Raw genomic sequence first — 72,089 nt, 5'->3', positions numbered from 1 at the left:
GAAAAAAAAAATCATAGGGAAAGGAAAATGTAAGAGGGAAAGGGAAATAGTAGAGGCTTATCACATTCGAAAGGAAGGAGATAAATGTGTAAGCACTCACTCTCTTGCCTTGTCGGAAAAAAAAAAACAGCATTTTTGGATGAACGATTATGATGTTGGTGGTTTGCAGATGTTCTTGCGACTGGGTGTGCGCACGCCTATGCTGAATAAGGTATATATGGCTGATGAATTTCAAATAAACTTCCGGTTGGCCGTCAGGGCTTGTTTGCGCTTGTCTATGGTATTTGTTTCCTTGTCCTCTTGTTATATTCGCGCTGTTTAACCTCAGCTCTAAATACACCCGAGGTAAGGGCTAATATCCATATTGCTTATAGGTTTAACAGTTATTGCAGTGTATGATGATGGACGCTCTTTCGAATGATTATATTATCCACCTTATCTAACCCTTACCACGTGTATATGTTATCAAGGATTTGCCAGTGTCGCGGCGGGCCATTACTTGAGGAAATAATGAAGGAAAAGTTAAATGGAACTGGCATTTTCTCCGGCTCCAACTCATTTCACGAGCCTACAGTCCAGCTTACTAGGAACTGAGTCCGTTTCCTGGTCCCCGGAAGAGTCGAAACGAAGGAGGTTCGCGGCGAGCTATCACTCGAGGAAATAATGAAGCAGAACGAAAAGCTAAATGGAACAGGTGTTTCCTCAGGCCGCAGCTCGCTTCACGAGCATACAGCCCAGCTTACTGCGAACTGAGTCGCTTTCAAGGTCCCCTATATGAGTCAAAACGACGCTAATGTGTGTGAGAAGTGGGGCCGGTTAGGGGGGAGGGGGGTGTTGCAGCTTAGTTTCGGTAGGGGGGGGGGGGGAGTCCCCCTTGGGTCCTTAGCTATAGTTATACCTTAGCTTCGCTATTAGTAAACTACTTCGCTTTCCGCGAAACTCCAGCGTTTTCTCTCTCTCTCTCTTTTTCTTACTGCGAGTATACTATAGTTTAGACCAGTTCCACTTCGCTTTTCCGGCGAAACTATACCTTTCTCTTGTCTTTTGAATGGCGAGTCCGAGTATAAGCGCCGATAAGCAATAAGTATAAGCACTTTTGACAGTGGGGGAGGTACAGGTGCCCCTCCCCACATTTCTTCCTTTCCACTGATGGTATATAAGTAGATGTATCGAGAAAGACATCGACCTCATCGTCTTTCTGCTTCTGCTTGGGATGATGGAGTGCAGCAACATGTCGGACTGCTTGTGGAAATCGTCGACGCAGGCTTTGCAAAGCTCGCAAACGGCGTGGACTAACGACCACGTGGAAGAATTAATTAGCTTAGTGCGGTCGCATCCACACTTGTATGATTCGACGCATGCCGATTACAGGGACCGATTCAAGCGGTCACTCACGTGGGAAGCCATCGGCAAGGAACTTGGCTTCACTGGTAAGCAACTAAATCTGAGACACGTGCATGCCTTTGTCCCGTTTCCAGTGATTAGTGCAATTTAATTATAACATAAGCACGCGTTCTTGTTCGCCTTGCGCGTAGCCTGTGCTTGGTAGACCTTCGCACACGTGCAATTGCACGTGAAGTACACATGTGCGAAGCCCTGTCATCGAGGTATGGTTGCGCGAAAGGGAAAATGTCACGGAACACTTGCATAATTATTTATTATTGCCGCGATTGACATGTGCTTGCTTGAAAATTGGCGACGTGCAGAATTGGTTTTTGCAGCCGGCCGACGTAATGATGCCCGGCACAAATCGGGTCACTCGAAGTTCGCGCTCTTACGCGACTCGAGTATGCTCTGTTGTGTCGTAACGTCATTACCGTGCCGTCGCGCAACCAGACGTGCCTAGGGGGTCATGCATGCAGTGTGGCCTTGTAGTACAGCCCCTCATGCCTATGTATCTTGAAGTAACCATGCGGTGGCACCGGTTTTTTTATTTAGTCATTTTTAGTTTATTTAGTATTTTTTTGTAGCGTGTTTCGCCGTGCGCACATATTGCACTACACGTACAAAATATAGACCTTTTCATCGGGCGAGGAGGACGGGGCGCGCGGAGAGCCTTTCCTTCTCTCTGGCTTGGGCGATCCGGCGCAGGGCTGCTTGGAAGTATTGTTGTCGCATGCTGCGGAACAATTTCGAGATGTTTTAGATGGTACTTTGTGAAATTTACGCCATGTTCGTTCATATAAGGTCATCGGGGAAGCCTTTCGGTGCATCGGTAACTACAGTAGGCGGAAATATCTCTTGGGGGAGCAAAAATGTGACGCGCTTTATCAGCCGCGGCGTACGCACATTATCAGTCACGGTGTGTTTATGTGTTGTGAACTATTTTGCTTATATCGGTTTTAATTCAACAAAGACAACCGGTGTCTCTGTATTAGCAGCATGAAATGGTAAATCTGCTCACTATCTGATCGCTTGGCGTAGGGAGTAAAACATAAAGCATAAGAGCGCATGCTCGTGCACGGCCAACCTAAGGCAACCACGAAACATCTAAGCGGCAGGCGCTGTCAAATATTTGTGATGCACCGGCATCGTTCTCGCGCATTTCAAGTCTAGTAGGCTTCAAATTACCATATGTCTACGCTAGCCCTCCTGCATGAGGCTGATGGCGTTGCTCAACACAGAGATCACTGCGGTTGGTGAACCAGCACGATACATATGTGAGCTGTGCGCTTCGGCATAGCCTTTTTGGCCTGTATACAGCCATAAAATATGAAACGGATCGCATAAAAAGAATGCGATGCCTATTTTTGAGGACAAAATTTCCGTAATGCGTGTGAGTGCGTCGAACGGAACGAACACAACCGAAAAAAAAAATCGGTTATCAGCCTCTTTCTCGTAAAAGCAAGAGAAAACGGGCTAACGGCGCAATACGAGCTCGTATAGTCACGCCGCACAACATTTATAATTATATAAACGCTGAAGCCGTATGCTTGGACCATGCGGTATATAGAGCAAAGATATCTGTAATCCAGTACCTACCACAACTTAGGACGCTCGCGCATTTCGTAAACAGTCCCTTTGCTGGAGAAGCTTAATTCAGACTGTAAGGTATGCTGCTATTACTTGCCAAAAATATTTTATTGAGGGGCGGAAACCTCATCCATCGAACCAAGTAGTCACGCAATGTAACCTGCAGCGAACAGTTTGAACGCTTGTACCCACGGTACCCACGGTTGTAGAACGGTAGCCACGCTGTTACGATCGTCGCGCATGTTTCATGGCTCCTAAACCGCAGCTTAGAAATAGAGGATAATACTGCAATAAGGTCACATTAGTGATTGGAACATTCAGAAATACACAATTGATATCCGAGGCTGATTGTAGGCTCAAATATGCACGCACACAGCGCGCTGCGTGTTCCGTCCACCTCAACGCCAACAGAAATTCCGGCCATGACGCCATAAAGCGCTTCAGCAAGTGTCACAGAAACGTTTACCACGTAGACGGCGCACGTCATACTAAACAGACCGCATGACCGCGAAAACAAACGCCAGAACCTACCGCCGAGCGTATACCTGCCATGCAAAAGACCGCTTTCACCCAAGCCAGTATGGCGCTGCTCATAGGCGGCGCCACTGCATTCACAATATGGCGGCGCCTACGAAAAAACGGTCTATAGATTTGAGTTGAAGAAATCACTGTACAAGCTGTGGTTGCTCTTTGTCATTGCAGGTGAGCAGTGCAAGAAAAAGTGGCAGTATTTACGCGATAAATTCACCAAGGAGGTTAACAAAATTGAAAAAACGAAAAGCGGTGCGTCATCAACAAGAATGAAGCCGTGGATATTTTTTGAAATGCTCGCATTTCTAAGGAGCCTTGTGGTTGGTCGCAGGTAAGTCACCCTGTGCGCATGCATTTGGATTTCGTACAATTTGTTAAATATCTTGCGCGCCTGGTAAAAATACAATTCCTTTATGTGCAGAAGGGCTCGTTATAAGAAGATGATTGCAGCTTCCCGTGCTACAAGTGTAGCAGAGAGGACCCCCCCGTCTGGCAAAAGGCTGCAAAGGGAGCTACCACAAAACCCGGCGGAGGTCCTGATGGCATACTGCGCTTCACAAGTTACCGCTCATAACAAGTTATCTGCATGTCCTCACAAACATGTACACGAACTGTCTAGAACCGAAAGGTTGCTACTAAGTTTCGGGTACATGTTTGATAGCATACCGAGCGAAAAGCATAATGCCACCATTAGTAAAATTTGTCAAATTTTAGCTGAGGCTGCAGAGCCCACGAATCCCAGCAGCCTGCAGTAATATGTTAATATAGCAATATTGTGTGGCATATTTAGGAATTCGAAAGACATCCCTTGTTATTGTGACAGCACGGCGCTAGGACGCGATAGCTGCTGTTGGCGATCACTCGGGCTCCCCCGTTCCTCGAATACCTAATGGCGTCAGTGTTCTGCGGCTTCTCACCGGGCCACTGCTTGCACCAGCATCCGAGCAGCCAAAGGCTCGCAGCATGCGGTTGCTCGGGTGTGGGTATAGGTTAGTTGCAAACATGTCATGGCTTGGTGAAGCTGTCGAGCCACACCCCTGTTGTGTACATAGCGTGTTTCTCTCTCTGCCTTGAGCATGAATGGTCTATGCATGTTTGTAATTATTTTAGTTGTGCTTTCTTTCTTTGCTTGCTTGCTTGTGTTTTGCTTTCATTATGTTGCAGCATCAAGTCAATGGGATCCTGGTGTTGCTGGTCATGGTGCTACTCAGTCAACAGATTCCTTCGCGTATCCTTTGGTTTCTACTAGCTTTGAAACTGTTATGTTGGTGCTATCTTACTTACGGCGTCCTTGATCAAACGGCTGTAACACCAGACCATTACAGTGGCACTCTCGGCAGCACCTGCCTGCTAGAGAGCGCGGTCCCCAGGTGGCGGATGGGGGGCCTGCTTTTGCACGTACGGCCAAAGCAGTGGTGCTCGCACCTCGCGGACCAACAGGCTTTTTTCCCCGATTCTTTTAGGTACTCCAGCTGAACTTTGGGTTGCAGAGCCAGTGTATGTTGTGGAGCTGAATAAACCTGATGTAGTCTTGTGACCTGTACTTCGTTCTGTTGACTGCAACGCTGCCACTACCATGTGGCTGCTGCAAACCTTGCAAAACTCGACAAATATATGGTTTCCACGCTGCCCAGTACTCCATTGCATGTTTCGATTTGATGTCAGCAGTTTACAGCAAATGGTGATGACCATGAGTGTGTGCAGTTGCATGCAACATTGCTTTGCACTCGGCAACTAAGAAAACGGCGAATCGTAGATACAGTTTGTATTTTAGGGCATCTATATCTCTGCATGAATGGTGCATACTTTGGCTGCTGCTTTCACCGCGCACCGCCTCGGGGGGGAGGGGGGAGTCATCATGCATGACAGGAGCGAGTCAGAGAGGAAAGGGGACACTAGAAACTCTTTTTCACCCCACCACGTCAAATGTTCACAATACGCTATGGAGCTCCCTAGTCGTCGCCACATTAGCCGCTTGACAGCTGTAATTATCCGTTACTCACCTCAGAGGCATGGCATAAACTGCAAAGCTCCGCTTTCTACTAAGGCGCGAGTCCAGAGGCTGTAGGGAGGAGGGAGAAGAGGCAGTTTTCATGCATAATTATTTACGCTACATTCACGTTTTGTGTCTAAGGTACGCTCCATACAGATAAATAAAAGTATGAATGGAGAGTACTTTGGGTGGACTTTTTTTTACGCGTATGCCATAGCACAGTGGTGTTGCTTTTCTTGATCTTCCGGCAACTGGCAACACAGATGTGTCATCAGCCTACCTTTTATGCTGAAATAAATTGCTGCGTTTCCTGAATGCATGCCAGTAGTGTTAGCACCGTAAAATGTAAGAGGCCTTTCTGATCGCATCATGGCACAGTTGCTTTGAAATGCACATGCTAGTACCAGGCAGTGCTATGCCAAGAATCCTTTTGAATGCGTTCCGTGCAATGTGTTAGATATTTAGTAGTACTTAAGCAGCATCAAAAGCATTTGGCAGGAAGGACAGCATCGGCGCATCCTTTATTATAAACGCCATGCATGAAAATGGGATGCGACCAGCTGCATTGCTGGCAGTTTCAAATGTTGTTTTGAGCAAATCACATACTGTTCCTTGACAACTTGCTATGGTCCTTTTACGTGGCATGCAGCGCAGAAATCGTTTGAAAAGATTTAACATGAAAGTAAAGGTGGTAGAGGTTGTAGGAAGGTTACACCTGCCAGTGATTTCACACTTGCCCTTTAATTTCAGGGTTTTCACGTCTCAAAACTAATGTCTGATTGCAAGACATGCCGTAGTGGAGGCTTCGCGATTATTTTGTCCAAGTTAACTGGTTACGTATAACTTGCTAGTTAACTGCAGCTCTCTCTCAATATATATCTATATATATATGTAAAGCTGCAGTTAACTAGCAAGTTATATATCGATGGAGACAAGCCACCACCCGGCTTTAATAAGTATTCACTCATCGTCACAAAGATGAAAATGTGGCTATTGCCTTTGAATGATGTCCAGTGTAGCATGCGTCCCCTATAGGTTTGAGAGGGAGAGATAGAAAGCCATACCGCCAGTAGGGATGTATTATGCGACGTCACTTTTGGCGACAGTGTCGCCTAGTGTTAGGCGCGCGGTCATTGGCTGTTTCAGCAAAATTGGATGACGTAATGCTGAACGAGCCATTGAGCGCGCGCATGATGGCCATGGCGATAGTATCGCCGAAATGGATCTTAAGAGCATACGTCCCCTAGCTTGGCTCACAACTGTGGGCATTGTCATGGCGACTGCAGGTCAAAATTGCCTCCGTCGGTCAATCGTGGGCCACAGCCAGCTAAAGTTCTTAAACCACATCAGGTTATATTTAGGGCCAACGTGTGCCACTTGCACATTCAGCTTTGGAGGTGCACTTGCATATCGGCTTCCAGAAAAAATTCATCGACTCCGGCAGGTCAGGACTTCATGGCGATCTGTGTCGGCGGCAACGACTTGGCGTCGGCTGACGTCGAGGAGGACTTAGCCGGTATTATGAAGGTAGGTTAATATCTTCCTTGTCATTTTTATAGATACCCGTGCGTCATATAGTTTGCAATAGGCATGCGCATTAGCGCGACTGTAATGAACTGCGTGCATGTCATCAGGTGTGTAGCGCGCGTGTTCGTGTTTCTATCTACTGAATTGTTACTGATGTATCATAAGTTTTAGAAATGTTTGCATTGGCGTGTAAAGAAAGGCCGCCTGGCGATTTACATAAGCTACGAGCGTGCTGTAACGTGCGACATCGACAATGCTAGCGACCAGGCGCTGTCAGCGCGCGCGCATTGTTCGGCGCACAGCGTGTGCAGTGCCTCACGCAGCCGCAAATGCTGTGCGCACGCATCGGCGCAAAACGCCTTTGAAGCTTTAGCTTCGGCCCCAACTCCGACGCGGCCTTTTCGAATACATGTAAATCGCAAAAAGTTTTTCTGAGATGACCCCTGGACCGATTTTCATGAAATCGGTTGCATTTCAGAGAGAAGGTTAGATTCTAATCACTGTTGGGAGCGGAATTTCGACTTAGGGACTGTAATTTGGTAAAAGCATTTCCAAAATTCGAAATACATAGAAGCACGAAGTTTACAAATTAATAGCTCTGCATCAAGAACAGATAGCGCGGTTCTGTAAACGGTACCCATAAGATCATTCAAAGCGGACAAATACAATATCTCAATTCGTATCGTACATGAATTCGTTACGTTGTGTACAATGGTTCTGCAAAGTCTCTATTTCCATATTACTGAATTTTTGAGATGCACATGTAACATATAAATTTTGTCCGCTTTATAGGTACTATTAGCTGCAATTCACAGAATTGTGATATCGTTTTTTTTGCTGAGTTGCAGAGTTGTAAACACCATAGTTTCGTTTGCTGAAAATTTGCCACCTTTAAATATTTTAAAGAAAAATTGACGACCTAAATCAGAACTTCGAAACCAGCAGTCACTAGATTTCAAGTTCTTCTTTTAAATGCAACAAACCTCGCCAAATTTGGTGCAGTGGTTGCCTAGGAAAACAAATTCGCCTTTTGCATGTAGTTAGATAGGAGCACCCGAGCTAAAGCATCCTCTTAAAACGTGTTTAGTTAAGCTATAGTAAGCGCGCACAATCTTCCGCATAAGGGAGCTTCTTTCAACCACTGTGCCCCCGGAGCAGTCCGAGGGGTATCCCCCGTGGCCATGTCGCATCCTTATTGCTGCCATAGCGTGTTCAATTTCAGACCATGCAGCGCATGTAAAAAAATCGCCTGTGGTAGATATATAGCATAATGCTGGTCAATGAGCTAGATAACCCAGAGGCGGACATTACCTGTACGAGAAATCAAAATACGTAACGTACTAATAAAAATTTTAATTAATTACTTCACGGTGCATACTGCAATTTATTAACTGTAGCTGACGTTAGAAGGATTTGTAAAGATCACACATATTTCGAGATATTCATTCCCAAAGTGTGCGCCAGAAATACATTGGCATATCACTTACCGTTTTGCTCGAAAGTCACTGAGTTAAAAACGTAAATGAAACATTTGTGTGTTTTCCACAAAGTTTCCCAGTGCATATCTCGAACCCCGCATTATCTTTATAGGTTGTTCAAAGTTGCAAGCTCACCGGATACAATTCTTAAGTTGCTGTATGAGCCATACTGTATTAAGTAGTGAATTTTGGTTAATAAGCCGCTTAAGTATTTCAATTTGTCATGTAAGTAATGCCCTCTGCTTTCAGTAATGCAGCTCGACGACTGCAATAATGTTATCTACCGTTGGCATTTTTTTAAAAACCCTGTATAATCAAACACGTAAAAAGCATTTGTTTTGATCGCAGTCATGTGCAATGTTGGTGCCGTTATGTTACATACGTGCTGTTTTGTATTGTGCAGCGCGTCCTGGAGTGTGCCTCCAGCATTGCGGGCAACATATTCTGGTTTATGATACCGCCACGACTACACGAGGACGCAGCCTCCAGGAAGAGGTGACAGATGGTGAACGCCATCATGAAGCGATATGTGTCAAAGAAGGAAAACATGGTCTGCATCAATTTGAAAGTATGTCAACATGCTTCTTTGTTACATAGATACTGTATTACTAGCGGTGCAGGAATATTTCAAATTTCTGATATGGATTTAATTGTCTTTGCTGTTCACATTGGAAATTGCTGAGTATTAGATATAGCGGTACTGTTAGGAATGGTCGTACGGGGTGGCAACGTGCCAGCTTTCAGCCCGCTGCACGTGTTCCAATCCCACCAGACGGGGCGCACTTCGGAGAACTGCGGATGACCGGCAGCCACGTGGCGCGCGGTCAGCTCAGGAATGTGGTACTCGGCCGCGCCACCCGGGACAAAGCAGAGTTCTACGAAGCTCTCTGACATCGGCTCCGGACCTTGACACCCACGTGTGTGCGCAACACGAATATGAGCCCGCCTCCTCTAAAAGGGCGGCTCATCTTCAGTGACGTGGAACGATTGCCCCGTTTATATGAATGCGACAGTGGCGCATCGCATTTCCAAGCGCATTTGGGAAAGGCAATGCGACGCCGTTTACATGCAGCGCCTTAACCTTCGCGATAACGTAGCGCCACATGGTGTCATATAAGGGAAGTGCAACCGACTTCCGGTGTAACTGGTTTCCGGTAGTATGCAGAGTGCACGTTGGTGTTCGGGGGCCGAGAAATAGACAGTTTTAGTGTAGCGTACGCAACTTATAGCGTACGCTATACGCTATATAGTGTAGCGGACGCAAAGCCGCGCACGTGTTTTGCAGCTTTAGTTGGCCAGCGAGGTCTTCGGATCTCAGAGGCCATATGCCTTCGTTGCGGCTATTTTCCGACTCTAGCGATAGGTAGCGCTGACATCTCGAATGTTTCTTTCGTTAGGCTTCGACTCGTTCGAAACGAGAAGCGATGTCGAAAACACCACAGGGTTATCCATACTACCCTGTCGTCGAAGCGGCCTGAGACTAAGCGAAAGCCGTTTACACAATCATTTGCTGCGAACGAAGTTCATTTTAGAAAAGCAACGCCAAATTCAATTCGAAGCGGGCAGCCGGGACCACCACCATGTTGGTGGCTAATTCCTTCCCATCATTCCTAATGGGACGATCCTGCGTTTACATGCTCCGCGAGAGTCGACTCGCGCCCGTAAATCTACCCTTGCCTGGCGCATTAATGCGATGCGCCTTCCTAGCGCATTACTGCTGTTTACATGAATGTGATGCGCTGGAAATTCGATGCGATGCGACACTGTCGCATCCATATGGGAGTCGCGCTAGACTGCCAATGCATCTTGTTCAAAATGTAAATACTGCCAATAATTCCTGCTCGCCTAGTCCTGTCGGCCCAAGGTCCTCCCTGCAGCTACGACCGCTCCAACTCCAATAACTGAATGGCAGTGGTGAGATTGGCCTACGGCTCGTAAATCGGCTTACGACTCGGAGACAGCAACGGCAGCTGATGGACGTTGGCACATGGTGACCGACCAGCATCCTGATCAAGTTGGAGGCGACTTGAGATTGACCATCTCTTGCAACTGACTGGATACGGCAGGGAAGGACTGCTGATATGGTGCTGCTTCAGTGGGTAAGCGTTTGGTTTTGGCTGTAAGATATACCAGGCTTCAATTTCTCTGTGTTTTTGAATTTGATTCGCTGGGGATCTTTTACTTGTATTTTGACTTGCGTGGATATCGCAGCAAGTATTGTGTGACAGCAGAGCCAAAGCTTAAAGTAGCGACCATGGTCCTAATGTGTTTGACGAGAGCTGACCTGTTGTGGTTGTGTGAAGAGATCGAGCTAAACGTAGAGGAGGACTTGACGGAAGAAGACATTCGTAAGACAATTCTAGAAAGTAACAATGACTCGAAATTCATAGAACAAATGAGTAAAGGAATTCTAAACTAAACACGGGAACAGGAAGCAATTCGGCAAGAACAGGAAGAATTTAAGCAAGAGCAGGAAAAAGCTAGGCAGGAACTGAAAATAATTTCTCAGGAAGAAGGCCTAACAGGACTAACGAGGCAGTACATTGATGCATTGAACGGAGAGATTCAAGGTTTAGAGCAGGCAATCGAACTAAATAAACTGCGGTTGGAGAAATCTGTAGGCTGGACACAGCGAAAGTGGCAGGAAGTCGACAGCAGATTTCAGTCGAAAGCCGAGAGTAGTAGTACCTGTGAGAATAGCAGCACGTTCATAAGTGAACTCGAAGTGCTAGCAGCTAACGATGCCTTAGTGGCAGCAGAGGCCGTTAAAGGCCAGAGTAAGAGCGACGAAGTGCTGTGCCAACAGAGGACTGTAGAGACAGCTAGGCCAGCTCCGGACAAATTGGCACAGTTACCGCGCATGTGCGTCGCAGCTCATGGTAGCGAGGCCGTTAGCGAGGCACAGAATACTACGGACTGGACAGACACGGGCACCCATGTCGAGTCAGATCTGCGTGCCGAAGAGAAGTGCCAGCTGGACGATGCAGTTGAGAGTAGTTCTCGGGATGGCGAGCTCCGTAGCTCACTAGAGAACAACGGCATTGTTCAGGGATCGGTGCGGCTCTCCGCCAGTCTAGGTAGCCTAGAGATGGATGATTTAATTAGGAATCATTCGGACTGTGCGCGTGAGACAGCGATCGAGACCGACGGGCTGTGTGTCGATGCACACCGTGAGCTGGGCAATGCAGTAGAGGGCAGTTCGCAAGAGTGCGAGTTGCATAACTCGAGTAAAGCCTGCTGCATTGTGCCAGAGTCGGTTGAGCTGTCCGCCAGTCGAGGCAAAGGTAGAGTCGATTTAAATGATAATCACTCAGACTGTGCGGGTAAGAGACCGATCCGGGCCGATGAGATGTGTAACGGCCAGCACGAGGCGCCAGAAGGCGACATGAAAGAAAATTCAAAGAGAAAGCGCCGCAGAAAGAAGCGCCCTAAAGATAGAAATGCGGTATCTAATGTAGCGCCGCCAAAGACGGCGAGAGACCCAAAAGGGCAGGGCGCGAGGAAAAGAAAGGTGCGGTCGTCACTGACGATGTTGACGCATCAAACACGTTCGAGCCACCGCTCAAAGGGGGACCGCGAAGCATGTTCAGCACGGACGCGGACAAAGGGCACGGGGCAGTTAAATTACTCGTCGTTCCGTCGTTCTCTTTGACGCTCAGCGTGTAGTACAAAGAAGCGCAAGGTGGCAAGACGAGACCAGGTGGGGAGTAGCGACGCGGTCAATCGAGGTCATGACGAAAGCGGGGCGCCAGGACGCAAATTGGCAGGAGACTACGTCTTGGGGGAGCTGATAGTGAGTCAACCCTTTTGTTGTTCATCGGTAGCCAGAATAGCTTACAAACCGCGACCACCTCGAGTACGACTCAAAAGTATGAGTCTGTCAAAAACGTTTGGAACGGGAGGCAAACAGAGCTTCCGTATAAAACGTTCTGTTTTGTTTTATTTTTTGAGCATTTGAAAATTTTCGCGAGTTGAGGCTAGTTTCTTTCAGTATGTAAGGTATGAGCTTTGCGTTTTTGTTCGAGAAGCTCCGAGATTGGAATGATGCGTTTTATGTAAACCTTATGTCTCGCGAAACGTTCATTAATGAGTAAATAGGCTTTCTTTTTTGTGTGCGTGAGTAACCTGAGTGTCAAGGTTATCGTGGAGAGGCCTATCGTAACGCGCGTGTGTGTTATTTACCCTCTTTTTTATGTGTTTTTTATTTTCTAAGGTTAAGCGCGTAGGTATTTAGTAAGTGCGTGATTTGCACTAAGAAGAGCTCTTAGGTCCATTAGCGCGTGTCCTGTGCCGATGGAAGGCAGCAGAAGGTTTATGACTGGGTTGCTCGTGTGTGTCGAGGGCAGCCGTATTCTGACTTCTCTAGTACGCGTGCGTAGAGCTAGTTGGTAAAAGACACATTTGTTCAAAGGTTCCTCTGTGTTGCGTAAGTTACGCATGTTTGGTTGTTTGTTTAAGGAACGTGTCCTGTGTGGAATAAAGGAACAAATGTGAGTAAGCGTCGCAAGTACGCGTTTCGAATAGCTACCACAAAGCTAGCGCGATTGTATTTACGTACCTGTGGAGTTGGCCGGACGGTTCAGTGGCAGCAGTACATGAGATAAGTACGCCACTGTGATAGAATAAGAATAGGCTGTTCCCCAAGTTAGGCTGCTTAAGTTATGTTTGGGTATTGGTGTTTGAGAGCCTTCGGTTAATTTCTGCGTAAACCTTTATTGTTGTGCAGTGCGATGGTCGGGTTTGGTCGAACTCAAAAGGCACGTGAATGCTCGCTTTGGCGGCACAAAATTTTGGGGCAAAATTCGGGGTTCGCAGTTGAGTGACTTGCATTGAAACTTTGATAGGAAGCCTGGCAGGTTAACAGCTAATTCCGGGCGTTTGAACGCTGAGCGGTATTGTGTTGCCGGGTCGACTCTTCTGTGCCAGTTGTTGTAAGATTGTTGAAGGCATTCCAAGTACGCAGGGGTTGCAGAGAGCAACACCATCGTCTTGCTCTCCAGCCATTCTCTTCCTGCCCAGCGGTTGCCAGCACTGGCCAGGTGCGATTTTCCGGGCCATGGAGGAGCTGTTAGGAATGGCCGCACGTGGTGGCAACATGCCAGCTTTCAGCCCGCTGCGCGTGTTCCAATCCCACCAGACGGGGCGCACTTCAGAGAACTGCGGATGACCGGCAGCCACGTGGCGCGCGGTCAGCTCAGGAATGTGGTACTCCGCCGCGCCACCCGGGACAAAGCAGAGTTATACGAAGCCCTCTGACGTCGTCTCCGGACCTTGACACCTGTGTGTGTGCGCAACACGAATATGTGAGCCCGCCTCCTCCAAAAGGGCGGGTCATCTTCGGTGACGTCGAACGGTGACGTCGAACGATGACGTCGAACGATGACTGGACGAACGCTTCTGTTCGCTTGGAATCAAGAGCTTATAGGCAGCGCTTGCCGGCTGCTAGAGCGTGCTCGTCGTCGGGAGCTGAGTGCTCGTTGTCATGCTAGAAATGTACTCGTGAGCTGTGTGCTCGTAAGCTGTTTGCTGTATGTTAGTCTTGCGAGCTCCATATGGGAGTCGCGCTAGACTGCCAATGTATCTTGCTTAAAATGTAAATCCTGCAAATAAATCCTGCTCTCCCAAGTCCCGACGAAGAGTCAAGCTCCTTCCTACAGCTACGAATGCCAAATGCTATAGAACATTTACTAAAGTTTCTGAAGGGAGAGCATTGCAGATAGGCACTGTTTCCCACAACTCTGCAGTGGGGAACTGCAGTTGTTGCACAGATGCAGCAGTCCCTGAGTGACCATGAGGGGCAGGTAACAACATCTGCTCGATAATTGGTGGTAATTTAATCACTTTTCAGCAGCATATCTAAAATTTCTCGCCTACATTAAGGTGGTGCAACATATTCCTTGGCACCCACCGTGGTTGCTCAGTGGCTATGGTGTTGGGCTGCTGAGCGCGAGGTCACGCGGTCGAATTCCGGCCACGCCGTCCACATTTCGATGAGGGCGAAATGCGAAAGCACCCGTGTACTTAGATTTAGGTGCGCGTTAAAGAAACCCAGGTTGTCCAAATTTCCGGAGTCCTCCACTACGGCGTGCCTCATAATCAGAAACTGGTTTTGGCACGTAAAACCCCATAATTTAATTATTATTCAAAATTCCTTGGCTGGTCTCACCATATACAATTACTGCAAAAAATTACCACAACATTGAACTAAAAATGCACACACTTTACAGCAAGCGTGGAACAGGTCGTTCCAAGACCCCCTTGAGCCAGAAAGAAGCTTTGCGAGTTGAAGCTCTTTCTGAGTCATCGCTTCCGCTACACACACAACTTAAAGCGGTTGGGACACCAAATTTTGAGGCTATAAAAAGCATGTTGTAGGCTGCTTCCGTATGCAAGGACACCCAGAACGAGGTATCGGACGCTGCAAACATTTCAAAATAATTTTAATTCAGCTCCAAAAAGTCATTAAAAACTCCTTCTCGTAGTCGAGACCCATCGCTAGCGCGGCAGCTACTACGTCACAGAGGAGGAACGAAAATATTGACGTCATAGCACACCAGCACAAAAACGTGACGTATGATGAGTAGCGACGAAATGCCGATTACGGAGCCTGCTGAGCCGAGCGACCGAGCATAACCTCCACTATGACCGAGCTACAGGCATATAGAAATCCTTTCTTAATGCAAAGAAGGGGTAAGACGTGCAGACACAGACACAGGAGCAGAGAAGTCGACAACACGAACGCCGCACGGCGGACCGCGAATGGCAAACTGCGTGCAGCGAGTTGCCGTGCCGACGGGCCTTCGCACGTTTGAGTGTAAAACAGTAGCCGGCCGACTCCGAAAGGGACCAGGATATGCGGAGTTCGTGTTGTCCGCTTCTCTCCTCGCATAGTCGCATAGTTCGGCAGCTCGGAGCGGTCTAAACAACATTACCTTGGTTCTGTCCAGCTAGGTGGCCTTCGCAAAATTTTAAACTCTGGCTAAAGCTAGCTGGGACACCCTGTATATATTGCAGCCTCAACATTTAATACCCGATTTGCAAGTTATGCACAGTGGGTAAAGTCATGAACACTGTTAATGTCATATTGCTATCTTCCTACGTTTCTCCAGAGAGCCTTTTGTATGAAGTATTCAGTAAAGAGTATGTGGAATCATGTACTGCTACTTTGAAGATCGTCATGAAATTTCCTCACAACCACAGTCATACTCTCTGATACCAAAGTGCACAGATAGTGCACTTGGCAAGCAACACTTACTCTACCTTTCTCAACATGTGTAGCATTAAAAAAATCAACTGCCTCTGTAAGTGAACATAAGGAAGTGACAAACAAAATTTGGTATCCCCTATACATTTCCTCAGCTGTGTTTGGATTAATAAAACAAACACAAAACCCTAGTGCTTACAGTGGAAATACCATTTCAGTGGCTACTGCCATCACATTCCACCCAGTATTTAACTCAGTGACTTGCAAAAATTGGCCTTGTGTGCAGTGGTGCTGCAAGCGAAGCAGTTCCTGCGGACACAATTTAAAACTTGTTTTGAAATGGCGACGAAGCAGCGTTGGTGACCGTTTGATATATACAAAGAAATTGTCTGCATCAATTTTCTCCTTTACACCTTAATGTAGTAGTCATTCCTTTTCTTTTTGTTTTGCTTCTATGGGTTAGTCATTGTCAAAGCAGAATGTTGCTTTCATACTTTTTTTTGTCTGGTTGTTTCGTAGAGAAATGTGCAAGTGTAAACATATGCAGCGCAAATGTAATGTTACATTTAGCAGAGAATGACGTTACAGCATGTTTATAACTTCTGCAAATTTAACAATTAGAACTTTTTGAAGATTATGAGCCTGGGTACAGCTGGCCAACAAGGGAAGCCTCAGCCTGGTGCTGACAAGCTCCCAAGGAATCCTGTGTTTGTCAGCGTTTCCCTGAGAAAGCCAAGAACCATCAGTGCTACATTGGCTCGAGCGAAAGCCTTTTCTTATACACCTAATTTGGTAAGCTCATGTCAGCATCTGTCTATGATCTATTTTGCTTGCTAGGATTAACTTCACAGGGTTTACCTGCAAATGAAATGCTAATAAGTATTGTTCAGTATTGCAGGACAGGTTCCTTGGCAGAAGACTGGGAACGAGAACCATTATGGGGCAGATGGCTACCACGTCTCAAGGGGAGCCAGAATAAATGCTCTGGCCAGATCATCGAGCCTGGCTGTCAGGGCTGCATTCCGGGATGAGTGGCAGCCAGTTGCCATTGTGGTTGTGCCACAGCTATGGAAGGTATTGCATTGTACAGCCTGATAGACCAACGGGCATTACAGTGGCAGCTGCAAAACCTTCCTGAGCGAAGCACAGCCCGTTTTAATGCAGTGAAAACTTTAGCTCAGGCACAAATTCTTCTTAAAAGCAAGCACTAGATTTCAACACCATATCTCGAACTTGAGACAAAAAAAATAAATTATGGAATTTGAGACAAAAATTTAAAATATTGTTTTTACATGCCAAAACCGTGATCTGAATATGAGGCATGCCTTAGTGGGAGGCTCCGGATTAATTTTCATCGCCTAGGGTTCTTTAATAAGCACGTAAGCCTAAGTACATGGGTATCTAACTACACATTTTGCCCCCACTCAAATGCGGCCACCATGGCCGGGATTTTATCTGTCGGCCAGCCATAAGCAGCCATGGCAGGTCGACACTAAAAGTTAAATGTTAGTGATTGTAACAAGCAGGATCTCGATTTACATCTTGCATATTTTACAAAGACTACCGGAAAAGTTGTGAAAGATTTACATATTACTGCTAAACAAAAAGATATTGCAGTTCTCTAAACTGCATCTTTGGTACACCATAATGGACAAATTTGATAAATGACTTTGCCAGTTAAGAGCAACTGCTGTAACAGATATGGGGGGATTTTTCAAAATTCTTACTCACAGATTAGTTGTATAGTTCAGAGCAGTGTATTTAACATCATTGTTTCGTTTGCTTTATGCATACTTTGCATAATTGTGACATCACTTTTGTTGCAGAGTGAGAGCTGTAAGCGTGATAAAAATTTTTTTCTAGAACTGCAGACGAAACATAAGAACCGCTTCCTAAAGCCAGTCTAGTTATGCTTTCTTTAATGTGAAAAATTCTTTCGAAGTTCGTGCTGTGATTGCTGAGAGAAACGAGTGCACTGTTTCCATGGGCTTACACAAGTCCCTGAGCTAAACCTTTCTAAAAGGCCAGCCTCTAGTGCATTACCACGGGTCTCGGAATTTCTTTTTTGCATTTTTCCTGTCATTTTAGAAAATGGCGTGTTGCTGTAGTCACTTAACCATTTTGCATTAGCCATTCTTGTTATATTTTTATTTATTGCCTACTATATTAGGCAACACAATTATTTTTGTATGTGCCTTTTATTGTGTACTTGCTTAGGATAGTACTGAAGACGATGCACTTCATTGTATTTGTGGGTAGCGGAAGACGAGATGTCTGGTTAGGATAGGCCAGTGAAATGTGCAGTGGTGTTGTTTTCTCTGTAGTAGTGGAAACTGCCCATGTTGAGAGTTCGGCGAAGAATTTGTCCCGAGAGTTCATCAGCACTGCGGTGTACCTGAGATCTTCGTTTTCGTCATATTTTCAAAGGCTGTGCTGTTACAAAATGTTCTTATTGTGCTCTCATATGTATGGCAACACAGCATTACATTTTACATGGACTGAAAAACTAGAACAATGGGGATTAGAAAGCACATTCCTATGCTGTATTTTTCTGTTTCATTTTATGTGTAGGTACTCTTTATTCGTTCACCAAGACAATTGCCCAGCTGACTGCTAGGCCAACCAATTACTGTGTGCTTCAGACGGCACAAACTGTATGCCATGTAGGAGAAACTCAGTATGAGAATGTGTGTCCCAATAGCTAATAGAGACGTGCACAGTAGTTTTCAGTGTATGCTCCAAGAAATGCTTTAATTCATGCTTTTAAGGTTGTACAAGCATAGCACCAGTTGTATTGAATTTGTATTCGCCCCCCCCCTCCCCTAATACTATATGGCCAACCATTTATTATGTCTACCACATCATTTAAAAGAAGAAAGCACCCGACTAAAATAAAGTCTCTATAGTCCTTTAAAATGGAACTGAAAATGCCACTTTCAAGTATGGGCTAATCCCCTCCTTCCTAAATTGCAAGAAGTGTGGCCCATACCTTCATCTGTATGCCAGATCGTTTGCAGTGTTGTCACCTGCAGTATTACCCCCGCAATTTTTGCTTCTGCCTTGTAATGCACTCACTTTCTTGTGAAAGTGGAATCTTAAAATGGCATGCACAATACAGCTGGCTAGAGAAGCGCCTGGTTTATTTTTCATCAATGTTTAATTTAAGTGCGAATTGGCCTCATGAAATTCTGTGTAACATAACTATTATAAAATAAAACTGCCATCTCCAAAAGTAGTGGAAATTCTGGGCGTGGTCCCAAAATTTGCGTCGGGCATAAACCAAAACTGCATGCATAAATGTCAGACGAGCCATTCGTATTGTTAACATTCTGTGTATTGCATTGAAATGATATATAACCTGCAGAAAGCTTTGTAAAGAGTGACTAAGTATGAAGAGGTGACAATGTACTATTCATGGTATATTGGTGATGATGCAATATTTTGTTCTTGCCACTACAGGACCCGAGCGTTCCTGCAACCCCTTGCATCGTATTTTCTGGAGGAGACGCTGTAGAGGCTGACCTTCTCCACATCAAGGTGGACCACGAGAAGTTGTTTGCGGTGAAAAATGGGGAGGAGGGGCCGGCGGCTGTTTTATCTGCTTACTGGCTCTTCAATATCCAGTACGACCGCAAGCTGTTCAACCCTCTTGTCGTGTTGGAGCGTCTTTTCCTTGGGCTCACATTGAGTGCCTCTAGAGTAGTGGCTACAAAGTTCTTGAACAAAGTCACCGAAAGTGATTAATGTTGAATGTGCTGTTGGCCATCTTGGCCGTAACAGGGTGGGTAGAACAAGTTTGCACATAGCGTGAAAAAGTAAACACCTTAGAAACATACATAGGACATAAAGTAATGAATGTTGGAAATACAATGCAAAACAAATAACCAAATACAAATGCAATACTTTGGCTGAGAAATACATGTTTGTAACATTGTGACAGTGATATGGAAAGCAGCATAAAAGAAAGACGATTGTATATATTTCCACAACAGTGTGACAACGTTTGCACGATACCACTAAGGTTCAATATCATAAAAGGTTTTTAACACGTTCCTCAAAGATTTTAATGCTACTCGACTGCAAAACATACGCTGTGAAACTGTTCCACTCCTTAATCTTTCGCAGAAAAACTTAATAAGCGTACATGTCCAGATATGCTTTTGGAATTGAGAAGATGGAATGATTGCTTGACCTGACGTTTCTAGCTTGCCTTGGAGCAAGATAGGGTGTTTTGATAACAAAGTGGTAACTTTTGATAACAAAAAAAGAAATTTAAGTCTAGCCAACTTTCGCCGTTGAGCCAGTGGTGGCAAATCAATTAACCGAAGTATTTCGGAAACAGAGTCAATGCGATAATACCGGGAAAGAATGAACCTCGCAGATTTTATCTGCATCTCCTCAATGTGTTTTATTAACCCTGATTGAAATGGATCCCAAATGACACTGGCATACTCTAACGTCGGTCTAATGTAAGTTAAATATGCAAGTAGTTTGACGGGTGTGGTTGCTAGCTTTAATTTTCGGCGAAAGAAGCATAATTTTTTTCAGCTCCACAAATTCTGTCTACGTGTGATTTCCAACTTAAGTCTTTCGAAATTGTTAAACCTAGGTATTTTATCGTTCCGGCTTCAGTTAGAATCGTTGAGCTCATCTCATAATTACACTCAATAACATGTTTGTTTTGTTTGTAACTCTGAGCATGACTGATTTAGATTCGTTAATTTTCATTTTACTTTTTATGGCCCAAACTTGTACAGCTTTAAGCGCTTGACTAAGTGACGCGTGATCGTCTTGGTTATTGATTTCACAATATAATAAGCAGTCGTCTGCAAATAACAGGATGGTTATGTCGTTACTTATGTGATGAGCAATATCATTTATGTAAACTAGAAAAAGAAGTGGTCCTAAAACGGATCCCTGTGGAACGCCTGAGGTTATGTTTATTTGGTTAGATTTGTTACCATTTATTTCAGCGTATTGTGTCCGATCTGTGAGATATGAGCGGATCCACATAACATCATAATTTATATTCATTTCCATCAGTTTTTAAATTAATTCGTTATGTACGACCAGATCGAAAGCCTTCGAGTAATCTAAAAATATAGCGTCGACCTGCTTTCTACTGTTCAATTGTATTGTTCTATTGTTCTATTTCTATTGCTCATATGTATTCGTGTTGCGTTAATCATTGATGTTCTTAATAAATTATGTTCCACGGAAGTGCTTCAGAGGACGCCGATGACTGGCTTGACCATTTTGACCGGGTTGCCAACCTCAACGACTGGAACCACGAGCGTAAGCTACGTTACGTGTCCTTCGCTCTTGAGGATTCTGCGAAAACTTGGTTTGAGAACCACGAGATGACACTGACGTCATGGGAAGAATTTCGTAGGCAGTTCCTCAATGCGTTCGCCAGGGCGGACAGGAAGGAGAGGGTGGAGTTAGCGTTGGAGGCAAGAATTCAAGGCCAGAATGAGCAAGTGACGGCGTACGTAGAAGACATGAATCGGCTTTTCAGACGTGCGGACCCTTTGATGACTGAAACAAAGAAGGTGCGCCATCTCATGCGCGGCGTCAAAGAGGAAATCTTTGCGGGCCTCATTCGAAATCCGCCGGCGACACTTGCAGAGTTCCATGACGAAGCCACTACTATGGAAAAGGCCCTTCAACAGCGGGCCAGGCAAAACAACCGCGACGCCATGATTTCAAGGGAGCTCTCTGCCGTTACCCTCGGTAACGACGTTGGCGCCTTGCGAGAACTCACCAGGGCTGTCGCCAAGGAGGAACTGCAGAAGATGCAGACGGCAACTGCCCCTGTGGGACAACTTTCCATTGCAGAAATGGTGCGCGCCGAAGTACGACAGGCCGTCCATATTCCTGGACAGTAAGAGGCACCACAGCAGGGACCGCACGCCGAAATGAGTAACGCTGAAGCAGTACGCCGTCCGTCACCCTCAATTGCGTGCAGCATGGTACACCCCACTCAACAAATGGACGTAAGCTTCAGGCCGCCTCGCAGCCCACCGCTCATCGCCGAAGCAAGGACTAGGAAGAGCGACGTCTGGCGCACCACAGACTACAAGCCCCTTTGTTTTCATTGTGGCGAAGCCGGTCACATCTACATAATGTGTCCTTATCGTCATGTGGGGCTCCGTGAATTCTCGCCGAATGCACCTCATCCACGACCTGGTGAGCGGCCGCCGGAAATAGAGAATTTCGTCGCGAATCGTCGCAATGTTGATTAGTGATGGCAGGAGCCCCGTTCGTCGTCTCCTGCTCGTTACAGGTTACCATCACCAAGCTAAGCCTTTACTCGCGGCGCTCTGAGACGCCGCTCGCCTAGCCCGGCGGGTCGGGAAAACTGAGTTCAGCGACCTTCGGAGGTGAGGCCGCTGACGACGACCGTACGCAATCCTCCACTACGACGATAACGACGAATACAGAACGACGCAAACTACAGACGAAGTCAAACACCTTACGAGAGGTCCAAAAACAAGAAAGGGGCTGGCAGATGGAATGGCACACTGTGGTATAAACTTTTTTAAACAGGGTTGAAGTACCTCAGACAGGCTGGCCAACGTTTCGATAGGTGGACCTATCTTCGTCAAAGGCGGCCTCGTCATCCTCGGCGTGTTAGTTTTAAAGGGTTAGTGCAGTGACGTCACGTGCGGGTGTTGTCGCTGGCGGCTGGTTTTAAAGAGAGAGATTACAAGAGGGAACAGGCGCTGTCGTCCGACGTCTGTGAGCCTCATTCTCAAGACGAAGGGACAAGAGCGTGAGAGTGGGCACGCGGGGAGGAAAGAAAAGAAATAGAAGCAGAAAAAAGGGGAAAAGAAGGAAAAAAAAAAGCAGGGGGGCGCCAGGGCCGTACCAAGACACAACAAAGGGGGGGGGGTGAAAGAAAAAGAAAGAGAAAAATGAAATCTTTAAGAAATACGGGGGCTTGGGAGCGTGTTGGGAATGCGAAAGGTTAGGAGGTAATTCGGGGGAGTCGTTGTCGGCATGTTTTTGAGGCATTAGAGCGGCCGGTCAAGCAATAGGTCGAGTAATTTTGAAATAGTTAAGGTGGCGACGGGGAGTCTGCGGTGCAATGTGTGGGGTGATTGAAAGGCAGCGGCATGGTCTTTCAAGGGGCACTGCCCCACGCGCTTAACGTAGGTGTCGTTACGGCGGCATCCAGAAGGCGATGGTTGAGGCGCCGAAAAAGGCATATTGACTTCGGAATGTGTTGTCGAGGGGGTTTCAAAAAAAAAAGACTAAAAAAGGGGTGAGGGGGAAGGGGGGGGGGCGAAATCGGTATAGCAAACAGGAGGGCGACGCGTGCAGAAGCGGGCGCGGGCAAGTGTACATGGAAGAAGGGGATCGTACACTTGGTATAGGCGTAAAATCCTGAAAGAGTACATTAAATTGAGTAGTAGGCAGGAAATTTTTTTTCTTTTTCTTTTCTTCCTCTCTCCCCCTCTCCCCTTTTTTCCTCCGAAATGAAAGAGTAGGTGAGGTTAAGAATAAAAGTTGGCTGGTGGCCTAAAGTGTTTTGTGTATTGGTTGATGATAGAGTTTCAGATTTAAGTTACAGCTTTTAAAGATTCTAAGTTGCCGCGTGCCAAATTAATTCCTGTCGGGTGTAGGCAATTAAACTTGTGTATGAGGTATGATTCCGTGTACTTCCTTTCGCGAGGGGAACGGAAATTTGTTTGTAGTATATAGAGCCTTGCTTTGTCAAACATATGTCCATGTTCATTAAAGTGGCTGGCTACTGCTTTGGGTAAATTGTGTTTTGTGTCCGCGCGGTGACCATTGAGTCTTGTATTGATTTGTTGTCCGGTCTCACCTATGTATTGTTTGCTACAAGCGGCGCATTCTAGACAGTAGACTACATTGCTTGATGTGCAGGTGAAAGCCGAAGTTACTTTGTGTGTGTAATTCGACGCTGTACTTTTTACTGTAGTAGTGGATTGAATGCGTTTGCATGTAGAGCACCTGGGGCGACCACAGGGATTGGTTCCCAACTTCTTCTTTTTCTGTAGTTTGGCGTGCACAAGAACATCTTTAAAATTAGTGTTGCGTCTGTAGGCTACTCTGGGAGGGTCGGGAAAAATCTTCTTAAGTTTCTGGTTGCTGGTGAGAATCGGGTAGTATTTGCTTAGGATGTTATTCACGTTTGGGAGTGCGTTTGAGAATTTAGTAGTAAGAAGAGGCGTTGTTGTTCTTGTGATCTTCGGGCGGGGCTTGAGGACCTCGGCTCGATCAAGTTTGGTTGCAGCGATGTAAGCTGTTTGAAGGTCACTGTTTGGGTGGTTCCTGTTTGATAGCGTTTCTTTAAGGTGATCGAGTCTATCTATGTAGTCTTGGTTTTCAACGCAAATGCGACGTAGTCGTGTGGCTTGGCCTTGACCGGCCGCTCTAATGCCTCAAAAACATGCCGACAACGACTCCCCCGAATTACCTCCTAACCTTTCGCATTCCCAACACGCTCCCAAGCCCCCGTATTTCTTAAAGATTTCATTTTTCTCTTTCTTTTTCTTTCACCCCCCCCCCTTTGTTGTGTCTTGGTACGGCCCTGGCACCCCCCTGCTTTTTTTTCCTTCTTTTCCCCTTTTTTCTGCTTCTATTTCTTTTCTTTCCTCCCCGCATGCCCACTCTCACGCTCTTGTCCCTTCGTCTTGAGAATGAGGCTCACAGACGTCGGACGACAGCGCCTGTTCCCTCTTGTAATCTCTCTCTTTAAAACCAGCCGCCAGCGACAACACCCGCACGTGACGTCACTGCACTAACCCTTTAAAACTAACACGCCGAGGATGACGAGGCCGCCTTTGACGAAGATAGGTCCACCTATCGAAACATTGGCCAGCCTGTCTGAGGTACTTCAACCCTGTTTAAAAAAGTTTATACCTTACGAGAGGTAGTAACGTCGAACATTCCCGTCACCATAGACGACGAAGAAAAAACGGTGTTAATCGACACTGGAGCGGACACCTCAGTTATGAGCATGGACCTTGCCTGCAAGCTGAAGAAAGTTTCTACCAAGTGGACTGGGTCGCAGATTCGCACTTCAGGAGGCCATCTGCTAACCCCGGTAGGAAGATGCACAGCGCGCGTGAGCATTCGTGGGTTTATGTACCTCGGAGATTTCGTTATCCTCCCAAGCTGTTCGAGGGACCTAATTCTGGGAATGGACTTTCTGCAGGCTAATGGAGCTGTGATTAACTTACAAAAGTCGCGGGTAACGTTTTCGATGGCGCAGGCCTTAACAGGGAGCAGCACTGACGACACGTATGTCAACGCTTTGAGGATTGTTGACGAGAACCTCCCGGTGCCGCCACGGAGCAGCGTAGTGACCCTCGTCACCTGCGACGCATTCGACGGCTGTGAGGGTATTGCCGAGGCAAATATCCCGCTGCTACTCGAAAGACACATCTGCATCGCCCGGGGCCTTGTTCGAACACAGCATAAGTGCTCGCAAGTTTTGTTGACAAACTTCAGCCATGAGTATCAGCACGTCCCTCAAGGTACAGCTGTGGCATTGCTGAACGACATTGCGGACTTCTCCGACATCGGCACGTTACAAGTGACTTCACCGGATGCAACAACTCACGCCAGCCTGAATACCCACGTCCACAATAATGCTGACTTAGCAGATGTACAGAAGGATCAGCTGCTGGGCCTACGGACAGAATTCTCCGGCTGCTTCTCCACTGAATCGAAAGTCCAGCGGTCTTCCGTTACGCAACACCGGATCGTTACAGAGGAGTCGGCGCGGCCTGTTCGTCAGCATCCGTATCGCGTGTCACCTATGGAGCGGGAGGCGATTAAGCGTCAAGTTCAAGAAATGCTAAATGATGACGTCATCCAGCCGTCGACAAGTCAATGGGCATTGCCTTTCGTACTAGTAAAAAAGAAAGACAACACACTCCGCTTCTGCGTTGACTACAGATGGCTTAATCGAGTCACCAAACGCGACGTTTATCCCCTGCCACGGATCGATGACGCTTTGGACCATCTGCGTCATGATCAGTTCTTTACTTCGTTAGACCTAAAGTCAGGCTACTGGCAAATCGAAGTGGACGAGCGTGACCGTGAAAAAACCGCCTTCGTGACTCCCGATGGGCTCCCCCTGTATATTGGTGGTTTTGTTTCTCATCTTTTTCTCGTACCCTCTATGTCTGAGTTTACGCTGCCAATTTGTGCCACAAAAGCTTCCCTGGGGGTAATTTTACACTATATATTGCAGTGAAGCTGTGGTAGAGGTTTTTATAGCCTACTGAATAAAGAATACATACAATACATCCACATAAGTTGCTACTTGGAGGCTCGACAGGCCACATGCGTCGGCAGAACTAACAATATTTATTCACAGTCACGGGAAATGCAGAAAAAAATAAAAGCACGAAATTCTTCATGTTCATTTTCACGAGTCCTTTATCAGTTGGAAAGGCACAGTGCTATAGTCACATTCCAGAGGTACTAAAATCAAACCGTTCTCATGGGGTCCACCATACACAGCACATACCCAGTCAGAGAGTGTAGTAGTTATGAAAGAAAAAAAGTTCAATCATGTGTGTGGACACAACTTCGTCAAATCTACAAGAATTTGGGCGAGGCAGGCTCGAAGGACTAATACTGATCCTTCTACACGAACACTTTAAAGATGGTCATTCTGTATATGCTAAGCAGCCTACAAAAAGGCAGGTTTCTGTCGTCATCATTGCGTAACTAAGTTACATCAACTACAGGTCGGAGGCCTCTCCCAGCAATCTCCAATTATCCCTGGCTAGCATCGGGAGACTTGATCACACCACTCAATCCTCTGATGTGCTCGACTATGTTTCCTTCTCTTGGCGTCCATTCTGTTGCTTTAATAGACAACCAATAATACGCGTTGCGGTTTTCATTGCCTGTTTAACCACAATGTCAACTAGACTATTACTAGAGCTGATTTTCGTACTGAGTTATAACAGCCTCTGAGGTGCAAATGCAGCTTATTTTTAGAAGCAGGGGTCTATCGGGCTCATGGAGGCAGCATTTGCTATAGAAGCACACTGCAATATCAAGTACAACATCAGACATACCAAATCGGAGAGATTTAGGAATAGCTCACCCAACCTGCTTTGCATATGAAAATCCTATGCACTGCTCGTGCTATTTTGTATACCTTTTCCCCTTGTTTTGTGTGCCCGGTAGTTTGTGTCTTCTAACTTGGGGTGCGCAAAACCTAAAACTCCCTATTCCGTTGGGTTATTTAGGCTCATATGATCTTCCAATTCCTGGCGACGCTATGCGTACGGGTACAATGCCATATACCATAAAGCCTGCAAAACTGGACCAGAAATGTGCCCCAAGCTTTCAAATACCTGTAATGAACCAGTTTAAGATGAAAAAAGTGTGAAGTGCATCTCTATATCTTCATCAGTTTTGTTTAAGTGCCTCCCACTCCCTTTCTGTACTCAAGAGAATAAAACAATGAAGTGCTTCAATTACATTCACGTCTACTAACATGGTGTACTTAATCTAAAAAAAAACGTGTACAGCTTTCTTAAAAATTAAAATAGCGTTACAACATTGGCTCATGTCATTTAGAACATACTAAAAAAATTTGGCAAGTGGAAACAAAGTTCTCACTTGTCACTTACCGTATGCTCAGGGGATACAAAGGCTCGACTCTTTGTATCCCAGCTGCAACATATGTTGCCATTAGGAAATGCTGCACCTCAACTGTGCGGTAGATAGACCCCACTGAAACACATGTGCTACATCGGTGCTTTGATACAGCCCCACAGATTGCAGAACCGGAGGAGCAGTTACCCGCCATGATTGCTTAGTGGCTGTGGTGCTGAGCTGCTAAGCACGAGGTCCAGGAATCGACTGCCAGGCACGGCGGCCGCATTTTAATGGGGGCCAAATGCGAAAACACCCGCGTACTTAGATTTAGGTGCATGTTAAGCCCCAGGTGGCCCCAATTTCCAGAGTCCCCCACTACGGTGTGCCTCATATCCACATCGTGGTTTTTTTCACATAAAACCCCATAATTTAATCTTTTTCTTGGTGTGGTCATACTTTGTAAGAAAGAAATTATGGTGTCGGACAGCAAGCAAGTATATTAGCACATTGGTGGTTTTAGTATGCGTTTCCTTCTTGTTTCATAAACATATCAGTTTCACAAACATAGCAGTTCTTTGTAGCGTAATGAATAAAGTAAAGATCACTTGTTGCCACTGCAAAGGTAAGCATGTCACGTGCAATAGGCGAGCTCAAAAATGTTATGCGAAACCTCCTGCGATGCAAAATCCAGAAAGGCCTGAGGTCCAAAGGACTTCTAATGTTTTACTAGCATACAGAAAACAGAGCTCTTAAATGGTGACACTGTAGTATGCTCTTATGTGCTGTTACATCCCTCCCTAGAAATCTTCATGAATGACCTGGATTCACTGAACAAAATAATGTGACAGCTGGTTGCAGGCCAGAGTTCCCAAAAATCCAGTGCGCCACAACAGTGCGGGTGTATGACCTCTTTGCATTTGTCCCATTCAGAATCGCTTGTTCTTCACTACAGTATGTACCGACTGGCCCAAGTTAGTACACTGCCGGAACAGCAGTCATTTCTAGAACTACGAAGAAATGCATCATTCACAAAAAGAAAAGCAAGTCTTCGGTGAAATGGTGAAGTGTTAAACAGTTTGGACAATAACCTGCCAGAGTCGGTGGTCATTTGTTGCAGTTGTGAACTATAGAAAAGGTGCCGCTGCTGCATAGAACATGTCACCGCACATTTCAGAGCAGGTTGGTCAGATATCAAATATCGATGCATTGGATTGTTCACCATGAATTATCCAACCTTTCAATGTCAAGAATTAGCGTGTTCAGGACAATGTTTAAAAGCATTATGCAGGACCCATGCACATGTTGGAACCTACGTGAAGTGAAGCTTTAGAGAAGTTTTGAAGTAAATGGTGTACAACTAAATGTGATCCATACAGTTGTGTTTCGTTTCATGTTATGCAATGTACAATGTTGTTTAACGGTTATGTTTATGAATCACACAGTTCAAAATGTTGAAAGGCAGCTGCAACAAGATTTCAATTTGGTGAAATTATTTATGATATTACGAACTAGTGAATCAATGCTAGTTACAGTGGTAGTGTTACAGGGCTACAGTGCTAGTTATTGTCTAATTTTCTGAAGAGCCTTTAAATAGCATGCACATATGCAGATGATGCATGCTCCTGGTGGTTAGCAGGCTTGGCATAAATTCTTGCACACCCCAAAGTTTTAATGCACTATAGGGGCCACCTAAACACATGTCATGCACAGTAGCTGTGATGGTTCTCACTATCCTGGGTTTGGTTGTGTTGTTATGAAAGTGTGTTGTCACAATGAGCAAATAAATTTATTTTACGAGTGATCACTATGTCTGCATCACAATGAAAGGAATGTTTTAGTGGTGCAGCACTACACTTATTGGCTCCTCTTAACTGCATGTGGTGACGTGCTGTACCTTGTTTCATTCTACTGTCATTGTCACGGAGAATAAGATGAGTTCGAGCGGCTCCTCGAAAATATCCCATTGTAACTTGTATTATCTTTGTTTGCCAGTAAACACCCATTACCTCATGTAATATCTCAACAAGGGACCTATGAGGAAATAAATAAGTAAATAAATAAATAAATAAATAAATAAATAAATAAATAAATAAATAAATAGAAATCACTAAATGCAAAAACGCTCTGATTTCTTATTCTAATGCTCCTCAGTTGTAATTGGCAATGCAAGCGCGGGTATTTAATATCTGCAAATAATTACTGGCTTCTTAACAGCAATACACATGATTTCAACTTTCTATTTATGTGTTTCGAAATGAGAAAATATTTGGTATTCGTAATTGGTGCCTTTCAGGAACTTCGTTACTTACCCAAGTGTACAAAATTCGTAATTTGCTGGGCAGGCACAAAGCCAGCCTACAGCAGGCCGGTAAATTTTTCAGAGCCCGCAATATGCGAAGAACCAAGCAGCGCTATGCAAGCGAATAATGCGGCAGCAGGATGGAGAAATAGCAACAGCACTTTTCGATTCGAGGTTGTGGCGTTCCCTGACTTCGGAGAAGTTTTGTTACTGTTTCGAAAAAAGCTATTTCATTTCGAGATACACATGCTCAGACAAGTTTTGTGGTCGATGTTATTCATGCACGATTAAATCAGGATTCTGTTATGCCTCATAGTTGCACGTCCCATTGAATTGTAGCGCAAATGCGCGGTGCAGCTAGGCAGTGTATGTTGGGGTTCGTAGCAGACGACACGCATTGATGTCTCGGACACGGCACTTCTTGTTTCATTCTCTAAATACATAAACAGATGGATAGAGAAATTAATTATCGATTGACAGTTAAAAAAGAAAGGCTGCGCATTTTAGTAGCACCTTGCGATTAAAATGGTCTAGAGCATAAGAAAACCAATTCTTCATGAACTCGTTTCGTCTGCTTCGAGCAATCGATGACAAAACATTCCAACCAGACGCGGCCACCTTCGACGCTTCCTGCTTGTTGGCGGCTGAAACTTAAGGGCTGTTTATAGTCCGACGTAACGCGCGCGCGCGCGGGCACGCTACGTGACGTCGGCGAAAACGACCCCTCTATAGTCGGGCGCACCGGCGCAGCTAACGTAACCGGCGGCTTCCAACGCGCCCCGACGGGCCCGGCGCTGATATGGCTCGTGAGCCATTCTCGCGTCGAAATCACCGGCACACTCGCACCACAATGCATTGCGCGCAAAGAAAATTGCCGCTGCCTGTGAAAGCGTACGAGTAGCGCGAGCGGTGCAAACGTTATGTCTGACCCCAACAACGTTGTCGAGCGGTTGCTCGAAGCAATTAAACAGCACCCTTGTGTTTATGACACCAAGCGACTAGATTTCCGCGACCAGCAGCGCAAGCTAAACGCTTGGGAGGAGATCAGGAAGAGCAGCGGTCTCGCCACAGGTGAGCTGTTTACGACTGCTTGTGTTCGCCTTTGCATGTTTGGCGCCCAAAGCGAGTTTGTTTCTTGCAGCATGCACCGTCATGTTTGATTTTTTGTGTCCTACATTTCGGTTTGTAGTGGAAGAATGCCACAATCTGTGGAAGCGCTTAAGGGACCGGTTCACCCGCGAGCTCAAAGTCATCGAGCTCGCGACGAGGAGCGGCAGCGGATACGTGCCGAGGCAAACGTGGGAGTTCGCCGCTGCCATGGAATTCTACAAGACGTGTGGTCGTCCGAGAAAGTGAGTTGTTTTGTCTCCATTGTTGGATGTGCCTGCTACGTGGAGTTACCAGCGCGTGCGTGCGTGTTGCGTGCGTCTGTGCTTGTTGCGTGCGCGCGCGCGCGTGTGTGTGTGTGTGTGTGTGTGTGTGTGTGTGTGTGTGTGTGTGTGTGTGTGTGTGTGTGTGTGTGTGTGTGTGTGTGTGTGTGTGTGTGTGTGTGTGTGTGTGTCGAGCGGTACAAAGCGGCTGGAAGTTCTATTTTCACGAGCTTACTGCCGAGAAGCATACATTTCACGGGTCCCGTGCTCTTCACGCGCGCCGCGCATTATCTGGCGCTGCTTATTATATTCCGACAGTGTGGCGCCTCCATACCGAGCACGAGGCCTTCGCTTGCACTTTGTTTGGCTCCTTGCAATGGCATGCACTGCTGCACTTTATTACAGTTAGCATTAGGAGAAAAGTGTCGACATTGCTCGCCTTTTTTGCCAATTTCATAGCTTTTATGCAGCTGTTAATTGGGGAGACCAAATATATAGCATAATCGGATTAAACTTAAAAGCTCTTTATCTAGTACGTAATGCAAAAGTTATACCAACAATGTGATAGAACGTACTTGGACTATCAGACATCTGATTCGTGAATTCTGCATATTTTGATGCTTAGACAATTGTGTTGTTGCGTGTGATTTTCTGGGTGGATTTTTGGATCTTTTGGGGAGGTGGCCAGTGCTTCTGGAGGATATAGGCTTTACTCACCGAGGCATCACGCAGGCAGAACCAATATTTTCGCTTTGTGACACGGGTAGTGATGTGGAGGATCGGCTAGTTGGTTCAGCATTCTGTGGATTTGAACAGCTCTACTCATGGGGAAGGAGACAAAGCAAAATTCATGCATGCTATTGGTTGAATTTGACACAGTGAGCGTCTGTGTGTTTGTCTCACGTTCGTCTTCGTCCCTTTGTGGAGCGCTGTTCCATTTGACAAAAAGACACTGGCAATTTTTTGCAGTACAATAAAAGTAGTGAAAAAGAAGACAAGGCGCAACTTAATTCAATCGACCGTTTCTTTTTAGAACAACCAGCAACGTGGGCTCAGGGGGCCTACCAGAAGGCGAAGATAGTGCCTCCACTGCAGAGGCAATTTTCAACACGATGCAGGGTGAAACAACGCCACCACCCGCCAGCAGCAACGACATTACACCGGAAGCCCCAGAAGAAACTCATTGGGAAGCTGCTTGCCAGGGACATCGCACCGTGGGAGAGCCACCCTCAAAACGATCTAAAAAGTCGCAAAGTTGTGATTACATTGAGCAGCAGCTCCTGTCCCAACTTGGCAAGCAGATGACTGAAAATGAGGCATTTGCACAGTCTGTAGCCATGAGCCTTGACAGAATGCCAAGGGCAGTTGCTTCCAGTTGCAAAGCAAGAATAATGGGGCTCATCGCCGAATTTGATGAGCTTTAGCTTTAAACATGTCTTTTTGTGCTGCTGGTAACAGCAACAAGGTAACCCCCATTCTTCGTTTCTTTTCATAACCTGGAAGGTATTGGTTAAGGAACATCACAAGAGACAAGAGAAAGTGTCTGAAACATTAAGAGCCACACGAGCTCATGTGTGTCTTTCCATGTTTCAGTTCTTTTGTGTTGTTATTTTCTACAATCCTCTACCATTACCATCCAGGCTACGAACGAGAACAAAGAGTGCAGATGTACTTATTGCCCTTCTCCACATAGAAGCAACTAGCCCTGTCAAATGGCTCTTGTAGATCTCTACAAGAGCCATTTGCTTTTGTGAAACCTTGCGTGTTCATTTTTCACACTTCCGGCAATGTTTTTTTGATGATCTGGAGGGCATTGCCAGTTCATACTTTTGCATTTCCTGCCAATCAGTGCAGTTTCCTAATACCATTGGTTTCTTGTTCTTTTCACCTTGCCTGTTCTTTCAGCCGCATTGTGAGAAGTTTATAACTGCAAGTATTGATGTGGTTAGTAGTGTTACCTGCTACTTCAATGCTGCAGTCTTTTGTTCGTTGTACAGGCTGTCTGTGATGCCTTGGGAATGACATTTGTATTGCTTAAGGAGAAACCACAAGGGAGAAAGTATGCAATGCCGAAGTTACGGCCATGTATTTATTCAGGGAGCACACATTCATTCACATATCAAACATCTTGTGCGATATAGTCCACATCCTGCATGTGTTCAAATGAAACAATTAATAGGAAAGCAAGTCTTAAAAGAGCTCGCGACAAAATTTTTCTTTATGTATTTCTGCCTTATAGTTATGCGTAGAACATTAGTGAACATGGACCGTCTCATAACAGCCTGTGGTCAGTAAATGTACAACTGAATTTCTTCTCCCATGCGGTGTCAGTGTCACATTGCCGAACGATGTTTCTGAAGTCACAAGCGAGTATGAGATCATGTGAGGCGCACAAAAAAGGGCAATAGCTGTCCAGTCGCTGTCATTTCGACTTCTGGAAAAATTTAATGCATGCGTTGGCATGAATGAAAACTTCAATGTTCAATGCAGCGATTGTTTAAGTTTTTCACGTATACTGTGATCACATACTCACTTTGGACGTTAGAACCATCGTTTAGCAACCTGAACTGTATAGAAGAAATTATACTAAATTATTTACTGACCGGAGGCAAATTTCACGTGGTGATCCATGTTCACGAATGTCTTACACATAATTGTAAAGCTGAAATGTAATGAGAAAAATTTTGTGTCAATCCTTTTATTATGGCGTACAAAACAAGTGCAAACGTTCACGTGATATGCTTTTATAGAAAGAAGATGTGCAATGACCTAGCACGAAGGAACACAAGTGTTGCAAGAATGCACAGCCTTTGTCAAAATTTTAGTGCCTAAAGGGTTTGCTTGTAAGCCGTGTGGTGGGACCGCTGCAGCAATCGTGTAAGACTTACGCAGTGGAGCTGGCAAGACTATATATCTTCACGAGATTTGGAATGCTGGGGATACGTGAGCCACACAGTGTGCCACAGAAGGAAACCCCCTGGCTATAAACTTTTAACGAAGGATGTATATGTGATATGTTGCTAGTGCAATACAGTTGAATCTCCTATACTCGGTGATCACCACATTGTTAATAAACATTCATATTTGACCTGACTTGTGATATTTTTCCTACTTTGAAGGGAAAAGAAATAAGCTTGCGGACAGAGAGTCAGCAAGTTCATACCATGCATTAGCAGCGCCTGACCATCCTCAGCTGCCATGGCAAGGAACCTGATGGCGACATGAAGTAATCTGCCAAGGTGTCCGGGATTTGCATGGCGTCTGCAGCAGAGCGGCTGTCATTGCCAGCACTCTGATGGCTTACGTACGCTATGGTCTGCCTCCAGCCGCCTTCTTGGATTCTGTCACCACTGACCCTATCACCATAATCATTTGGGCAGTAGGCATTGTCAGACAAAAGAAAGTTGTGCAGGCACACCGCCGCCTTAACCATGTCTGTAAGCAACGCTACGTCACCGCTGACAGTTCCGAGGAAGCAGCGCCATCGAGAGACTAAAATTCCAAATGCGTTTTCGACGCACCGGCGTGCACGCGACAACCTATAATTAAATACTTTTCTCGTTTCACTCAACTGTCTGCCGGGGTAGGGGCGCATTAAGTAGGGCCTCAGTGGAAATGCTGCGTCTCCAACGATGCAGAGTGGCAGGCCATTGTGACCCGAAGGCAAGTCAAGTGTTATTTTCAAAACTCGTTCTGATAGCACTTTTACTGAAAAAAGAGCCATCAGACATTCGGCCCTGGGCACCGATATCAACCAATATGAAGTGATAATTTGCGTCTGCAAGAGCCAGCATGACCAATGAATAAAAACCCTTATAATTGTAAAACTCCGAACCACTGCCATCAGGACAAGTAATGGCAAAATGTTTGCCGTCTATACACCCCACAGCATTCGGAAAGTTCCACTTGGAATCGAAGTTCTTTCTAATGGCCTCCCATTCATCTTTGCTTGGCTGTGCGAGTACAACTGGGGAAAGGCAGTCCCAAATAGCAGGTAGGGTTTCTTTCAGAATCCCAGACACTGTGGACGCATGCATGCGGTAACTGAAAGCAATGTCCAACATGGAGCCGCCGGTTGTCAGGAATCTGTGAAGGATAGAAAAGGCTAAATTGAAGTTACAATTAAGGATGCGATTCGGGCAAGTTGTTACTGATTCATGTTTGTAACATCGTGGGAAAAAAGCATGACGGACGAAGAATACACAAGTGCAGACTCGCAACAGTCATGTTTATTCAGAGAAATATTACTGAAATGTTTTGCTGTTATAATGGAACACTGCTGTTAATTTGAAGAAACAAAACTCTTGAGACTGGTAGCACGATTGCAAAATGCATTTCAGTTGACATAGTTTGTTATTATACAATCGGGCCAACTCAGCAATTCAATAAGGTTCAACTGTGGAATCATTTTCAGACGAACTTTTCCAAGGCAAGACTTGAGCGAAACGTGCAACATGCAGGTGGTACGAAAAAAAAAGTGCCAACTATGCAAGTCAACTAAAGAACGGACAACTGGGCTAACCGGTCAGAGTGCGCTTAGAAAGATCAGTGCTACAAGTGGACAAACGACGCATAGTCGTTTTCCCAGCTAATGTACTGGATAAGGATTAGGATTTTTTTTCGAATGTTCTTTCCTTAACTTTGCCTTCGCCTTGGTTAAAAGTAAAGACAATACACCGCGGTGACCTCGTAGGCCGAGCGTCATGCCATATTTATTTGTTTATTTATTTATTTATTTTAAATACTTTCAAGGCCCGTAGGCGCTACAGAAAGGAGTGGTACATATACATAGAAAAAATGCAGATGAATGAATAAAACATTTGTTAGATGGCTTGGAGAACAGCAGTCTTGAACCCCGATGAGTCTATAATAGTAGCGACCGATGCGGGGAGGTGGTTCCAGTCATTGCAGGTGCGAGGTAAAAAAGAGTAATAGTACGCGTTCGTGCGACAAGATGGCACGAAAACTTTATAAAGGTGATCGCTGCGGGATGAAAAGTAGGAAGGACGAGTAAGAAGTTTTGCTTTTAATACCGGGTTGTGGTAAATCTTGTGGAAAAGGCAGAGGCGACTGTATGCACGACGTACTGAAAGTTCCGGTATGTTAAGGGTTTGCTTCATGAGTGTTACGCTAGCATGACGAGAGTAATTAGATAGAATAAAGCGGCACGCGCGGTTCTGAATGGCTTCGAGGGAGAGGGTTAGTGATATTTGAGGGGGATCCCAGATGGCCGAGGCATACTCTAATTTTGATCGAACGAGTGTTTTGTAAAGCGTCAGTTTTAAAGATGAAGGAACCGTGTAAAAGTTTCTGCGTAGGTAGCCTAGTGTGCGATTAGCGTTAGAAGTTATGAATTCAACATGCTTGTGCCATGATAGATCGTGAGTGATGTAAAGGCCGAGATACTTGTAAAAATTAACTTGACTGAGAGGAGCGCTATTCAGAAAGTACATGCGTGTGTCAGTATTGTTAGAGCGGCGTGATATGCGCATATATTTACATTTATTTACGTTTAGTTTCATGTTCCACGCATTGCACCATTTAGATAAATTGTTAAGGTCTTCTTGTAGTTTAGTGGAATCGGCGGGGTCACTAATCCTATGATATATTACGCAGTCATCAGCAAATAGGTTAATTGAAGACGATTTCACGCAATCGGGGAGATCGTTAATATAAATTAGAAAGAGCAGAGGCCCGAGGACGGATCCCTGCGGGACCCCTGATGTAACTGATGAAAAAGCAGAGGAAGCGTTATTGGCAGTTACGTACTGAGTTCGATTGGAAAGGAAGTCCTTAATCCAGGCTAATACTAAAGGATCAATGTTAAGCTGATCGAGTTTAAGGTTTAGTAGATCGTGTGTTACGTTATCAAAGGCCTTAGCATAGTCTAAGAAAATACAGTCAACGTCAAAGTTATTGTCAGATGCAGCAAAAAGATCATTAGTAAAGCAAGTTAGTTGGGTTTCGCACGAGTACATTTTTCTGAAGCCATGTTGACAGGAATGAAAAAATGAATTGGTTTCCAAAAATTCAACAAGATGAGAGTAAATGATGTGTTCCAAAAGTTTGCATGAGATGCTTGTCAATGAAATGGGACGGTAGTTCTCGGGAGCATGCGCATTGCCTGATTTTGGGACTGGAACCACCTTTCCTTTCTTCCAGTCACGCGGGAGCGAAGAATACTGCAACGACTGCGTAAAAATTTTAGAAAGAATAACAGATGAAAACACCTCAGTGCATTTCAATATTTTTGAATTAATATTATCAGGCCCACTGGCAGACGAAATCTGCAGATTATTGATTAGCCGGCTAATGCCAACCCAGTCAATTATTATGGGATCCATCACAGGGAAGTTTGAACTTGGTGCACTCGGTAAATCGACGATGATATTGGCATTAAGGAAAGAGACAAACGCCTCATTCAAAACGCTGCAACATTGATCAGATGGAACACTGGTGCCGTCAGGGTAAGTTAAGAGTACAATGTTTGTTTTAGTGCCATTAACAACACTCCAAAACTTGCGCGGACTCGTTTGAAGAAAGGAGGGCAGTGTAACATTCAAGAAGGTAGTTTTAGCATTACTAGACATTTGGATGTACTCAGTTTCCACTTGACGGTACGTTGACCAATGAGCGGGGAGGTTTGATTGCTTAGCCCGGCGGAATAACCGTTTCTTTTTGTTGCGCAGGCGTTTAAGAGAGTTGTTAAACCATGGTGATCTAGTGTTTGAGGGTATCTTTCGTTGAGGTATATAACTGTCAATTAAAGATAGTAGTTTATTTTTGAAAAGTTGCCAGTTATCCTCAACTGAGCGTTCGTCAAAACCGAGGATGTAAGCGGCTGTGAATGATTCCATTTCTGCCGTGATAGAAGCCGTATCGGCGTGCTTGTAATCGCGAACAACCTTAAAGCTCTTTTTAGTAGAAACATGGGCACGCAAGGTGAAATGAATAATCAAGTGGTCACTTAAACCAGGGATATATGTAAGTTTAGAAACCAGATCAGGTGTAGTCGTGAAAACGAGATCAAGGATATTAGCGGAAACTGCAGTAGTACGAGTAGGTTCATCAACAAGTTGTGAGAGGTTGAAATCCGAACAAACACCAAGAAACTGTGCGCATTCCGAAGAATTTTTTGTGATAGTGGCGTTACCACTGTGCCATGATATGTTTGGAAGGTTGAAATCTAACAGAAAAAGAGGCAACGTGGGGTATCGCGTAACTATATTATTTAAGACGTCATGAAGTTCGTCACAGAAAGAACGGGGTGCAGTTGGGGGTCTGTAACACACGCAAAAAATGCAATCCCTATTGTCAATGGTAATACGCACGCACACCACTTCTAAAGCTGACACGACTGGGACACTTGAGGAAGGAAGCTCTTCATTGACAGCGATCAAGACACCCCCACCGATACGAACATCGCGGTCATATCGATAAATAGCGTATTTCTTTTCACAGTCAAAGATTTCACTGCTTTGAACTTTTGCAGAAAGCCATGTTTCAGATAGAATAACAATATCAGCGGAACATGAATCGATATGAGCCGAGAGCGCTGCTCGCTTGTTGAGCACACTACGTACATTGGTAAAAAGAAGATACACATCATTTGCATGGCGGGAAGATAGCTACGCAGACGAATTGCCAGTATTGTTTAAGGGTGGGTTGCGATTACCATGTGACTCACGAGGGGAGTCAACTTCACAAACGTTATCTGTGGATGCGCAGTAGATGTAGCGCTTTTTGTTGATGATAAGTTTTGTTATAAGACGTTCACCGGTGAGTACTGTGATTGCACGAAAATAAAAGCCAGAATACTTGCCGTATTGCGACTGCTAGCCTTTCTGCTGGGCCGATTGGGTTCCTGTGGTTTGGCGGATGGATGAGGCGGTCGTACATAAGGCTCAAAAGTCTGTCAAAAGAGGCCTTGGTCATCCTATGGGGAAAATGATTTGAAGTTAAGATTTCTTCTCTTCTGACTCTTCTGAACGCTAAGCATGTTCAGAAGAGTACCCAATCTCATTAGAACAGGTTGCAGTACAGCAAAAATTAACAAATAGACAACAAAACAACACGACGGAGTGTCAACACATTCGGTGATGCAAAACATCACGCGCACAGTCATTCTTTCCCTTCGTGCATTTTGTCAAAATTCTCGTGCGCAAACTACTGGGCTAATCGGGCGCTAACACTGCTCATATTGAAGGTAGCATATTATGGTCTGTGTTCTTTGATATGTAATTCCACATCGGTACTTGCCTATGTTTTCTGTTTACTTAATTAAAGAGAGACAGTAAACTTTATTGCTCTGAAAAAAGAGGGTAGTGGAGTTTTTAGTCCTGTAACCCTGTGGCCGGAGCTTTCAGCTGGGCCCGGTTGACGAACTTTCGGTGAAATCCAAGTGCGAGCTTGACAACGACGCGTCCCAGAAAACTGCTCTCGGCTGCTAATACAGTATTTGCAGACGCGAGCAAAGCAGATGGCCTCAGAAGGCTGGTAGTTACCGCAGATAAATTTTTTATTGCTTGAAGTCCGGCACTCAATTAAGGTAATCTCTAACAATGAAAAGAGCGGCTCACATACTTCACAGCGAGCTAAAGGGGAAGGCGCAATCTCAACAACAATAAAACACACCCTTTGTGCGAAGTGCCGTTACCTGAAATACTTGAGATGGTACTCCGGGTCCTTCTGCCGCAGCTCTTGCACTAGCTGGTGGTACTCGCCGGTGGTTCTTCGTTCCGCGAAAATTTCACGAGCGTACATGGAGCGCCTGCGCTTCCGTCGGAGGCGGTGCACTAATAACGCAAGGACAAGTTTCTGTCACGCGGAATACGTCCAAGCCATGTTTCGTTCGACAGGCGCGAAACTAATCAGACTGCGAAGAAAAAGGCGCCAAATCCGCAGACGGCTCATGACGGCTTTTGCGGGCGGCGCGCGACTTGGCGATGGTTCTGAGCATGCTCCGAAGATAGCAGCCGACGGCGCGCGCGTTGAAGTATAGAGGCTTGGCATCTCGGCTGGCGCAGCGCAACCGACGCAGCGTGACTGACCGCGAACGACGCTCGCCCGCGCGCCGATAACGTCGGACTATAAACGAGCCTTTAGGGTGCGTTCTTGTACGCGTTCCAAAATAGAGCGGAGGCTGTTCGTTCCACCGAGCCAAATACGATTCGTCAATTTGAACCGTGCTGAACGCCATGACGTCAATTGTGACGTGATATCTGCTGTCAGTCATTCCGTGTCGTCTGCTATTGGGCGAACGGAAAGGAACATACCGCGTATTTCGTGACGTAAAGGACGAACCGCCTCCGTTCTATCTTGGAACGCGTACAAGATCGCACCCTTAATGTACACTGCGCTTTTATTTTATTTACTTTTTACTGCAGGCAAGTACACTCGCTGTTAAGATCTTTGTTAACGATATCTGATGCTTGCCTCCGCTATGAGCGTGTCTGACAATCTGAGGAAAAGTTCCTTTTGAAGTGATGCATACAATAAACATCACTAGTAACTGAGCACTTGCCCTGTGTTTTCCCCGTCACTGTCAAATTTCGCGCTCGTTATCACCTTCTAGATAACGAAAAAGTTCACGCAGCTGAGCAGGCAAATGCCACTGCGCACGGTCTGCTGCGGATCATGGCTCCGCGATGCGACAGAGAACGAACTGCAGAGGCGCCGCGAGCGCCACGAGCGTAACGTCGAGGCAGGGACTTGCGCCTGTCATCTGGGCGGCGTCTGGGCGCTTGCTGCAGTGCTTTCGATCGTTCGCTCATGTTCCCTCTCCTTGTATACTTATCGCGGTCGTAAAATACATTCTTGCGACGTCTTCGTTCGCGTAAATTTATTCAGAGAGCTCGTTTCTTAAACAACAATGAAGTTCTCAAAGGCAACGCTACAGTGCCAGCCGAAGGAGCGCAGACTAGCCCATTGCGGGTTTTTCATGCGCGCATCGACAACCGCAAGAACATAGCATATAACAATCCAGTTAGGATACCAAACCTGTCGCGGTACAATAAGTGTGTCACAAACGCTCGCTTTATATATGACTTCTAGTTACCTTGATTTTATTCCGCTAAAGTAGGTTCGCTCACAACGAGTAGTTCATGCTGCAAAAAAAAAATTTCGCATTTCTTCACAAAGACGCTCGGTAGTAACAAGATGACTTAACACTGCAGTTTAGATTATACTAGCACCACTTGCTTTTTTAACTGCTTCTCAAAATTAGGCGGTTCTTCCCGTGTTTAAGTGGTTGTAACTTGAAGAAAACGTAATTGAGGCGCACAGCTGTTTGCAGAATACAAGGAACACATATTCCCTTTTCCGTACTACACGTTAAACTCACTTGAGCAATTTAGTGGTGTTTGTTGTCTGAGGAATATACATTTCAAATCTGTCTGACAAACTGACACAGGCTGCCCGGCCCAAATTCTTTAGTGAAGTATGCCTTTTGGACCGCATGGGTTGCAGCCAGAAAGAGGCCGAAACGGCATTCGTTAGTAGCATGGGACATATTGAAGATACCATAATTGCTCGGAGACGGGTGAAAAATCAAGTGAAATATGTAAGGCTTGTGGTGTCTTCCTTACGAAGGTTTGCGAGATTCTCTTTTATATAGTCACGAAGCGAGTATTTCTATCTTTGTATAATTAAACAACGCTGAATCGAGACATGGTGAGGCAGTAGGTGCCTGAATTGTGCTTTTCTATGCATGCTAAGCTGCGCTGTAGTACCTCGAGTATACTTGAGGCGTTGCAATTGGCACTCTCAAAAACTGCTCCATTATTTTAATTCGAAGTGGTAGTGAACTGATGGGTTTCGCGAACAATGCGTGCCTCGCCAGTCGCTACCGTTGCGTGAGGGGTGTGCCATATTAAAGACTTTAGCATGTCCGCTATTCCGGTAAACGAGAGCAGTTTGGGCGGATTGCCGGATTTTCGGGGGCGTAAACGTCAGCGGCCAGAGCAGTGCAGCCGTCTGGTAGCGTAGAGTTCAACCAGACAAACACAGTGCTAAAACTGCAGTAACCCACAATATCCTGCTTCGCTAGTGCTGCAAATTTTTGGCAGTGCCGTAATTGTGAACACGATTACACCGCTGTCGAACATTTACACCAGCACCTAAGCAGAATATAGTAATTAGCTTCTTGCTTTTGTGGTTGAGCTTTCGCCACCAGCTGGCGCCACCAATCAGGCCACTCACGTTCACGCCCCCGCTAAACCAGCAAACCGCCCGCACTTAGTAAAGCAATGAAGGGGGCTAGTTGGTGAACGTTCATGGTTATATTGCGCTCAGTTTTACAAAGACGATATTAAGAAAGGACAGGACGTGGACGGACGTGGACGGACTTGCGCTACGTCCGTCCACGTCCTGTCCTTTCTTAATATCGTCTTTGTAAAACTGAGCGCAATATAACCATGAACGTTCACCAACTAGCCCCCTTCATTGCTTTACTAAATGTCATTTCGAGTACATCGGGCTTCTACATCCCTAACCTTCCTCCGCTTCCTCGTACTTTATATTTCGTCGACAACATTGCGAAGGCCAGGCACAGAACTCGCACCCTCACGTACGCCCTGAACAACGGTCTGTCTTCACCTGTGTTGGCTGGTCTACTCGGAAACGTCGCCCCTACCGAAAGAACGGCAAGACGCCTCTGCAAGATACTTCGAGCGGAAACGTGGCGACAGATTCGTCTCTTCCGAGACCACATTGCGGCCATATGCGAGGAAACAATGGACTCAGCGGCTTCAAAAATAAAATTGCGCTACGTCCGTCCACGTCCTGTCCTTTCTTAATATCGTCTTTGTAAAACTGAGCGCAATATAACCATGAACGCCCGCACTTGCCGGAATACCGGAGACGCTAAAAGTTTCTATTGTCGATGAAGGCTATTGAGTGCCACCAGAAAACATTTCATCGCTTGCAAATAATTTGCTCTCGATCTTAACCACGAAACTTTCCTTTCAGGTGATTGCTACTAGGGTGTTCGTGAATTAACTGTGTAAACACTCTACATTACGCGCTGTCGTGTTAGCAGCTATGTGCAATTCGTTTTATGGGGGCCTGCTTCAGAGAGTGGTGAAAGTGGCAGCAAACCTTTTCCTAGGAAATGCTCGCCTAACTCTTTCTTTTACGCATTAGTAAAGTGGTCATATTTCACTAGAACAACTCACCAGACTAATAGCAGTCATGATGACAGCTTCGCTTGGCGGTGTTTTCGTAACACGCATAACATATGCTCACACCAAATACGAATATTCTTTCTTCCATGTAAAATGCAATGTCTCTCATAGCGAAATACTGAGGTAATGTTAAGTGTTTAGCAAAACACCACGCACAACTTCACGTATTAAATTTGTAGACATTCTTTTTACGCAAAACTTATGGACAGGTGCGGCGCATGTATGCATTGCAAAGCCAGTAGATCTCTTCATCGCTACATAGCTTGCGATATCCAAGCCGCAAGTTTTGTCGACTCACGCGCTTTTGAACAAGGAACTGTTTCAGGCATGGCAGCAGAAAGAATGCGACATATGCACAAATAAGTACGGCTCAAGCCACCGATACCCCAAGCATACACGAAGGGAACGAGCGGGCGCGGCAGCCGCGCGTGCCGGAGCAACAGCAAGCGGCGTCATGGCCGTGACGTCACTCACGAGAGGGCGCCACTCCAAGTTCCCGCCTCTAATAGAGAAACAAAGGAACGACACTATGACTTTAGCCATGCTGCCAAACCTGCAAAATTTCCGAAAGATGCGTAAAAAATGGCACACATATGCATAATAAATTTAGACTATTATTAAAACAAATATTCTACATGCGACGTGCGTGTCTGCCATGAGTGGGGGTTGCACTGCGAAGCCTGACTGCTCGACATCATGGTTCCTCATTCTCACTGATGGTATATATGGAGGTGTCGCACAAGGACATCTTCCTGCTTTGCCTGAAGATGTATGCTTTTAGCAACTTTTCAGAGAGCGACATGTCGATACAGCCGGAGGCTTCTCAAATCTCGCAAGCTTCGAATAACGATGTCATAGAGGACGTAATTTTGCTTGTTCGGTTGCAGCCTTGGCTTCACAGGTAAGCATCAAAATCTGACCACTTAATAAGTGCAGTGTTATAACGAAGACATGTGCAGGCATTTTATCGAGCTCATTTATTACTGCGATCTAATTATCTTAAGCGCGCATTCTTGAGAGCATTGCGCACAGCGAGGCCATGTGCACGTGTAATTGTGATGCACGTGTAGGCATGGTACACATGGCGAAGGTCTGATGTTTAGGCCTGACATTGCGAAAAACTAAATTCTGATAAACATATAATAGAGAAATATTTCCATGAACGAATATTAATGTACTGGCACTTTGAATGCGTTTGCTTGAAAAGTGGTACGTCGCGCAGAATTTGTTTTAGCAGCGGGCGGCGTAATTGTGTGTGGCGAGGATCATTCGGTTGTAATGAGTTTCTCTGACAGCAGGCAATAGTAACGAAGAGGCAGCTTTTACACGTCACGCGCATGTCCGCGCCCGGCAGAAATCTGATACTTTGAAGTTCGCGCTCTTTCTTAAACCGCATGGCGCGTTTTCCACTGTTTCTAAGGGGTCAAACAATAAATATAGCAAGTTTCGTGAAATTTTACTGAGCCAGCCACCCAAATATGGATGCTTTGGAAACCGTGACGTCACAGCAACGGCGTTAGGTTTTCGGCGCGAAATTTAAAAAAGATGAAGCGACCTCCATTTTATTTCGGGGTGACCGACATATTTTAGGAGTGGCTTGTTGGGTTCGTTGGAAACGTGGTATTGCGTAAATATATTATTGCGAGATTAACGACAACACATTTTTTGGCAAAATACTTTGTCACTCGTAGCTGATGTGGTGTTTCTCTTTATAGCGTTGCTTCAAGAGTGTATTTTGGGGTTCATGTAATGGTAATTGTGAGCTACTATGCATGTAGAAATAAGATTACCAGTTCTCATGGCCCATTAACGTTGTTTTAAATATTTTGCTCACTTGGTACATAATTGGGCATCTCCTGCAGGAGGGCTCAATAAGACTGCAGGACTGCTGCTTCCAATGTCGCAGCTGTTGCAGAGGCAACCGCATAAGCCAAAGAGACTGCAGCGGGTAAATGGCTGTTGCATGATGCATTTCCTGTTACCCGTCTGAACTTTTGCGACTTGGCAAACAAATTTTGTGCCACTCAATCATGCTCTGCAGGCATCCTCAATAACATCACTGAGGCCTGCACTGAACCGCAAAGTCACGTGGAAGTTGATCTGCATTCTGTAGAGCGGCCCTACAGTCCGGGCGACAATGTCGTGTATGGTCTCGGCAATGACCATGACTCGTTGTTAGAGCATACCAGTGAGGGACGGGAGGATTCGTCTCCCTCTTCTCAAATGGCAAGCCCGTCTTTACAGATATACGTAATTTACTTATGATTTCATCCCATATGAATATGTACTTATTCAAATAATTATCTGTAAACAATTCGCCTACAGGTCAGCGCACAGTGCTCACATCTCACGAGTGCCAGAAAAAGGCAGCTCAGTGGGGTCCATGGTGCTCCACAAGGGTCCAGCAGGAGATGGCTGTACACAGAACTGCCTGCCAACAAGGCCGACGTCCTGCTGGCAGTGTGCGCAACAAAACTGACGACCCAGAGAGAGACATCACAGTGCCCTCATAGACATGTCCATCAGCTCTCCAGGAGTGAATCTCTACTCCTAGGTTTCGGTCACCTGTTTGATAACATACCAAGAGAGAGGAACAATTCCACAATAGCTAAAATAGCTAACATTTTCGCTGAGGCGGCAGAAACAGAATGACTTGCAGCAGCTCGCAGCTGAAATGTTAGCTCAGCAATGCTGTGTGGCATTTAAGAACTTCCATGTCATCCCTCCTTATGGTCGCAGCTAAGCGTTAGTATTCAATAACTGCCACCAGCCATTGCGTAGGCTGATTACTCCTCCGATTCTAATTGTTGTCTGTGTTCTACAGCGTCTCACCGGGTCACTGCCTGTGCCAGCATATATGTATTCACAGGCTCATTGCATGTGGGTGCATAGGTGTTGGCACAGCCCAGTCACAAACAATTCATTCCCTGGCAATGCTGCTTAGCCATACCACTGCTGTGCGAATAATGTGTCTCTCTCGGGTGTGTGTTCTGGTTGGGAACTTGAGAGGCCTCCCTCATTATGGTGGCAGCACGGCACTAGGATGCCATAGCTGCTGTCACCCATAGCTCGGGTTCCTCGCTCCTCGAATTCCCAACAGTGTCTGTGTTCCGCAGCCTCTTACCGGGCTACTGCCTGCGCCAGCATCCATGTGTCCACAGGCTCATTGCATGTGGTTACACAGGTGCTGGTACAGTCCAGTCACAAATATTTTGTTTTAGGGTCAGGCTGCAGAATCATTTCATGCTGCAAAAGAGAAGTTCCTCCATTGCCTAACCCTTGCATAAATGTTTCATGTGGATTGGTTATTCTTTTTTGTGTGTTTGTTCTTTGCTTGCTTGCTTGTTTTTGTTTTGCTTTCTTTATGTCGCAGGCTCAAGGAAACGGAATCCTGGAGTAGCTGCTCAATTGACCGATTCTTTTGCATGTCCTTTGGTTTTTGTTGGCTTTACAACTGTTGTGTCGGCGCTGCCTTACTCGCATGTACTTCCTTCGATGAAACGGCTGAAAACCAGACCATTGCAGTGGCGCTCTCGGCAGCACCTGCCTACTAGAGAGCCCGTTGACTAGGTAGCGGATGGGGGACCTGCTATTGCACATTATCGCAACGGCAGTGGTGCTTGCGCCTCGCGGACCAACAGGCCTTCCTTTTTTTTCCCAGATTCCTTTAGGTAGCCCAGCTGAACTTTGTGTTGCAGAGCCAGCGTAAAGTGCGGAGCTGAATAAACCTGCTGCAGTCGTGTTCCCTGAACTTGTGTTCTGTTTCTTGCGACATTGCCATGCGACTACTGCATACCTCGCGAAAATAAATAAAGTTACCTGTGCACTACGCTAATGAAGTCTTTCCTGCACTCCTTTGATCTCACCACAACATATTTTATTGACGGCAGTAGTTATCTGCATAATAATCGTGACGCGACACGTGCTGTATCAGCCCACCTGGTTATTTTTTTGTCTGGTTTGTTTTTTGTGCTGTGATTAATTGCTGCATTCTGCCCGAATGTTTACCAGGGGTATCTGAAACTGCTAACCACATAAGACACGTCTAAGAACACATCGCAGTTGCTGTGAAACGGACATACTGGTACGAGGCACTGCTATGCTAAAAATACATGTTATTGCGCTCAGGGCAATGTTTGCAACATGCAAATACAATGTCAGTGAAGAATGTTCATTATATTGCAGCTCTGCCACTGACAGTCAAACATTTGGTTTGGAGAATATACTTGGCTGTGATTTGCCATGTCCAGGAGCAACTGCCTCATTCTTGCTTAGCACTTTGCTTTTGAAAATTTTTGAAGCCTGTACTGGGCATGAAGGCTTGTGAAAAATGTAGGGTTGACGGCAGTGGCAGGGGAGCTGTTGGATAGCTGTTTCGCTGTGAGAGGGATATATCCCCTGGGTTTCCAATAATTTGTGGCTTATATCATGCAGTGGCAGTGTGCTTAGTTCTTTTGTTGTTACCTTAAGGTGTAGGACTGTTTGATTCGTCTGCACCACTCCGAACCAGTTTCCGGGGGTGCACGAAATGGTCGGACATTGTGCACCTTTCCAGCACCTTTTTAAACAAAGTGTGTGTTGCAAAGGGCACCACTGCTGCACAAGCTGCATTCGCTCAATAGCTGGGTAATGAACACTGTGCAGAAATGTTAATGCACATTCGCGAGCAAGTATTTTTCCAACCAAATAACCTCTACCATATGTTCGCAAAATTAACTATTATTTCCATTCAGCTCTCGTTCCTGCCTTTCCTTTATTTCGTTTGTCCCTTTCTCTTTGCGCAATGCGGACCTTATAATGGGGTGGGACATTCCCACAGAACTTTTTTGAAAAGCCTTTGTGGTGACCGTGCGCCGTCGCTGCAATGTGCACGGTTGAAAGTATCTAAAACGAGAAAAGCAGTCTGTGAACGCGAGTGTTTGTTGGAAAAAGGTTTGCAGGAAAGTCAACTTGCTGATTTTTGCACACTCTAATCATTGCCATCGACATCAGTAATGTTTCACGTGGCCTCCGCCAGTTTGCGACAGAGAGAAAGAAAGAGATAGAGTTCCGATAAAGTATCATCCGCCATCTTGCGACGGAGACAGAGAGAGAGGTGGACTCTCTCAGTGGACTGAGAGTCCACTGCAGCGAGCGCATGATGGCCGTCGCCTGTTCTTCGGCCATGAATGGAGATTTGCTCCGCAGCTGTCTCATTGGCGATAGCCAACTTAAATTCCTGAATGACTCGAGGTTATACCTCGGAGTAAAGTGTGCCACGTGCGCATTTAGTTTTGGAGGTGCTCGCGCGCCACGTTTAATGCAGGCGCTGGAGCGGCTAAAACCCGGCCAGGATTTCATCGCCGTCTACATCGGCGGCAATGATGTAGCAACACATGAAGCGGCAGACGATATAGCGGACAACATCAAGGTAAGTTAATTCGTTGCATATCATTTGTTGCACTAGTTAAACGCCGTATGTCGCGCCAATGAAATCTCTTGTTTCAATTGCGTATATGTTATGGTGTGTAGAGTGCACGTGTGCGCGCCTTCATTAACTGTTTTGTTAATGATGCATTGGCTATTGAAATACTTCCATCAGCGTATGAAGAAAATACGCCTTGCAATTTAGATTAGCTGCAGCTAGGCTTCATTGCGACGTGCGACATCGGCAATGCCACTTAATTTCTGCGTGCGCGCATTGTTCAGTACGCATCATGGCTCCACGAACGTGGAGCCATGATGCAAATTTATGAGGGAAATGCAATTTGAAAGCATTGTTCGAGCCAATGCACGTGTGGCCCGCGTTCATGTTTCATTGTGCAGTGGGAGGCATGTGCCATCTTCCGCATACAGCACCGTTTTAAACCACGGTGTTTTCAGTGCAGTACTTTTTACCGCACATACACTTTTATCACAAGCATGCCAAGAAGAATGTGCAATGCTGGTGCCATCATGTTCTGCGACATTTTTTTTATTATTATTATGCAGCATGTGGTGGAATGTGCGGCCGCAATAGCCAGGAAGGTTTTCTGGTTCGCCATTCCCCCTTGCCTCAATGAAGGCGAAAACTGAAGGAAGAGGATGCGTGTCAACGCATTCACAAGGAAGCACGTGGCAGCAATGACAAACGTCATTTGCATAAATTATGAAGTAAGTCGTGTATATGTCTGTTATATATATGATCGCATTACCATAGGTGTGCGAAAATTCGAAATTGCAAATTCAGATTGAGTAGATCTGGCTAGTAATTTGTGTTATATATAGTCAAATTATAGAGATAATGACACACATTTGTGTCATTTGCACATTAGCTTCTGACATCTAGACAGCCTTGAATATAAACTGATGTGGATGACTTAATATCACTTTGATCACGTGTCATGCATTCTTATACCCCAGTCAGATGAGCAAATTTTGTGACACTTCTCTTCACTAAGTCACTTCGGTGGTGTAGTGCTAGACGACGAAACAAAGTGTCATTCGCAATTCATCACAATGATGGTCTATGAAGCCATAAGGGTTGATATATTTCTCAGCATTTTGAGTTTTAAGAATGGTTACTGTTTTATCACAAAAAGATGCTCATGTACAAGAACGTCTGCCTTGAGAAAAAGAAATGCCAAAGAAATACCAATAACACAGTTCATTTGTTTTGAGCAAATGCAATCAAGGAACATGTTCAAAATTATGAGTCAGAATGTGCCGAAAACAAACATTTGAAGCATTTTTGGCTTCGGTGATGTCTGAAAGACCCTCTTAACATTAAGAATCAGGAAACATTGATCCTACTATTAGTGCCAACACTTCTTTGAGCATTTATTTATTTCTTCTTGACAAATTGCTATTCAGGCTACAACTAGAACCCAAGCGAAGCGAGTTTCTAAAGCACATCTGCTGGCAAGTGCATTCCATAGCATCAATAAACCTTTCCATCTGGCAGCCTGCCAGTGACACTAATGCCGAAGTGCACTCACTCAAAATTTGTCCATCTAACAGAGGTATTAGTGAGATCTCTCACATTAGTGTGGTCCTGCTCACGGAAGAGTGAACTAATTTGCTAGTGCATTTGGAAAACACCACTTTGTCTACGTCCCTTAAACAGTGTAGTTTTAACAAAATCAGCTTTAATAGTAATAATTATGTGACAGACTCCATAGATCTATGACGCTGGCTTTACTTCAGTGAACAATATCACTCTTGTGCTTACACTGGAAACATAATTTCAGTGGCTGCTGCCACCACTTTCCACTTAAAGCATTCATCTCAGTGAGGTGCATAATTACCCAAATGTGCAGTGGTGGTGCAGCCCTGTAGACATTCTTTAAAGCTTCTTTTGTTTATAATCATGAACCAGTGTTAATGACCCTTTTGTGAACACCAAGAAACCCCTGCATATATTTTCTTCTTGATGCTTTAATGTACTAATTGTTCTTTTTATTCTATGGCACAGTCTTTATCAAAGTGAAATGTTACTTTTGTAGTATACTAGCACGGTTTACACAAAATTAAATTTTGGCATGTTTATAATTTCTGTGAATTGTGCAAATTACGTTTTTCAAAATGATAGGCGCACAGTTCCATGCATATTGACTATGAAACTATCCATACGAACAACATCTCCAAAAGCTAATCCTTTCACATGCCTTGCGGCGAGGATCCTAGGTAACATTAAAGTGGGCTAACAAGGAAAACCTCAGAATGGTGCCAAGGTGTTGACAAAGGAACTTAATGCTGTCGTGAAGAAGCCAGTTACCATTAGTGTAAAGCTGCCACCACTGACAAGCATTCCTTGTTTTCTGTTGACCAGCTCAAGTAAGCATGTTCGATTCATTTTGCTGAGTAGGATTACCTTCAAAATGTTCATGTGCTAACAGAAGTGCTAATAAATACTGCTTACAATTACAGGACAGGTTCCTTGCAAAAGCCAGGGCCATGAAGCCAGCATTCTACGGCGCTGATGGATACCATGTGTCCCGGGCAGCTGGCCTAAAGGCCCTGGCCAGGGCACTGAGTCTTGCCGTCAGGGCTGCTTTTAGAGCAGAATGGCAGCCATGTGGCAGTCTAGAATTGGAAAATTCTGTACTGTGCAGCCTGCCAGGCCAATGGCCATGTCAGCCCTCAGTGCGAAAGTTTCTTACCAAATGCACAGCCTTAGAGTGCAAAGCGAACATTGCTTAACTGTGCGAACAAACGGACCACAGAGACAGCATGGGACAAGGACGCACGCAGACTTGCAACTTAGTTGCAGGTATGCGCCCGTCCTTGTGCCATGCTGTCTCTGTGGTCCGTTTGTTCGCGCAGTTAAACAATGTTCGCTAATATGTACCAACTCGCCCAACAACAAGTTCTTTTAAACTACTCAGAGTGCAAAGCTTGAGAGGAAGCTTTAGGTAGAAGCAACCTCCAGTTTCACTATTCAAATACACGTAAAACACAGAAATGCTTTCTTGAGATAACCATTGGATGAACTTGAATGACATTTGTTGCATGTGAGAAACATACGTAAATTGTTGAATGAGCCTGTTTGTTGGCTTCGTAAAATATAGGCAAATTGTAGTGGCTCGAGCAGGCAGAATTTTTATTCCTCTCGAATTTTTGCACGAATTTGCAAAAACTGGTTAGTTTGAAAACAATTGAAACAGAAGGTTAACAAGCATCTATTTTTGCACAAATAACAGACATCACAGTTCTGTGATGTCTGATCACATCTGTCAGAGCTCCTAGCACAGACAAATTTGAAAATGCTGCTCCTGCTGCTTAAGTGGAACTGTTACAATGTTTATGAGGTTTTTGCGCAATTCCTACTCACTAGAGACAGGTTTATCGGAGAGCAGTGTTTAATAAGTCAATTTTCTCATCACTAGATGTCTTATAAGGTGGATTTAATAAAAAAAATGCGATATCAGGTTGTATTGCCGAGTCAGAGTTGTAAATTTGATACTCAAACTTTTTTCAGTTCCCTACCATATTGCATTAAGTTAATGTCCTACATAAAAAAGCAGCTTCTTACTGTCAGTCGATATTTATCCTTTTTTATTGGCAACAAAGCTATGCAGTGGTTGTTGAGAAAAATTTTTGTTCCTATGTATTTGTAAAGGAGGCCCTGAACTTAAGCTTCCTAAAACGCCAACTGCAGCGACATTTTTATTGCTAAAATACCTACATTGAGATAGTGCATATACAGAGCAACCTTCTTGCAAAATTACAAATTTGAAGAAAGATGGAAGAAGATGGAGGTCTGGCATAAACAGATGTGACTATGATAGTATAGCAGAAAACATCATTACTGTGTGCAGGCAGTTGAGCATACGTCAGAATGTTGAGAGACTGCACAGGTCGTTGGCATATCTGCCTAGATTAGGTTTGCCTGCTGCATGACGAAAAGTCTTGAAGGCAATATGCTTATATTTAGGTCATGTCTGCTAACCACGAGGTGCACACATTGTCTGCACAGGTACTATTTCAAAGCTGCTTATGAGTAAGCTGGACCATTACTGGGACAGCAGGTTTGCCAAGATTACTTTAACGCTATATACCGATTACCGCTAATACACGATTACTGTAGAAAAGTGAAACTTTGTTGCAGTTGGTCTTTAATGGAGTACGAGATGTTGACGAATGCTTTCAACTTCAGTTGCTTGTAACTTCACTGTGCTTTATGCAAACGAGCCTAAATTGCTTTTTAACAGCTCTGCCTGGGTAACATGATGATGATTGATGATTAGTAGAGTTTATTGGCGCAAGGGCCAGATGTGGCCAAAGAGCGCCAAGTCGATGATCAGTGCTTCTCAATGATATGTGAGTTTTAATTGCGAGAAGTAATAAAACACGGCTGTATAGTGGCCTAAAATAATCATTAAAATGTGCAAAACATGCATGTGGTGCAATGAAGATGTAAAAGGACCTAAAACTTATTCGCTCTAAAGTGAATAAAATAAGAATATCTACATATTAAAAATGACAGTGATTGATCGTTTCTCTGATGACAATAGATGTTCCACGAGATAGGGATGATCAGTAAAATATGTAGAATCTGTAGCACTAGTGCCTCAACAAGGCCTTGAAAGCAAGGGCTGGGAGACACGTGCTCTAAATAATGGTTTCGTTGCAGCTACGACCTCCAGGTGGTGGCCGTGCTACAAGTAGCCTGGCCAAATCACTTGTAAGGTGTCCGTTTCAGTTAAAAAGTTTAATACTGATTGAAAAGTAAAAAGGGGTTCATTGCTGAGAAAGAATGCTGGGTGTAACGGTGTGTGTTGGAGATAAGCAGAGGGAAAGTGCTTTTTTCTTTCTGCCTCTATTTCTGTGCATTGTATAAGAACATGGATAACTGTAAGCCTCTTGCTACATTTGGTACATGTCGGAGGTTCGCTTCCCGTCAAAAGGTAGGAGTGAGTGGCGTAAGTATGTCCTATTCTCAACCTACAAAGAAGCACTTCCTTATGTCTTGCTGTTCTTTCAGATATCCAGTTGCCTAATTTTGGTTTGATAACGTGTAGCTTATTCTCTACTGCATTATCCCATTGGTCCTGCCAGTGCTTCCTCAGTTTGTGGCGTAAGAATGGCTTAAGTTCTGTAGCTGCTATGGGTTTATTCACATCCGTTTCATTAAAGGCGACTGACGTTGCACTTTCGTCAGCAGCTACATAACCTTTTATACCCCTATGGCCAGGCACCCAACATATGACTATGTTTTGGTTGTATGTTAAGCCTAAGCATAGTTCTGTGTATAGATTATTAAAAATAGGGTTTTTATGTTTTCGAAAACTCATTAAGGCCCTTACTACGCTTAATGAGTCTGTGAAAATGATGGCCTTATTGAGATTTGTTTGTCTGATATGTTTTACAGCGGAGAGTATCGCGTACGCCTCAGCCGTGAAAATACTTGTGTTGGGATTTAGAGAATCCGAGGTGGAAAAACATGGCCCAAGAGCTGCATACGCGACACCAGCAGATGATCTGGAAGCATCTGTATAATATTCCGCACAGCAGTACTTCGCTTGGATTTCGAAGAAGTGTGACCGTAAGTGTGCCTCTGGTGCATGTTTTGTTATTTCGACAAAAGAGATATCGCATTGCATGGTCTGCCATTCCCAAGGAGGTGGAAGGCGAGTGGGAGGCATAAGGATATTTTCTGGGATATGGATGTCTGTTTCTTCTGCCATTGCTTCCAAGCGCAAGCTCAAAGGAGTTCTAATACGTGGGCGGTTAGTGTAAAGTCTGGAAGCGGACAGGTCGCTAACTATGGAATGACATGGATGCTCGGTGTCTGATTTTACCTTAGTGTAGTATGATAAACTTAGGAATGTTCTGCGTAGATGTAAGGACAATTCGTTGGACTCAACGTAGAGACTTTCAACAGGGCTCGTTCTAAAGGCGCCTGTTGCCAGTCGTATACCGAGGTTGTGGACTGGGTCAAGAATCTTTAGTGCAGTCTCTGTTGCGGAGTGGTACACCACGGCTCCGTAGTCGAGGCGTGATTGTACGAGACTTTTATACAGGCTCAGCAGACACTTCCTGTCACTGCCCCAGGTTGTTCGAGAGAGCAACTTGAGGAGGTTCATGGTCTTGAGGCATTTTTCTTTAAGATATTTTAGGTGCGGAACGAAGTTAAGCTTTGTGTCCAAGATGACACCTAAGAATTTGTGTTCAGGGCTAACAGTTAGTCTTTCTCCATTAAGATTAATGTCTGGTTGTGGTAATACACCTCTCCGATTTGAAAATAGGACACATGTGCTTTTTTGGGGGTTCAATTTAAAACCATTCTCGTCCGCCCACTTTGAGAGTCTATTCAAGCCGAGCTGAAGCTGCCTCTCGCAAATGCTAAGATTGCATGACCTGAGCCCTATCTGTACATCGTCTACATAGACGGAGTAGAAGAGTGTGCGAGGTAATACGGTGTGGAGAGAGTTCATTTTAACAATAAATAGCGTACAGCTCAGTACTCCACCCTGCGGTACACCTGTCTCTTGTGTGAATGGTCGAGACTGCACGTTGCCAACTCTAACACGAAATGTCCTGTCAGAGAGATAGCTTTCAATTATTCTCAGCAGGTTGCCGCGAATACCCATTGCAGAAAGATCCCGAAGGATCCCGAAGCGCCACGTAGTATCGTACGCCTTCTGCATGTCAAGAAACACTGATAATACAAGCTGTTTGTGGACAAAGGCATCCCTGATGTACATTTCCATACGCACAAGCTGATCTGTCGTCGATCTGCCTTCTCTGAAACCACTTTGATATGGGTCTAATTTCTTGTTTATTTCTAGATAGTGGACCAGGCGGCTGTTTACCATCTTCTCAAAAACTTTGCATAAGCAGCTCGTCAGTGCTATAGGCCTATAATTATTTGCCAAGGAAGGGTCCTTACCCTGTTTCAAAATAGGAATTATGATGGCCTCTTTCCAAGCAGAGGGAATGCGGCCGGACGACCATATAGAATTGTAGAGACAAAGAAGGGTTTTTTGTGTTTCAGGCGGCAGGTGTTTAAGCATTTCGTATAGTATGCGGTCAGATCCGGGCGCAGATTGGTTGCAGCTGTTTAGGGCTGCCTGAAGCTCTGCCATGCAAAACGGTCTATTGTATGCCTCGTATTTTGTGCTTTTCCGTTCTAATGGTTGTCCTTCTATTTGCCTTTTGTACCTTTGGAATGTTTCAGAGTAGTGCGACGAGCTGGATATTTGTTCGAAATGTGCGCCAAGAAAGTTCGCCTGATCTTCCATGCTGTCGCCTTGAGTATTCACTAAAGGCAGAGAGTAAGACTGTCGACCCTTTATTCTATTAACTCTGTTCCAAACCTTTGTTTCGTCCGTGTAAGAGGTAATGCCTGATATATACTTTCTCCAACTCTCTCTTCTAGCTTGTCGCCGCGTTCTTCGACCCTGGGATTTGGCCTGCTTGAAATTGACTAGATTTTCTGCCGTCGGAGAATCCCGAAGTAAACGCCATGCCTTGTTCTGCTTCTTACGCGCTATTTGACACTCATCATTCCACCACGGAAGACGGCGTTTTGTGGACAATCCACTTGTTACAGCGATACATTTGGTGGAGGTGTCAAGGAGAAATCCCGTAAAATATTCAATCGCAGCATCTATGCTTAAAGCACTCATGTCGTCCCAGGATAAAGAAGCAAGTTTTTTGAACTTTTCCCAGTCAGCTGAGTCAGTTTTCCAGCGAGGTAATTGTGGGGGACATTCATTAGACATTGGTGTGCATAGAGCTACAGGGAAATGGTCACTCCCGTAAGGGTTTTTAATAACTTTCCATTTAAAGTATTGTAGAAGAGTAGGAGATGCAATGCTAAGGTCTATTGAGGAGTATGTTTTGTTTGCCACATTATAATACGTGGGCTCCTTCTCATTCAAAAGACATGCACCTGAAGAAAAAAGGAACTGTTCAATCAAGCGACCTCTTGCGTCGCAGCGCGAGTCGCCCCACAGGTTGCTGTGTGCATTTAAGTCTCCAAGCACAAGATATGGTTCGGGTAACTGGTCCATTAATGTGTGGAATTCTTGTTTGTGAAGCTGAAAATGCGGCGGTATGTATAAAGAGCAAATGGTTATCAGTTTATTTAAAAGTACAGCACGAACGGCCACTGCCTCAAGGGGTGGGTAACATGTTAACTATTACATTGGAACAGCGAAATTTCTTTATTGTAAAGATCTTTTGCTTTTATTAAGAAACATTGGCGAGAAACTTATTTTGGTTTGCAGCTCAGTTTCGTTTTGCTCAATTCAAACATAACAGGCTTTCTTGTGAATGAAAACAATAAATGAAGCTGTCATCGTTCATTGGAAGAAAATTTTAGAAAATCCAAGTTTAAGTTCTGTTTCGTCACAAATTCTAAAAAAAACATTCTACAGGAAACATGTTTATTTTGCTTCAGCAAGCGTGACAGACATTCAGCTCTGACACACAAGAAATACTGCTTTCGATTTATTGCTTAATGTATTATATGACACTGCTTATGTTGGTATGTGCTTTGTATTGTGTATTGGCTTATGATAGCATGTTGCTTTTATTCTGTATTTGCATGCATGAAGCACAGCCTTACATTTTGCTATTTCGTTCATAAAACTAGAATAATGTCGATTTGAAAGAACATTTTATCCGCGTGTTCTTTTGTTCTGTTTGTCACCACTGTCGGAAATTATAGTGGGCTGTACCGCTGAGCCAAGGAACTGCACATAGAAGTTAGTTTGTGAACTTGATTCGTGCCTGTAATTACTACTGCTGGGCTGCTGTGCATAAGTACAGCGTTTTCAATGAAAACTCGAGCTGCTTCAGCTGGTGCACTACGCCGCATAGCTTAAGTCTCCGCATAGGGAGTGAGGACAGCACTTATTGTTATAGTTGTCCCGAACTCCCCTTCAATGAAACAATAAAATGGGCTAAAAACACAGTTGGAACTTTGTATTTGTGTGATACTACAAATCTGCAAAGGGCTTGCCATACTCTCACCTAGCCTACCATTGCTCAGGAAGTGGCTCACTCCAGCCCATAATAGACCTATTGTTCAAATACCAAAATTCAGTGCACTTGTAACATCGCGAAACCATGCGACACTGGAAACTGTTGACACCTATGCCAGCCCTCCATTACCCTGGCATACAAAAAAAAAACACTGGGCTGTCAAAAAAGTGCAAGCAGAGCATGACGTTTTGGGTATTCTATGATGCTGGGGCGTACTATTTCTAAGCCCCACTAAAATTATGTGCCATGACAGCCACTGCTGGGCGTAATGGCATAGATGCATGTCTTTCAATGTGCCAGTCAACGAAAAAATCTATATTCAAAATAATGTACCTCAGAGGATGGCAAAACTACCAAATACATGGCAAATATCTGCCATTCAACTGCAATGAGTTATAATTGCTTTCTATAACAGAGCTTGACTTATAAAAAAATCATTTACAAGCTCTAATACTATGAGGTACTTTTGCAAGAAATGCATAACCTACCCTCGCTGTCATGTAGGATAGCAAGTTACGTCAGTGGGCAAGCATTGACATTAATATACATTCCTGAAGTAAATGCGCAAGCTACAATATGGAACGCATGAACGAAGTTAACGCAAGGCTTGTACACTGCATTAAATGTTGCAAATCATTGCCCCGAGTGCATTGAAAAAATATTCTTGGCATAGCAGTGCCTGGTGCCAGTATGTGCATTTCACGGCAACTGTGGTGCGTTGATAGAAGTGCCTTTCAAGGGGTTGCCAGTTTAGTATACCCCTTTTAATAATTCGGGCCTTACAACATTTTATCTCGGCACACATGAAAGAAAGAGAGATGGGCTGACAACACCTGCTACGTGTGCATAACACATTAAGTGGAGTTATGCCACAGCCGTGCTGCAGCATTTCCACAGAAAACAAAAATGCCACAAATGTTTCCCTTTCCTTTTTAATGTCTCGGCGTGGTAACTACATTAGATAGAAAAGGTGACCTACGTAAACAGCTTCCATCAAAACAATGCACAGCAAAATAAACTGAAATTCAGGCAGCTAAGGTGCAGCAGGGTGCATACCAGCGGTCAATGTGTAGAGATGCCCTAAAAAGCAAGCAGCAACCTTAACTGGCAGTTATCTTTGCTGCCTTGTGTCATGTAATATTCCATGCAATGGCACATACTCGTCACAATTATTATGCAGATAAGTACTGTCGTGAAATAAAAATATGTATTGGAGAGATCAAAGGAGTGCAGGCAAGACGTCATTAGCATAGTGCACAGAAAATTTCATTGGTTTTCGCGAGGTGCGCTGTAGCCGCATGGCAATGCCGCAAGAAACAGAACACAAGTTCAGGGAACACGACTGCAGCAGGTTTATTCAGCTCCGCAATTTACGCTGGTTCTGCAACCCAAAGTTCAGCTCGGCTACCTAAAGGAATCTGTGAAGAAAAGGAAGGTCTATTGGTCTGCGAGGTGTAAGTACCACCACCGTTGCTTTAATGCGCAATAGCAGGTCCCCAATCCGCCACCTGAGGACCGCGATCTCTAGCAGGCAGGTGGTGCCGAGAGTGCCGCTGCAATGGTCAGGTTTTCCAGTCGTTTCATCGAAGGAAGTACATGCGAGTAACACAGCACCAACACAACAGTTGTAAAGCCGACAAATACTAAAGGATATGCAAAAGAACCGGTGAATTGAGCAGCAACTCCAGGATTCCGTTTACTTGAGCCTGCAACATAAAGAAAGCAAAACACAAACAAGAAATCAAGCAAGGAACAAACACATAACAAAGAATAACCAATACATATGAAACATTCAGGCAAGGGTCAGGCAATGGAGGAACTTCTCTTTTGCAGCATGGAATGATTCTGCAGCCTGATCCTAAAACAAAATATTTGCGACTGGGCTGTACCAGCACCTGTGCGACCGCATGCAATGAGCCCGTGGATACATGGATGCTGGCGCAGGCAGTGGCCCGGTGAGAGGCTGCACAACACAGACACTGTTGGGAATTCGAGGAGCGAGGAAACCGAGTTCCGTGTGACAGCAGCTATCGCATCCTAGTGCCGTGCTGACACCACAGTGAGGGAGGCCTCTCGAGTTACTGACCAGAACACGCTGAGATAGACTAGCTATTTACACAGAAGTGGTGCGGCTCTGCGGCTTTTTCGGGGCATGAAATGTTTGCGACTGGGCTGTACCAACACCTGTGGAACCACATGCAATGAGCCTGTAGATACACGGATGCTGGCGCAGTGTGATGTGTGGTGCATGACATGGTGCGGTGATCGGGATGGTCAGGAGCAGATGACAAAGAGTGCGCGCGCCGAGGCAGATTCCGTGCTGGAAGGCGAAGAACGACAACGCCGAAGAGCATCCGGCACGTGAACGCACGGCGCAAGAAAAACAACTAAAAGAAGAAAAGCAAACCGATAATATGGATAAATGTTTAACGCCAACAAAACCGGGCACCATTCACACTTACAAGAGGCAACTAAAGGTCTGGCTAGTAACCACAGAAAGTGGAGACACCAGGATGCAAGGAAATGTGAAGATTTTAACGCACTGAAGTGGTTTAAATGTAAAATTTTTAGAAATTGTGTCATATTGAAAGAAAAAGTAAACCATGAAAAAAGCAAGTTTTGCTTTGGAAGTCTTTTTGTGAATCAGAAAATTGAGTTACCTTCCATACTGTAACGCCGAGTCAGCCAGGCCAGTGCATGGCACCTTTAGGCTCAAGTTGGAAACTTCCCAGAAAAGAAACCATGTGCAGTGCCGAAATTTGACGCCACCCAGGCAGCACACCAGCATTGGACCAAGCATGGCCCAATGCTGGCAAAAATTGGTGCCAATGTTGGCCCAATCTTGGCATTTTGGCAAAATGGAACCCGATCCAAGGTCCAGCCAATGTTCAAGCCAACATTGGCCCTACATTTTGGCATTGTAGTATCCGATGTATTTCCAGCATAGAGCCAGTGCCCAGCCACTTTGTATTCAATGTTTTTCCAGCATAGCCAGTGCTCAGCCATTTTGTATCCAATGTTTTTCCAGCATAGCCAGTGCTCAGCCATTTTGTACCCAATGTTTTTCCAGCATAGCCGGTGCTCAGCCATTTTGTATCCAATGTTTTTCCAGTATAGCAAGTGTTTAGCCATTTTGTACCCAATGGTTGTCTAGCATAGCCGGCGCTCAGCCATATTGTATCCAATGTTTTTCCAGCATTGCCTGTGCTCAGCCATTCTGTTACTTGTGTGCGGGTTTACTGCCTATACTATTAGCTCAAACGTGATGGAAATAAATGCAGGAAGGCAGTCCTGCAGATGCAAGCAAATCGTAAATGAAAATAACCTATTTATTTATAAATTTGATGGCTGCAGGCCTTGTGCAGAACTGCATGTCTGCAGTGGATGCAGCTGGACCACTGAGGTCGGTGGACGTAGCAGGGCTCCGAGGGCAAGGGTGGGGAAAGGAGAGGGCAGCAGTGGTCAAGCAATGATTCCTGTCCCGAGGGCAGGGATCATTGGGCTCTGCTGCGAACGTTTCAATGCCTCTTCCTGCCGCCACCCCTGTCCACAGACCCCGGCAACCACTTCTTTAAGAAGCTCTGGGCCTCCACCACGTCCACGTGGCCCTTCTCACCGACAACATCTGCACACAAACGTAAAGACCACAAATAGTACATACAACATACACTGTGCTTGAGACGTTCAAAATCCTTCATCCTAAGTAACTTCATTGCAAATATCGTGCACCATAAAGATCACCCAGAATAGAGCAAGGCAAACGTATGAACAAACAAAAACCATCATTATGAACTCAAGAGACTTAGTGATAAGTTGTTAAGTCTTTAGCGCACACTTTATGTGAGAGAATGAGCAACTGCAGCGGACCCTATTGAATCGAGGTTCAGAGCATGTTCTGCGGCAAAATGCAGGAGCTACGCAATGTAAAGCTGCAGACCATCAAATGCTGCTAGCACCTTCCTCGCCGTCAAAATTCTTCATCCATTTACAGGATATTCATCCTTGTTGCCTTCGTTGGCATTCCCGTTTTTCCACCCTAAAATAACATTGATGTCATCAGTGATCATTATACAATGTTTTTACCAACCGAGACATATTCATCAACCGTCTCGCCCACTTATGTATTACTAGAGAACGCACTAGTTTAGCAATCGATCAGTATGCTTGTCAAGCAATTCACCTACGCTGTCATTGGCACTAGCACCAGAGCACTTCTTCGTTACATCTGCGATGGCCGTGGTGGGTGCGCTATGTGGATTTCATAGGAAATAATGACACCAGCTGATGGGGACGCCTAAATTCGTTCAATGTAGAGGTTCAAAATTCATATGAAACATAAGATTTTGTAGAGGATATAATCTTTTGCTATGCAAGTCATTCAATGGAAAGTTCGGCTGTATACTCAAGACTTCAACAATGCAAGAAGATGGCCAAAGAAACCTTACCTGTGACTATACGGCAAAGCTTCAAATTAATGAAGGCTCGTTTGCCTTTTCTGCCATGAAGGCTGTAAAGCACTTTCACCGGATGTGCCATTACAGCCTTCATGGCATTCAATGCCACCTCACGCAGAGACGTCCCTCCTATCTGTTGAAGGTGCTTGCGCTGGAAAAAAAATGTCAGAAATGTGGAAATGAGCACTTATGTGGCAGTGTCTTCATGTTGAAAAAAGCCCAATACTGCTAGAATATAATTTTTAGCCGAGTGCAAAGCAAGACATTTTTGCTATAAGAAGGTTGTGAGGCAGTGCTCTTTAATTGTAAATGTGCTCCACAACACCTGTGTTACTGGAAGACAAACACGAAGTGTATCAGACCTGTCTGTTCAGTACATTTCATGTTTCCGTTTGATCATCCTTAGTACTGTAACCTTATTTCATAGTAACTACCTTGCCAAGCTTTCACCATCATTAAAATTACTGTAAGCGCACCAGTTCTATTAACATGCAAATTTGCAGTGCTTAATTAGGAGATGCAACATCAGTGTGAAGGAAAGACAAATACACATTTGTGGCACAAAACAGCTACTGACTTACCAACATGATATCTCCAGATTTTCATATTTTTGTTAAATGGACTAACAATCTATCTTTAGGGACTTAATTTCTTTAAACTGTAACGAAATGCTCACTCTCAGCAATGTTACTGTGGATATTTTGTAAACAATATTTCTATTTGAGCAGCCTCTAGAAAAGAAGAGTCCCTCCTCTAGCAACACAACCCCGAGAAGTGAGAGCGATGCAGATAGCCCGCTTTGCAAATTATGAAAGCAACCCATCATTCTACTTTCACAGGAGTGAGCGCAACTGTGATAAACCATCTACATTTTGACCTTGTCAACCACTTTGGAAAATAAAAAGCTGGTACAGTAAGTTAGCGTTGCCAGACCTTACGCCTGCGTCATGGCTGGTTGGCCCCCGTTGTCGTTATTTTGTCGATAGACTTGCCAAGCCAAATACCGCATTTACTCGCATAATGACTGCACTTTCCTGTCAAAAGAAGTGTAGCAAATTCAGGGCTGCGATCATTGCGCGGGGGTAAATTTCTCACGAAAATAATTTTCTTTTCATCCTGCGTTTGCTGTGGGATGACAACAGGTCAACAAGCAGGCGGCTGCCACTGTAACAGTGTGGGACACCAAAACAAATATGGCGGCCGGCGGAGCAAGCCGAACGCACCGAATGAGATTTTTGTTCTTCTTGCGAGTCTATTACGTGCATTGAAAGAGTTTCTTCTTTATCAGTAATGAATAACATCGTTAATATCTGCAAGTTTGCGACAATAACATAGCCGAGTCCACTTTGAGGGCACAGAAACAGATGGGTGCGCGTAGCCGTCAGTGATATAGAAACACATGGCAGGCATGTTGCGGAAACTTCTGCATTTGTCTTCACTATCCTAATGCGGCATGTTTCCGTTAAGGGTAGGCGAATATCTCAGCTATATTACAAGCGTCGGCGTGTGAATAGGGTACACTTCTAATGTATTAGTGTAAACATGGCCACTATATTTGCCGCTCGAGACTAGTTGCGGTTGCCTGCCCACGAGTGTAAACGAGAAGAAACGAAAGGCGCCTTTTTTTGTTGTTGGTAAACCGTAATGAAGCCTAAAATAATAAAGCCAAGCAAGTTTGGTTGAAGCTTTTCTTTTTCATGGAAGTGCGGAAAGTGATGAATGGTATGATAATATGGGGCATCTGCTTAAGGATGTTTGGCGTGTGCAGACCACTTGGTATGCCTTCAAGAGTCGTTTGCATAGCATTTGACAGCATTCGACAGATGGTGAGCACGATCGTCGTTAGCTAGACAAAACGATCTAATTTTGATGACAAAATTCTGATGTGCGATCATTACGCGAGCGCGATCAATATGCGAGTAAATACGGTAACTCATCGAAAATAAAGGCAGCGCCACTTTTATACTCGCGACTAACAAAGGCTTGTCTGCACATTCTAAATGAAAGAAACAACAGAAAAAGTGGACTGCACTTCAGTACTAATAAACATATTATGAACCATGTACACTAATGGAAAGTCACGCGATAGTTCTCCGATTCATGGTAAATAAGGAACAGCGCACTGAAAACGAAGGGAGACATAAACACGTCACAAACGGGAAGATTCAACTGGAAAATTAATTGAACAAATAGGTTAATACAAACTTGAATTGGACATGTGCCTGCAAGGCAGTGAACAATTCGTTAGCTTACATGATACCAAACAATAATGAATTAACAAAAATCAAAACCAGCGTGCTGCTCTGCTATCAACGATTTGCTTGGTCTGAAAAGAAACTTTTTTTTTCTTTTCACCAAAGGAAAAAGAAGGTAGCCATTATGCCACCCTTCCACCAGCTTTTGCAAAGGCTGAAAAAGGTGGGATCTTGGCATGACCTAGATGTGGTCTTTTTAGCAAAAAAAGTGGGTAGTGTCTGCGCAGTGGTAAGAAAACATGTGGAAATAGGTGCAAATGCGAAAGATGTCTGCCCTGTTAGGCGAACTGATATGTTTATGCCTTGCACCATTGCAATCATGTACAGCATCCCCCTCAGGTGTGGCCAAGTGTACGTGGGACAATTAGTGCAGTGTGTAAACGTGCAAATGAGGGAGCACCAAAATGGACTGAAAGGCACTGTTTGCTCCTCGCACTTGGCAACGCATTGCCGTTACTATGGGTGCTCTGCAGAATTCACAATGACCTAGATTCTTTTTCGCCACCCAGACCAATTGACATGTCAAATTTGTGAGGCTTATAGAATACAGCAAGCAGGACCAGAATGCATTAGCCAGCCTTCTATAGCACTCCAACAAAAAAACAACTTCCGCTGTAGACCACGCAAATTGTTTATAGCCAAGCAGCAAACTGGCTTTTTGTTAATTCATTATTGTTTAGTGTCACCTAATCTAACCGTAAATGCATGTCATGCATTGTTCAGTGCCTTGCAGGTGCATATGCAGTTCAAGTGTGTACTAGCTCGTTCATTCAATAAATATTCCAGTTGAAAGTGAAGTTGTGGTGTGTCTACGTTTCCTTTCATCTTCCGTTTTCAGTGCGCTGTTCCTCATTTATCATATCTGAATACTAACACGACCAAGTTTTCCATCCTCTTCAGGGCTGTTATGATTATGTTCTTGCTGCATGAGGAGTCAAAGGTCATTTTCCACGACTTTTTGCAAAGGATGAAGAATATGAATACATGTTTAATGAGAAAAAGATGGCTCGTCTTACCCAGCAGGATAGGAAATATTTTCATAAGTGTGGTTTTCTCAATTCATGTTCTGAGCAGTTTTCTATCCTGTTAAGTAAAAGTGCGGGACACTAAAACCCCAGAATTATACTGGCAAACCCCGGAGCGCGCATAATAATTTATTACAATAGATGTTTTACAGCCAGGTTTGGCTCAGCTTTCTCCCCCATCACATCATGGCACAGAAGGTAGCCACTTACGACATTGGAAGGTTTGACACTTGCTTTGACTTGCTTGTCGAAAGGATTAGACGTTTCGGCTTCTACACAGAAGCCAGAACATCTAACCCCATCAACAACATTATTTTGGTCAACGCTACATTTACTGCAGGTCTAACATCAGGAAGAAGCATGGTGAAAAACAACAGATGGCAACCAAGGTGAAAAAATATTTAGAGCAATGTTGTGACCCCTTTGTGGGAGCCTTGTTCACTATGGTTGGCATTTGTTTTCACCATGGATGTTCATATTCAATGGTTCGAGCTGTTTGCAAGTTGACCGACTTTCCCACCTAACCTTTGTCATTCAGGCATGGAAAATAAGCCCATAATAAATACTCATACAAAATGTAGCATAGAAGCAGATAAAACAAGGTGCTGAAAAATGCAAGTAGCGGAATAAAAAGTAACAGTGGCTGCAGTGTATGTGTGCTTACATCCCTAAAGTAATTGCTAGTGTTCTGGAAAATGCTTTCAATCACTGCATGAAACTACATAGTTGAGGAGTTTGTTTCATGGACTTGTAGCAACAGAAAAAAAATGTGATAGTGGTGGTTAGTGTGCAAGCAATGGGGCAATTCAACTGCCTGTACAGTAGACTCTGCAAATGCTATTTTGATTACATATCCAATTGTAGTGAAATTTTCAAACAATTTTTTTTTCAGAAAACTGCACAATAAAATGACCAAAATACAGTTACCGCCCCTCTTTTTCTGTACCGTGTCCCACTTGTTTATACTGATATTTAACATTCACAATGGATCAACTAGTCCAACAAAAATAATTTATTCACAAGTGTTCTACATTGCGTCCTTTTACAGAAAGCTGGCACAGTTTGCCCTTTGTGTCAGCAATGCTTTTTATCATCTCGACAACCTATTCTCGAGTCATAAATGTATCTCTACAGAGAGATCAAGCCACTAAGGTAGCTTAGTGGCTATGGCGTTGCTGAGCTTAAGCTCACACATTTGATCCTGGCAGCCACTGGCACACTGGTATACTAGTGTACACTTACATTTAGATGGATGCTAAAGAATGTAGGCGCAGTCCAGATATGCCATTAGAAACTATACAGCAGGAAAAAATAATTAGTTCTATAAAATCTTCAGTGTGTGCGATGCTTAATAGGTAGCTAACATAGAACCGACAGCATGGTTCATAAAACAGCACAGAACATCTACATGTTACATAGCCTTACGATTAAAAATAAATGGACAGTACAAACCAAGGTGGCAGCCACAGTCTCGTCATCTACCGCTGCCTCTGCTGCCTCTAGCTCCTCCAAGCTGTTGGCAGGCAGCCGAGGGTTACTTACAGGCACCGTACGCTGGGCAGGTTGAGGCACGGTACGGGTCCTGTCGAGAGACTCAATTTCATGTAGCCGCTCAGACATGACCTGTACCTCGTGCCTCAGCTGCTGCAGCTCATGACGCAGCTCTCTGTTTTGCTGCCTCACCTCTAGCTGCGCCAGCAGCATCACCGCTTAAACACAAGAAGATTTATTTCATAGCAGAAGGAATGCATTTGTTGCGCATTTGATTTGTTGTTCCAGAGCACTCTGGTAAATGTAAAATTCCCAGGATTCGTACAGGTCTCAGCGACAAAAGTTCACGGGTATTCAAAGACTTTCAAGGCCAAGGCAAAGCCTTTTCAGGTTGCAGAACAGCATCACATGTGCCACTTTTTACTATAACACTTCCAAAACACTTTAGGTAGCTTTATTGCACCATAAATACAAAACTGATATCCAAAATGTCCAGCCTTGATCACTCGCAAGTTCCTTACTTCTAGGCGTGATGAAAGCACCATAAACATGGTATGGGAGCCAACACCAAGTGCCGGTGTCTTGCTCTTGCCCAGTGTGGGATTTTTCAGTTCTATGCAAGCCATACGAAATGAAATGCCCGAGCACTCGCCGCGGTGTCAGCTTTTTATACTATTGTTTTTAATGTGGGAAGTTTGCCGGGTCCACATTGATTCACCATAAAAAGCGAGTCGCATAATCGATTTTAGATTGTATCACTCATGAACTTCAAAGGCTTTTCAAGTGCCTTGAAAACACATTTCAATTTCAAAGGTTTCAAGGACCTGTGCAAATGCTAAACTGTAGGTGTGAATCTGTTTAAAGATGTCATGAAATTAAGTAGGACTAGTAAGTATAAGGCTTTGTTCTTGCTTTTCATGGGAACAGTGAAGTAGTTGCTGTTTTCCGCAAGTTACACTATCAAAGTGCTTTGAAAGAACGAGTTCTATGTGCTCGACCTACATTCAAAAATTCCATTGTTATAAACTGAAGGTATGAAGGAAGAAAATTTATATATGAAGTAGTAAAGCAACAGAGCAAAGTACTGAGACAGCTGGTGAACTGAAGCGCAAGTAAACATACTAACAAGATGCATACACAAGACCAAGCGTGCAGCTGTATGCATCATAGTACGCCGAGTTAAACTGCTACGTGTTTAAATGTGCCAGGTTGTTTTTTTTAAGGCTAAAATTTCTTGCCTGTTGCATAAAGTAACGACATCACAAAGGCCCTGAATCACATTTTATTGTATTCCAAAAATGCGTTTGAAGTTAAAATAAACTATTTCAGAAATACTTTGCCGTAAGAAGTACAATGCATTCAGCAGAAGCAATCAAAGATCGGCCTGATCCTCTCCGCGGGGCTCCTGGTCCTTCAATGCCTTTACACTGCGAAAGCTACAGCAGAGCGGGGCATACCTACAACCCTCCACCTATTAAATGTTACCATGGTGGGCAGTTTAAATTTGAATTTGTGTGCTCACGAAGATACCACTACTTCCTATTTTGGCACCTATAATGCACCGAAACTCTGAGGCTGTTTCTAAACTTACAGTGGAGTACAGTGTCACATACTTTTGCTCTCCTAGTCTACCAGATAGCTACATGCAGCTTTGACACACAAAGCAACAAGCCACATTTTTTTTCACACTTATTATGGCAATGCTACAATTTCTGACAAGTGAACGAAAGATTGTATTTATGTTCACTCATAAAGAGCTCCGGCCATGATCGTGGTACACCTCAAAGATATGCAACTTCGGAAGCAGACGACCTGTTCCAGTAGGATATTTGCGTTTAGGCAGGCATTTGTTAAATGTGTGGGCATTTGCGCCTTGAATATCTCGCTGTCTAGGCACTAAGGAGAAGCTTCTTTGCTTGTGTTGTATGCACCTGTCCCTGGGCGTGCCTGCATTGTCGAGTGGGGTCAAGTTTACGCCCGGATGCTGGCACGGTGAAACTGGTGACGCAGTGGGTACCCATGCCCTATTTGAAGATCGCTGTGCCGGACAAACTCTCTTGTGCTTGCAGTGCTCATGCTGAGTCAGTCGTGCTGGATGGTATCTTCCTCGCGCCAGCCTTCGATATAACACCACCGATTTTCCCAGGGGAGAAGTAGGGACCATGTAGCAGAGGACGGGCCGCACATAATGCAGCCAGGCCTCATAAAATTTAGAAGCCACAGTGCCTAATCCTCACGGCATGACATCAAAGCGTCGCCTGTGGTGCTTCAGGCAATAGCATTCATCCGTAGTTGCTAAGGTGCCGTGTGCTTATTTCACTCAAAGAGGATCCGTCAAAAATCCTGCTGAAATACCACGGAGAGCAGCGTATGAAAAGCCTGCAAGAACAAAGATAGTGCTCCAGGAGAGCATGCCTAGCCTCTACTACAGCTACTACTGCTCCCCAAGAAAAATCGGTGGTTTTTTGTTTTTTAGCATAGAGCACCGCAAGGTGCCAAAAAGGTATTATCCAGCATGACTGACTTGGCACCAACGCTGCATCCGCGAGAAAAGTCTGTCTGATGTACCCTTAGACACAGTGACCACCAAATAGGGCGTCCGTTCCCACTGCATACCTGCTTTACAATGCTGGAAGCCAGTGTCGGAGTTTAACCTGAGCCCCACACCACAATGCCGGCACACCTAGGGACAAATGCATACAAGGCGAGCATAGAAACTTCTCTGTAGTGCCTAAGCAAAGTCACATATTCAAGGAGCAAAAGTCCCGAGATTTTCTCTCTTGCTCCTGCTCTTACTCGCAACTGCACAGAAACGTCGGGTGCCTCAGGAAATGCCACACCCTGCTGCGGTCACTAGCGATTGCAAAGACATTTCCCGGAAACCACTCTGAGCACCTCAGCGAGCCACAATGAGCTCAGCGAGCAGGCTTACCGCAGGGACTGCGGTATCAATGTTCCATAGCAGATACAGCTACATGCAACTATATGCTTTTGCTCTGGCGCACGACAGGGCTGGAGTGTGTGCGCTTATGCTCAATTCTGGCCGTGCTAAGTGGTCTGGATCGGCTTTGAACTGCACCAACTTGTCCTACTGATATAGTAGCCACATCCAAATGCTGCATTTAGAGGTACTGTCTACAGTTTAATAAGTCTATCGATTCATCTATACAGGAGCAGCCAGGAGTGAGAGTGAGCTAGAAAGTGAAGATGTGGTCTCACCGTAAGTCGGGTGTGGTTCAAGGCTAGTCAAATGTTCTCGAAATGAATCGAAATTAGCGAGGCCTGACAGACACAATACCAATAAGCAGTGCGGCTAGACAATACTTGGGCTTCTTCTAAAAGTTATCACATTTTATAGAAATTCTAAATGCAGATTTTGCTTAACCACACCACAGGCTTAGTGAAAAACGCCTTCTGCAGATAGCACACGCTACTGGGCCTCAGCCAAATTTTGCACTTGTGTGCAGCACGTACAGCTCAGAAGTGGAGTGTGGAGTCACCTTTTTCTCGAACCTTCTTTTCAACAGAGGACTTCTTAACCTCTTGGGGCGGCTGGCAACTGCCCCTTGACGTCATTGTGCACATTCCCTGACGGCGCTGCCATTGGCCCATAGCCAACGCCAATTAAAGAAATTGTGCACTTCTTCCTGGCTGTTACTGGGTATATCTATAAACACAGTTTACTAAACAGGCTCAAATAAGTGAAAATCTGCACTTCCAGGAGAAGCCAAATATCGTCTGCTGATGTTCAGCCGCACCCACCCACATAGAAATGAAATTTTGGCCACACTGCTTATCAGTGTTGTAGCAGTAGGGCCTAGCTAATTTCCATCCGTTTTGAACACTAAACTAGCCTCGAACCACACATAATTCGAACACAGCCTCGAACCACACATACACAGGCCACACTTCGCATGGAATGGCAGTTAGCATCTACAGTGGACACACACCACTGCACACCTAGGCTGGGCTAACATTGCTTCCAGCCAGTCCTGGCTAGACACCTTGACAGATATCGCTTCGTAATGAACCTTTGCGAAAGCTTTGAAATGCACAGTGTGGAATTGTGTACGATCACTGCAGCACAGCACGTCCGCGCCACGTAGCATGGTCAGACTGGAGCGCAAGAGTGCATGTGCAATCCAATCCTGCCATGCATATAGCAAGTGAACTACATATGCATGTGGTTGTGTCTGTTGCCTAGTGTACAAACTGTGAGAAAACTCTCCCTGCTAGCTATATGTAGCGCCATGCAACTTTTTCTGTTCTCCATATGCAAACTGGTGCTCAGGGGTTTCGGGGATGGGACTACAATTCAAAAGGAAAGGACATTGCTGCTGGAGGGCTTAATTGAAGGACTTCCAAGAGGGCTCTCAGCAATAGGAAGAAAGGTGGTACCAAGCTATTGTGTCTAATGGGGAGTACTTTGAAGGTTAGCGAAAGAATTTCTTTAAAACATACGTCAGCATTTTTGCTTAAGCATCTAAGGAATGGAAAACACCTTCCTGTAGAAACATTGCACCATACCTATGGCACTTATTTAAGATAGCCATTGAACACATTGTGCTCTTCTTAAAATATGATGCAGGAGAGACATTTCTAATAACATCGTGATGTGAAAGCCTAAAGCTTTCTGCTACAGACAGATACAAATGACATTTGGTCAGTAATATCTGAATTGACTCCCTCCTTCGCCCCTCCCCCTCCCCTGATGGATCCACTTCCTGGGGCAGCAACTTTTTATGGTTATTTCAATAAGTGTTTTAACAACAACATTTGTGTCATATCTTTAGGTTCGAAGAATGCATTGTCGGATAACAGCAACCTCGAAATTAATCAACTTTTATAGTCTATGTGAAGATGTAAGGAGACTCGCGCATCATCTCCTCAGGGCCTCCGCTTGCAACTGGCTCCAGGCATGTGCCTGTGATGCTCTCATGAGCTGGTGCAGCTAGGGAAGATGAGCAACAATCTACAATTAGTGCCAGAATAACAGAGCAACAAACTGCCATTTTTCATAGACCATTATATAAACAAGAAGACCCCAGCCCATAATTCGCTGCAAGAAACCTTGTGGGCACAAATTTCCTTCATTTCTATATTGCCTAAATATTGTACAAAACAGACATTCTGCTTAGTTCTGGCTTAATGTGTGCATAGCGTAGCAGCCCGTGCACCCCTAGTGTAGTAATCATTGTAACCAGCTTGAAATATACCAATAGAAGTGCTATTTCCATCCTTGAAAGTCTTGCATA

The 72,089-nt window shown here is 44.9% G+C and overlaps 1 protein-coding gene and 1 pseudogene across 1 annotated transcript; one reads left to right on the top strand and one right to left on the bottom strand.

Moving 5' to 3' along the window:
* The first annotated feature begins 30,523 nt into the window (after positions 1 to 30,523).
* LOC135915907 (uncharacterized) lies at positions 30,524 to 32,436 on the top strand. The gene is made up of 3 exons (XM_065449097.2): positions 30,524 to 30,674; positions 30,793 to 30,955; positions 32,007 to 32,436. Exons 1-3 carry the CDS (start codon positions 30,524 to 30,526, stop codon positions 32,395 to 32,397), a joined length of 705 nt encoding a protein of 234 aa, XP_065305169.1. The 3' UTR covers positions 32,398 to 32,436.
* A 576-nt stretch (positions 32,437 to 33,012) lies between these two features.
* On the bottom strand, positions 33,013 to 67,047 carry LOC135915906 (uncharacterized; annotated as a pseudogene).
* Positions 67,048 to 72,089: the final 5,042 nt, after the last annotated feature.

Source organism: Dermacentor albipictus, chromosome 2 (assembly GCF_038994185.2).
Source record: "Dermacentor albipictus isolate Rhodes 1998 colony chromosome 2, USDA_Dalb.pri_finalv2, whole genome shotgun sequence".
NCBI lineage: Eukaryota > Metazoa > Arthropoda > Arachnida > Ixodida > Ixodidae > Dermacentor > Dermacentor albipictus.
Note: the sequence above shows the minus strand (reverse complement) of the source record. Positions and strands in the feature narration are given on the sequence as shown.

Coding starts and splice junctions, on each gene's coding strand:
- LOC135915907 (XM_065449097.2), top strand. CDS start 30,524: ATGTCTGACCCCAACAACGTTGTCGAGCGGTTGCTCGAAGCAATTAAA. Junction 30,675..30,792: donor GAGCAGCGGTCTCGCCACAG/GTGAGCTGTTTA, acceptor TTCGGTTTGTAG/TGGAAGAATGCCACAATCTG. Junction 30,956..32,006: donor ACGTGTGGTCGTCCGAGAAA/GTGAGTTGTTTT, acceptor GTTTCTTTTTAG/AACAACCAGCAACGTGGGCT.